Source organism: Miscanthus floridulus, chromosome 2, assembly GCF_019320115.1.
Source record: "Miscanthus floridulus cultivar M001 chromosome 2, ASM1932011v1, whole genome shotgun sequence".
Lineage (NCBI taxonomy): Eukaryota > Viridiplantae > Streptophyta > Magnoliopsida > Poales > Poaceae > Miscanthus > Miscanthus floridulus.
Genome location: NC_089581.1, coordinates 4,797,871 through 4,869,959, shown reverse-complemented (window position 1 = coordinate 4,869,959; position 72,089 = coordinate 4,797,871). Strand labels below are relative to the sequence as shown.

The following is a 72,089-nucleotide window of genomic DNA, read 5'->3' as shown; positions in this document are numbered from 1 at the left end:
CTGACTACTTCCACGAAGGGAGAACCGCTTCTTTCAATCTGTCCGCCAGGTCCCGCGCAACAGGTGTCACCACCTTCTCCATCTCGTCCAGCTCAGGATCTTCATAAACAGGCGCGAAGCCTTGACTCATCACCTTCAAATTGATCTCCCGATCATAATGAGAATGGGCGACATCAAAGGCTTAGGTGATCCCGGCACGAAAGGCATCTTCCTCAAGTTGGCCCACCCGCGCCGTGATACCTATGGCACGAGCCGTGAGCGGGCTGGTCTCCACCGGCTCCACCACCTTCAGGGCATCAAGGACCACCCCGACCGTAGCTTGTAGAAGATTGTGCTCGTCGCTCTCAGCCTGAAGGGTCCTTCGCACATGGGCAAGTTCCTTTTCAAGCTTGATAGAGACATTCTCGGCGCTCAACCTTTGGCTCACCGTGTCACCAAGATCTGCCCAGAGGGAGCGGACCACCTCGACATCCTCATCCACCTTCTGCTAAAGGGTCGTGGCCCTACTCTTGGCCTTTCGCCTGAGATCCTGCTCCGTCTCCAGCTCCTTTAGGACCTCGATAGCCCGCTTACTGGCCTGGGCATCCTTCTCAAGCAGCTCATCCCACTCCCCCAGAATCCTGGCGGCCTCTTCCTCTTCTAGCTTCACCCTCGCCGATAGGTCTGCAAACATCCCATGGATCTCCTCCACGTCCCGACGCGTCTAGGCCTCCTGCTCCTGGGCGGCAGCAAGCTGTGCGGCCATATCTGCTCGCAGCCAGGCCTCCTCGGAGAGGCAATCCCACTCCACCTTCTGCTCATGGAGGAATCAGGATTTATTCTGACTATGAGCAACAAGAATCTGAAGAAGAAGAAGAAGATCGGTATCAGAAATACGAAAACACAAAAACATGCGAAGAAAGAAGAAAACCAAGCGAATACCTGGGTAGTAGGGATAACGATCTCACACAGGGCTCCTCTAGCCTGGTCCAGGGCATCCAGCATGGTCGAGATCCCGACGTCAAGACCCTCCCGCTCCATGCTCTCGGCATGATCGTCGAGCGAGAAGAGAGCCGACGTCGGATCCTGGGCGGCCATCCACTGAAGCGGCGGCTCCCCCCGCATGGGGGAGCGGCTACCTCCCTTACCAAAGGGGCTAGGGGTGGCTCCCTCCTGATCCTATGCGGCACCACCGCCACAACGCCCGAGGGCCCTCCGACTGGATCCTCCTCCTGGGCTGCTTTGAGCGCCACAGGCAGATCCACCTGGGCCCCCGGTGGCGCGGATTGCACTACGCCCTCGAGCGCCACCACGATTGCGCCTGGTTGATCCTGGCTTGGTGCGGTCATGACCACCTCCACCGGCGATATGCGGCCCTCGGCCGGCTGTACCACGCCCGCCATGGAGGATGTCGCCTGCTCGGCAACCACTGAGGGCGCGGGCGCCACCACAGGCACCGTCGGATCGGCCAACACGGCTCCAACATCGGCACCACTCCTGCCCGAAATAGGGGCAACACTGGGCGGCGCCATCCATCCCACTTGAATGGTGAGGCTCTTCTTGGGTGCCAGCCCCAGGGAGTGACCCGTCCGCAACAACCTACACAAAGGTAAAAGCCATTAGATCAAAATAGAAAGGGAAAAAGGATGAATATAGGGGAACCAGCGGCTTACGCTGACGCCTTCGGCCAGCGAAAGTGTTTTGGGGATGGATCCCCAGATCCCTGCCTCGACTCGTCTGGGCGAGACCGTTTCGAGCCTGCCCCCTACTCTGTGGCAGGGGGACTCATCTCCCTTACCTCATGGGGCACGGCAGCAGAGCCACTCCCCTCCACCATCTCATGGGGCGTGGCACCAGAGCCACTCCCCTCCACCATCACCTCAGGGTCGGCGGTGGTAGGCCTGCTTCCCTCCATCCACCGATCCTCGGCCGGCACGCCATGCGAAGCGGCGGACTCTCCAGCCTCCACCGACCTCACCAACTCGCTTCCCTCCGCGTGGAATGGGAAGGGTCCCTACACGGACGGGTGGGCACTTGTCAGCGTGTCCTCGTCCTCTAGGACGCCCCAATCCACATTGACGGCTACCTCATCGTCATCATCATCATTGTCGTCGTCGTCATCACTGCTCACGTCCTCTCCCCGATCCCATGCTTCCTGCTTCAGTCATTTCTTCTTCTTCATCTGCTCCCTTGCATTCTTGTCCTGCTCGGCCGCGAGTCAATTCGCTGCTGCCACAGCCTTCTCCTTTGGCAGCGGAATCGGACTGTCTTTGAAGACTAGCCCCCTCGGTTGGTCCCAACGTCGCAAAAGCGAGTATCAAAAAAATGGAGATTCAGGAAAAAGAAAGAGCACGGGAGAAGAAGGCTTACGAATTCGAAGAACCTAGGTTCCGGCCGCATTGGGGGATGTCCGGGCACCGGATACACAATGTCGAGGACGCCGCCTGCGGAATCCTTTGTTGGCTCCGTTGCCTCCTTAATGCGTTGCGCCACTTTCGAGAAAGGGAGCGCCTCGTCAACAAGCACCGTCCCCTCGAACGACATCCCGGGCATCATCCGATGCAGGGGAAGCACGCGCGCCATTAGCGGCGCCACCCTCCTCGCATGATAGGCGCTGATAATCCCTGCCCCTTTACGCCCCGTTCCTTCAGGACTTGGAGGGCGGAAAGAAGGTTGGAAAGGTGTTTCTTGTCTTTGAACTGGACGCCCCAAGCCCATGACTCCGAAGCCTCTTCAATAAGGCGCCCGGTATACCTCGGCAGGGTGGCACTCACATCATCCCTGACATAAAACCACTGCGAGTGCCATCCCTTATTAGAGGTCGCCAGACGCATGAACGGGTAACCCCTTGATCGGGTATGGCGTAGATGAACGTTGGCACATCCCATCGGCACGCTCACATCCTTCCCCCCAATCTTCCTCTTCGACAAACTAACGGTAAAGAAATACTGCCACAGATCAAAATGGGGATCGATCCCCAGGAAACCCTTGCACAGGGCAACAAACGCCGTCATATGTTGAACCCCGTTAGGAGTTAGATGCTGCAGCTCCACCTCATAATAATCCAGCAGCCCCCGAAGGAATCTATGCGCGGGTACCGCAAATCCCCGCTCATGGAAGATGGCGAAAGACACGACATACCCTTCGGGCGGCGCTGGCTCACCCTCGTCACCAGGTAGCAGCCACTCCTAGACGGCGGACAGTGGATGGAGAAGGCCACGGCGGACGAGGCCCTCCAAACGCCGAGAGGTGATGCTAGATCTGCCCCACAACTCTATTAAAGCGATTGGGGAGAAAGGTGGGCGCGAGCTCGATGGTAGCTACAAGGCAGGCGCAAGCTTGACGGCGGCTGCAACACGGATGCAAGCCAGTCGACGGTGGTGGTGCAAGCACAGGAGGCTGGGGTGATTGGCGGTGGATGTTTTAGATGCAAAAGCAAGGGAGCAAAATACGAAACCCTGGGGGCGAACCCCGTGGTTTTATAGGGGCGACGGACACGAGAAGGGCAACCGTCCGCCTCGATCTCTAGGCCTGCCATGCGCACCGCCGTGTCACGTCACGGGACACGCGCCCGCAGTCCCTATCCTCTCCCACCAAAAATCACGATGGATGGTTTGCCTTCCCCAGGCGAATTCGGACTCTACCCACCTGGGAAACGCAGGTCACGAAGATTTTTTTCTCTTTGGCCCACCTAGGGCCCAGAAGCTCGGTGGCCGGCCCAACTAAGGACGGGTCCACGAATGATCTGAAATCAAGGGTGCAAGTATTACTGGGATCTCAGTCCACGGTCAAGCCCCAGTTAGGTCAGCCCTGAATGAGATCCCCACGAACGAGATACCACGGCCCCCTCAAAAAAAATATATATATCCAATTGACAAAAAACTAAGTCCTTCAGCCTTACCCGTGAAGGGTCCAATACAACCCCCCGAGCGACCCTACTCGAATCACCCAGGGGCTCGAGGGCTACACCCATCGGGTGCGCTCGTGCGCACCCTCTGGCAAAAGTAACTCCGATGAAATCAAAAACACCCTCCAGGCGGTTCTATCCAAATCACCTAGAGGCTCAGGGGCTACTATCGGGGACCTAATACTGGGGTACCCCAGGAGGTGGAATCAATAACCATCGAACATTAAAAACTTCTGGACAGACAAGGGCGCCGCTACGTTCCTTGCCCGAATGATGGAAGTTTGGTTCCGTCTTGCCCGACGCCTTTAGGCTAGCCCTGCCTCGCCCAAGGGCTAAGGGCTAGTCTCCGCCTCACTCGACGCCTTTGGGATAGCTCCGCCTCGCTCGAGGGCTAAGGGCTGGCCTCCGTTCTGCCCGACGTCTTTGGGACAACTCTGCCTCGCCTGAGGGCTGAAGGACAGTCTCCGCCTCACCCGACGCCTTCGGGACAGCTCCACCTCGCCCGAGGGTTGAGGGATAGACTCCGGCTCGCCCGACCCCCAAGGGGTGGGCTCGGTCACGCCCAAGGGATAAGGACTGGACTCTGTCTCGCTCGACGACCGAGGACGAACCTCGCCCTATTCGATGTCTAGAGACTGGTTTCATCTTACCTGATAACTTCTCCTTCGTTTCCTCATGATGATGGGTACAGAGCAAGACAAGATGTTCAGGTCAACCATGGCTTCAAGGACCATACCCTACGCCCCGGTAGGAAAGGTACTGCCAGGGAACGACTGGACAGGTGCTTTAGACCCTTCTGGGCGCCGTAGAGCCCAAAGGTATTGTAGGCGCGTGCTCCTCGCCCTGTAGAGTTGTAGGCGCCGCCTTCAGCTCTGGGACACGGAACCCGACGAAGATATACGACAACCACTACACTCTAGAAAAGGATTTGTGATCTCCACGAAGGACGGACATGCCGTCACCACATTATGGACCCAAGGGAGCGGCGCCCGCTTCCCGACCCCTCGGGTCCACCAAATCAAAGGACTTTGCCCACAGCGCTACTCCGGACCCTGACCCCGCGTCCCTCCGACAGAGACTCATAGGAGCCAGAAGGCGTGCGGAGCAAGGCTAGGAAAGATTCATAAGTCAAAACCATTGTACTGCAGCCCATACCCTACGTAGGGCAGTATTCTGCAAACATCCTAACATTCTACAGGGGCATCGACAGTATTGTAGGCGCTTATCATCCTTTCACACCCATCAGAATGGGTAACCGAGCTAGGTAGACGTGAGCCACAAGGCTAGGTGGAGTACGCATCCTAAGTCCTCACCCTTGTAAAGCCGTCCCCTTCATCTATAAAAGGGGATGCGCTTCCTCCAACAAAGGAAGACAGAACGACAGACACACACACACAGTTAAGCTACTACCAGGCTCTTGGCCTCCTTTCGACCCTTCTATCAGAGACTTGGGACATGTCCCTCTCGATCATTTGTATCCCCTACTATGAACCATTCACGGTGCTAATAACACGAGCAGCAACAAACTGGACTAGGGATATTCAGCCTGAACCAGTATAAATCTTGTGTCCTTTAGCGCACCATCCGAGCCTAACGCGCATTACTATAAATTTACTTGTCGGTGCTTGTACGAAACACCGACAAGACGGTCCTCAATCGACACATGTGGAACAAATACAATCTGATCCTCGCTCGAATGCCTAACCAAGTCCAGATCTAAAGTACCATTCCGCCTGGTATCCCATTATCATCCATATATATTCCATGTGATAGTAATATATTAACAACAATAATATCTTTCCTATCTCTTGCGAGTGACAGGTAATCACTTGACTTCTATCGAATCCTATAGCATAGCAATCTACACAATCCTGACATACTAGTAGGACTCATAGGATAAGGATATATATATGGAAGTGGGTTTTCATTCAACTCCTTAAAACTTAATGCACAAGCATAAAATAAAGTGTAGAATAATAGGGGTTATGCACCGGGGCTTGTCTGGGTAAGATATAACCAAATGTTAGCATTCCATCATGGTGACATGATCATCAAGGCACCAACTTTTCTGCTACTTTAGTCGACTGCATGATCCATCATTGTTCCTATTATGATATATGTGGATGCAACGCATAGATGTAAATAATCAACGACAACCAAAACTCTTAGAAATACGATTACGCCTCGCAAGCTAATGAGATAGCTCTAACATGCTAGGCTACGTATCCATGTTGTGGAATAAGGCGTTGTTTCCCAACAAATGTTTTAGTTCTACAATCTCAAGGTGTTTCGACATTTTATTGATTAAATATATATATTCGAACTAGGGCTCATTTAGCTTCCTTAGCAAACTAATTATTATGGAACTACAAAAATTATAGTGAGCACCTAATAAAGTTAGAAATTTACTGTGAAAGTTTTAGAGTCAACACTATCACCAATTTATCGCAAGAATTCCTACAAGTTTATATCTTATAATATTAAGCATCTTAAATTAATTAGATAACTCCTAGAAATATTATAAAACTATGTGAACAAAATATACTAACAGATAGATCATAATTTTAGGAACTTAACAAAATTAGTTTCATAATTTTTGGTTAACTACACAATTTTATATTGAATTTATAAATTTACCTTAGAAACTAAATTAGAAAATACATTAGAAAAAAGGAAAGGGCTGGCAGCAACTCCTTCTGGCCCGACAGCCCAGCGCTACGCGGCTGCACGCGCGTCGTGGTGGCCCAGTACGGCCAAGGGCCAGGGGCGCCCGCGCGCGTGGCTGTTTTGCAAAAAGGCCCCCCAGCTTTCAGAGATTAATACGACTACTATGCGCACTATTCCTACCGTTAGTAACTTTGCAACCAAACCCTTGGATATTTTTGCATTTACCATGGGGAGATCCCTAGAAACCCCACGCACGCTGCCTCGGTGACCGACGGCATAAGGTAGCTACGCTAGGCAACGTAGGCTCGCTTCGACGGGAGTAAGGAGCCAACCACCATCTACAGCTAAACACGCAAGGATGGGTGGCGGTTAGGAACTCAGAGGCGCACTGTCATGGGCTATAGCGGTGAGCGGCTATCTGTAGAGGCGGCGCGACTGTTTTAGCGGCCTAAGATTCTATCGGGGTGGTAGAGATAGCAAATAAGCACCAGTAGCTCACCGAGAATCGTGCTGCGGTGGTGGTTGAGGCGGTGGAGTGCCGAGGTGGCCTGGCCACGTGCGTGCAGTGATATCGGTGGTGCTCCAAGGTTGACACCGACACATTAGGTCCTCACTCGCATCGTTCCTAGTTAAATGAAGATGAGCAACAGCATGAGGGGACCAAGGTGAGCTCATAGGAATAACTAGTTGAACCCCTACCGAGGGGTAGGGCCTTACCCCTAAGTCATGCTCTGTTTCGGAGGCATGATGACCAACGGCCATAGAAACACCAATTTCATCCACGTCGAGGCACGACAAATCTTTGATAGGGGTCGCCTAGCTAGTGGACTCCCTAGGCCACTTGCTGGTGCAAGGAATTGAACTACGAAGCTCTGAGCTAAGCGAATCAAGAGGCAGAGCGCGTGGTGCACCCACTATGGTCATGTCATGGAGAAAAGCATGTGGATGAGCTCGAGCAGTAGGGCATGTTAAAGCGGGGCTCCGGTCGATGGTGGCAAAGCGAGCTCGTGCACACAGGTGATGAGACCAGGCGGCTTGGTGCGACGCGCTTGAATTGGAGCGGCCAGACCCAAGCAGGTCTCACCGGCATCGGCTAGCGGGGGCAAGTGAGGCAGGACGAGCAGAGAGGCATCGTCATCACCCTATGACTAGGGTCGGTTGACCTAGACGCAGCGAGCGACGACATGGGCTCGCGGTAGGTAGGACGCGAGGTAGGGCGACTACCACATCGACACGGCGATAATGGCCACGACCTTGGCTCGACCCCGCTCGTGGTTTAGCGGACACAGTGGCACAGCATGCTGCGACAGTGGGGGCACACAACAACCGTATTGCGATGATGCCTCGCCACGCAACCGCATAGCGGCTACATTGGCGTAGCGCTCGTGTGCACATGAGGCCAGGGCACAGCTCGGCCAGACCAACGCGCAACACGTGCGGCGACGAGACCGCCACGGCAAGGTCATGCATGGTGCACGCGTGCGATGGAGCGAGCACCCACGTGCGACGCCACACACCCAAACACGGTGACCGCGCACAGTCTGAACGGCTACCCAAGGTGACGTGCACACAATTTAAAGTGCATCTAAAAACTAACCTAACACAGTTGAAGCTAAACTACCTCGACCATGCTAACGATGGTACATTAGTCTACCATAAGGAGCAAAAACACAACATTGACCTTTAGCTAGATTTTTTAGAATTAATTCACCAATATGGCATTGTCACACTATTTTCATACTGTTTACACCAAAATTTGGTAAGCCTACTCTGAAAGGAAGAGATCGGCCGATGATGTAAAAAGAAATATTGTTTAATATATTTTGGGAAGCATGACGTCCAAGATCTCTTGACGTGAGGATAAGGGCAGCTGGGATTGTGACCTGGTTTACACGTGCATGAAGAAAATAAAGGAAGCCAGCTGGACTCCATATGTATCGTGTTGCTTGCCTTAGTTTGGATGGTGTACATACATGACTCTAGGCTGCCGACGTGGTGAAGATGCAAGCCAACAAAGATAAGCTCAACAAGAGGAAGTACATGCATACGTGTGCATTACTAGGACTTTGAATTGTTTGGTCGATGCATGACCAAATAAAATAAATTTGTACAAGAAAGGAAAGGAAATTTGGGATAAAATACAACGTCTAGGTGCACATCGACGATAAAGGAAACAAATACATGTATCATGTGTATTGTGTACGTGCATGTACATGGAACGAAAGAGGATACTTCGGCCAAGGAAGCTTTATCAGCGAGGATTCTGTATAAAGGGAAATTAGAGTCTATGTATCTTGATATTTCTTTTTGTTATCTAGTCGTGTTCGTTTAGGACTCTTATCAGCCCAGGGTATAAATATAAACCCTCGGCCATTGTATCAAAGACATCCAATCAATCAACACAAATTACTTTTTTTGGATCCGTGCCAACCCTTAGGAGTAGGAGTAATGTAGATCTCGATGAGTTCTTCAACAAGTAGGGCTGCATCGGTTCGGCCGACCTCTGGCTTGTCTGTAAGTACCGTCATGGCTTATACTTTGGTTTGTAAGGCTGCATCGGTTAAGTTCGACCTCCACTGCTCGAATTAGATCAAGGTCAAGTTATCGGCTCTACCTAAGGGTGGCGTCCTTCGGGTAGATTCATTAAGTTACCGATCTTACTGATGTTTTTAATGTCAATAGTTTTTCAGCAATGTCAACTTGCCCGATCAAGATCGAACTAGATTGGCATCATATCCTTTTAGTCATCGTTTGCTTTGTGACAATACGATATTTCTTACTTTGACCGAATGGTTACGTTTTATTGGCTGTTCTACCTCGATCTTGATCGTGCGTAGTATGTGGTTAAGGCATGTATGATCTTGAAAAGGTTTGCTGGCTAGTTAAATCTGGTCTATAGTTCGCTATTATGGCTGCAACGATCCGGTCAATCCCCACTGATGTCACTTTAGATTGGAGGATGCTAGTTGGTAGATTTGTTCCCGATTAGGCATGACCTTAGCTATTTGCTATGCCTGCTCGGCTAAATAGCCGATCGCCTGCACTTTAATGCTCACAGTATGTTTTCATGATCCTGTTAAATATGAATAGATCTGTTTTCTTTGAAGATTTAATCTGTTATCTTTATTATGGCTACCATCGATCCAATCGAACCCCACTGTTAAAGATGATAGGTTAGGTTAGAGGAGTTGATATGTCTGCTCATATTAAATAGTCGATTGTTCACATGTTGTGACCCTTTTTCTACTGGAATCGGCTCTTTTAGCTGATTCGCCTGCGCCTTCACAGATATAGCATGTCTTTCAAAAACCTATCAAGGTATGGATGGTTTTGTGAATTCTTTGGCTTTAGTTTGTTGTTATCATCGTAGCTGTATCGATCCGGTCGAACCTCACTGTTAATGATAGCGGATTAGATTTCGAGCGTTCGTAAAACTGTTCGTACTAGACAGTCAATTTGTTTGCATTTTATATCCTTTCTCATCAGACTCATCGGCTCAATGCTTCATACTGGTTATATTTTGTCTAGCTGATGATTTTACTTACATCTGTGTGCACCATATTTGTCATCATAAAAATAATCACAACATGTGAGTGTTATGGTCCTTAACAGCCGATTTTCTTCTCGTGTCGGCTATTCAATCGATTTTTCCTGTCTAGCTGTTGGCCCACTAGATCACCGGTGTTGCCGACTACTCACCAGCGTTGCCGACCACGACTAACGTTATCTGACCACACACTATGACTAGAGGGAGGACAACAATAGTTCGTGGTCGGCATCACTAGTGTGTGCTCGGCAACATTAGTGAGTGGTCCGACATCTCCGTGCTGAAGATCCAGTGGGCTAACACTGGCTGCTCCCAAAGCGACACACTTGGAACTATCTAGGCAAAACCGGATGTTTTACCTTAAATTACTGATAAACTTTCTCTCCTTGTCAATTGCAGGTCAAATTGACTGGCACGCCCTCAGGAGGAATTTATAGGGTCGACTGGTCCTGCGTTGAAGTCAAGCGGATCTCCAACCTTGCTCCATCAAGAAGATCCTTTTGGCTTGCTGTGTGCTTGGCGCATCAACACGTTTTTGCGCCAACACACGTTGTGGCACGCTCGGTGGGACCACAATCGTTTGATCGGAAGTCAAAGGCCGATGTTAGCATTTATTCGCCATCATCAAGACGCTACGAGTTAATTCATCATAGTAAAATAAACAAGGGATAGGCTAGATGAGTAACACATACCATGGATTATTTGACTGGCTTGATCATAGAGGTGCAACATTTAAGAAGGAGAAGCTGTCTAAAGGGAAGCATATACATGTCTATAGCTAATCGGCTAAATAAAGCCGATGATGGAGGGGCTGAGGCAAGTACGGATGAAAATTTGCATGACACTGACATGCATTTGGATGAAAAGCTGCTACACTAGATTATCGTCTTTGGCTTCCCAATTGATCAGCATGAGAGAATTCAATTCTTGTCACATACGTGTCAGCAAGTCCTGGTGATGCATCAGAAGTTGACACATTGCCAACACATGGTGGTTTATGTACTTCAGCTGCTGCCACAACGCCACCAAGGACATCAGCAGATCAAGTGATAGATGGACTTACTAAAGTATTAGGGATCCCCAATTGATCGGACTCATGAAAGAACTGTAGGCCATGCCACCGTTGGCACAGTGATGGAAACAAATGCAGGACACCATCGGCTAAGTTTGATGTATGCATCGAAGATACAAAGATACTCATTAGCTCAGAATGTGAAGATCAGGCTAATAGTCGATTGGGCATTTTATCAAGCAACATTGATTGGTGCAAGTTCTATAAGATAGCTTTAGAAAGATTCTTTAGTTCTTGGCCCTTGCCGAGAATCTCTTGATAGATAACAACTAGTTACTTTGACAAGTCGGCATCTTCTACCAAGACGATGATAGATCAATACCTGCTCAAGAGCCAATGCATTAAACCTTCATCGGCTCCTAGTATAAGAACCAGAAAGAAATGAGTCACCAACCAGGAAATTTGAATATATATATATACGGCATTGATGATCCGGTGATCAAAAAGAATATAAAATATAACATGAAAGTTGTTGGGACATCGGCCTATGAAACAACCAATACAGATAGCTATGCAGGAAGATACAAGGCAAGATCGGGATGAATGAGTCCCATAGAAGGCAAAAGCGGTCACCCCTAACGACTTCTTCTCCAGCTTCCTCGCCAAGCCTTATGTTACCAACAATACAATCAGCTCATCATAGGAGCCAATAAGATCCTAGAGATGAGCACGCCTGGTGTCTCGATCCCCCGCATTGACTATGCATCGGAGGGGGCTGTCAGGCCTGAACTCATGCACGTCGATTCTCCAAATATCTGAGTCATGGTGGATGAAGAGTGCGGGCAGCTCCAAGATCACGCCAGTAGTTCCTTAGGTTCTCCAGCAAAACTTCCTACGTAATCAGATTAGAACAGGAGCAGACTCTATTGACATGGTCATATACATCTAGAATCAGCTTCTAACAGAAGTAAATTCATTAGCTATGGATGCATCTAACTACAGGTGCTTCTGAAGGTTCATGTTACAAGGGTAAAACAACTGATGATTATATTCTAGAATAATGATATTGGCTTAGAAGATCATGGATAAATTCTATCGACTCATCAGCTCGCATGAAATCCTAAGTGGCCTCTAGGTTGCCTAACAGCTTGCATAAAATGAGTATAGCTCATCGGCTATAAAAACTAAATAGCCGATGGAGTATTAGTTGAATGGAGTTATTTTATTGAGAAGCTAATAGCCGATGAAGCATGGTCATGTAACGAAGTTTGAAAGGAGAATGATGTGAACCCCGAGCAGATCATTAGCCATGCCGGATGAACAAGAGTGCCGAGGAAAAGATTCATAGATACATTGGATGGGAAAAGGAAAGCGCTTACAAACCATGGCAGTTCATCAGCCTCCTGCCACTGTTTGATCCACTGCGACACAACATCACGGAGAACAAGGCCAGCGATGGATGGTCCAATCAACAAGGTAGATGGATCCGCCAGGATGTTCCTAAAGTGTAGGTACAAGATCATGAAGTGGCTAGACACATCTACGTTGTACTAGTGATGGCATGAACAACACGTTGGCGCTGAGGAAGATGGACATCAACATCGTTGAGACCGACACGATGGATATGGCTCTGAGTGCGTTGGACATCATACCGGCAAATTCGGGTTGAGCATGATCTTGAGTACCATGTTCGCAAGGATGAGCGAGAAGCGCTGGCGTGGTACAAAGGATGTTGCACGGCCTCAACCAGGCTACCGCTAATCCCGACTCCTTCAGCGACGACAACTAGGACCGCCACGAGCTGTCAGAGCACGACAAGTAGGTCACAAAGTACGCCGAGGTAGTTAGGTCTAGGGAGCTACACATGTTCAAGGTGCACGACAAATTCATCGACAACTTCAAAAACTTCAACTTATGACAACCGATGGCACGCATGTCAATAAAAGCTGATGAGGTCTTTTACTGCAAGCAGCCAAGAATCAAGAGTCTAGATGTATAGAGATCGGCTGGGGTAGTACTGGCTTAGTTTCCACTTCAGCTGATGCATCAGGTAATGAAGCCATTTGGCCTGACAGACACGACATGGCCGACTCAAGTAGAGCTACCGCCAGGAAAGGTACGTCAGTAGTGGACGACCGCGTGCGACGTGAAGAGCTTAGATACGCAGATGGTGTTCTGAACGCACAATCAGCTATGTAGAGCCGATGCAGCCACAATCGACTAAATTTGCTGCTGAAACAAAAAAGAAAAGGATCAGAGTGCAAACAGGAATCTACCGAGGACTATCACATATGCAAGTATTGATATGATGGCCAAGAATCAGGACTCCAAATATATTGTGATACGGGATGCATATATGAAGAAATAAATAAAAGGAAAATTTGCAGGTTTGCATGCTGTTATAAATCGCTGATAGGTTAAGAAAATATTTCTTCAAATTACCCCACCATCGGCTGAGTGATTTTGAGCAATAACCATCGACCGAAAGTAATTATCAACATACAGAAAATCAGCTCTGAGTATTGAAAGGTTCTCAGAGTTTGTTTAAATATTGTGGTAGTCAAGAACAAAGGTATCAAGTCAATAGCCGATAAGATGCTCGGAGTATATCATTGTTATGCCAACCGATGCAAGCAAGAGAAGATCAAATTAATAATGATTATTCTAATATATAGAGATCAGCTATTTTGACATTGGTTTACTATTCATGGATGCGTACATGACATGGATTAATTGATATAAGCTATTTTACATACGCATGGAGGCATTTTACTGTTAGTGGCCTTTATTGAAAAGCGGACCAAGAAGCAAGGAATTGTTGTTTCTTTAAGTTGCCATACGAGGAGGGTCTTGTTGATGACGCATTTACTCTCCAAGCTGACAAAGACCAATCACCTCTCTTAAGATAGAATCGGCTGTTGGTTCAAGACCTTACCCTTCAAACTGACGGAGTCTGCAGCCGATCGACAAGGATGTAAGACTAGTGAGATATCAGTTTCTGGTACAGCAGTGGAATTTCAAGAATAATCACATAGAGCCAATGAGGATCAACATAGCCGATGACCGTCGCTAGTTCGATTATCGAGGTCACATTGAGTTTTTCTCCATGGGTTATTATCATCGGCTATTCGACCAAGTATATTTTTCGATAAGAAGGAAAAGTCATCATGGGAGGTTGTATCAGAGATATAGAAAAGGTTGACAACCTGATAGCCGATAGGAGACCATCAGCTGAAAATTATTATCGACATGTGGAAGACGGTGGAGATTAGCTATCGATAAGGATATCAGGACAAGGGCATCTAGCTTGATTACTTTATCATCGTTGCCGAGGGCACCATTGTCATTCAGGAGGTCAGATCACCAGAGCGAGGACTAGTGATGGCTGCCGATGCCCTGTGTCATGGACGCCATCTTCCAATGAAGTAGAATCGGCTGCCCCCAAGCCTATGAACCATTTGTTCCCCAAGAGTGGATAAATAAGCACGAGGACCCGGTGTATCATGTCATGCTAGGTGCCAACAAGTTCTCACTAGAATTCTTGCTTGACACGCTCAACATCTCATCAGAGCATGACTTGCTAGCAATGGCCGATTGGGTAGAGACTGCTATGTACGCATGGCGACGCAAGGTTAGTGGCAGCAGCAACAAGTTTCTGTGGAACAAGATCGAGGAACTCGTGGCTGACGGTGATGACAAGGAAGTGAGGCTGGCAAACAAGGCTGTGGACCTCCTCCTCTACATCGACTATGTTCTCTTATGGAGGCATAACCGATGGATAGGCAAAGGACATGGAAGAGTCTGGGCCATAACACGACAAATGATGCTCATTGTTGTCCACATGGAGTCTCGTTGATATGGCGAGTGACCTCAGCTACGCCGTGTCCGACGCATCTGTGTCCTTCTCGGAGCAGTGCAGCAGCATCGACATCAGCAGACTATTTGAGTCGACCGCCACAATGGCCAAGCTCCTCGGCTGATCCTCGGCATTTATTGTCGTGCCCTTTAGACGGCTCAGCATGAAGCCCCGCGCCAACATGACCGACCGTCGCTCCATTAGCGACAAGATAGGAGCTAGCGAAAGATAGGGTCTCTAAGCTCGTGCTTGGTGGGGACATGTCTGACGACAACAAAGGCGTCTGCACTACCATGATGTACCTACAGCGCACTTAGCGGCTGACGTAGGAAGCCTCTTGGCCAGCCCTGACCTTTGTTGTAGTTTGTGGCTTCGGCAAGCAAATTTTTCATAGTGCTCTTTCTGTGTTCTCAACTTGATCTAATTGCAGGACTTCTAAAACTGACAATCACCTTATTGAAAAGTCAGAATCAGTAAATGAAAGATTGCTCGCAATCGGCTCAGAATTAAAAGATCAAGACATCAAGCCGATAGAGCCCTTTATGTAGTGCATGCAAGTCAGATTTCCATGCATATATATACACGATGTATGTGGGCACATAGAGGATGACTCAGATCTTGGAAGTACGTGCGGTCATGCCAAATCATATATTTGATTGAGAACACAGAGATCATAAGGATGATGAAGTCTAGCTGATATATACATACTAGGAGAAAGTTCGAGCAAAGGCATTCATCAGTTCAAAGCGGAGGTACGCATATTCTTTATTTCATGCTTTTCCTGTCACTTGTGAACAATCTATCATAGGAAAAACATGCTATCTAAGTAGTTGATGAATGGGATATGGTATGATAAAAAAAACCTTGCTTCTTTTTGCAAAGTACTTAGGAAATTTTCTTACGAAAAATCAAAATCAATAGTTTGTCTCCTCAATGGTGTTGAATTTCCTACCAGACCATTTATTAGTCTCATTAAAAACCTTCCACATAAGCTGCTTGCTCTGTGTTGAGTTTTATTAAGTCTTGTTGACCCTTGTTGAGAGATTTATCATATTTCCAAGATCAAGATCACGTACACGCCACATATATGTGTTGCTTCTATACTAGAAGTACACAAAAATATGTTTTTCATCCACCTCAAAATGTTCTGCTCCTACACTAGGAGAAGACAAAAATATGTTAGGTTTTATTAGAATAAATGCTTTAAGTTCTTAATAATATTTCTCTCAAAAATTTATTATAAAGAGAGACATGGGTTATGTGAAAATATATAAAAGATGGATACAAAAGAAGTCCAAAATAAATAAATAAGTAAAGGAAAAAGAAAAGATGAGAAAATATAGCCCATGTTCTCGCAAAAATATTTCATATGAGAGAAATATATTTCAGAGAGTATAGTAGAATTAGGTTAGCCACCAAATATTCCACGCACATGCACATCTTGATCTAAGAGTATGACATTTCTTTCCTTTAATCCAGGATTTGACCTTATAATATATGCAAGGTAAGTACGCTATATATTTTATCCTTACCTAAGACTCCACATAAGCTTTTTAGAAGTAGGATAAGAAGAGATAAAACAATGCTTTGATGAGGAACTATATACATTGAGTGATCTGAGAGAATTATTTGAGGAGCAAAGCTATGTTTTAATTTGAAAATCTTTCAAAAAATCTAAGTTTTCTAAGCAGGGGAAGCGAGGAAGACCGGATTCTAATCTGTTCCATTCCTCAACCACCCAAGATGGTATGGTAGACACTTCAAAGTTCACATGTGTAGGAGAGGTTTGGAATAAGGTAAGATCGCTGCAAGCAAATTCCTCGGCTCCTTGAAAGAAGACTATCGACTAGAATACCTGAACTTTTATGCGGCATATTTTCGTACTGCCGGTTAACTTGTATTGCTATGATCGAACTTGGGGACCAACTCTTAATCAGCTAAAGCAGATGAACAATCAACCTAAGTAAATCATCAAAGCTGTGAGGAGTTGATAGGTCTGCTCGTATTGAATAGTCGATTGTTCACATGTTGTGACCATTTTTCTACTGGAATCGGCTCTTTTAGCCGATTCGCCTGCGCCTTTACAGATATAGCATGTCTTTCAGAAACCTATCAAGGTATGGATGGTTTTATGAATTCTTTGGCTTTATTTTGTTGTTATCATCATAGGTGCATCGATCCCGTCGAACTCCACTGTTGATGATAGCGGATTAGATTCGGAGCGTTCGTAGAATTGTTTGTACTAAACAGTCGATTTCTTTGTATGTTATATCCTTTCTCATTAGACTCATCGGCTCAATGCTTTATACTGGTTATATTTTGTCTAGCTGATGATTTTACTTACATCTGTGTGCACCATATTCGTCATCATAAAAATAATCACAACATGCGTGTGTTATAGTCCTTAATAGCTGATTTTCTTCTCGTGTCGGCTATTTGATCAATTTTTCCCGTCTAGCTATTGGCCCACTGGATCATCGGTGTTGTCGACCACTCACTAGCGTTGCCGACCACGACTAACGTTGTTTGACCACACACTATGACTAGAGGGAGGACAACGATAGTTCATGGTCGGCATCACTAGTGCGTGCCCGGCAACATTAGTGAGTGGTTGGACATCTCCGTGCTGAAGATCCAGTGGGCTAACACTGGCTGCTTCTGAAGTGGCACACTTGGAACTGTCTGGGCAAGACCGGCATGTTCCACCTTAAATTACTCATAAACTTTCTCTCCTTGTCAATTGCAGGTCAAATTGACTGGCACGCCCTCGGAAGGAATTCGCAGGGTCGACTGGTCCTGCGTTGAAGCCAAGCGGATCTCCAGCCTTACTCCGTCAAGCAGATCCTTTCGGCTTGCTGTGTGCTCGGCGCATCGACACGTTTTTACGCTGACACATACTTAAAATTTCTTCCAAGCCTTTAGTTGAATTTGACGTCAAGTTCCATTTCCAAGCCATTAGAAATACTATCTGGCTATATTATTTTTCTACAGCAAGAGTTGCATTTCATCTACAAAGTTTGTACTTCAAACTTTATTTAAGTACCACACACATATTCTATAGTATTTTTGCATAATAAAAATTGATTTTTAACCCTACTTGATACACATGAGCTATTGAATCAACATTGATTTAACATTTTTATTGGTTATTTTAGGCTATAAGAAATTTATCGACACCTTCTATCACATTCATTATTACATAAACATGATGTTGTGGAAAAGGCTATTTGCTCTGGTCTAGTGTTTCCCTTAGGGAGGGGGGTTCTTCTCCCTCCTTTTTACTGTTCTTCTTTTTCTCTCTTAAAGAAATGATGCGCAATTCCCTTCCGTGTTTGAGGAAAAAAATGATTGTCTAACAAGAAAAAGAGAATGGAAACGTCAAGTTCCATTTCCAAGCCATTAGAAATACTATCTGGCCATATTATTTTTCTACAGCAAGAGTTGCATTTCATCTACAAAGTTTGTACTTCAAACTTTATTTAAGTACCACACACATGTTCTATAGTATTTTTGCATAATAAAAATTGATTTTTAACCCTACTTGATACACATGAGCTATTGAATCAACATTGATTTAACATTTTTATTGGTTATTTTAGGCTATAAGAAATTTATCGACACCTTCTATCACATTCATTATTACATAAACATGATGCTGTGGAAAAGGCTATTTGCTCTGGTCTAGTGTTTCCCTTAGGGAGGGGGGTTCTCCTCCCTCCTTTTTACTGTTCTTCTTTTTCTCTCTTAAAGAAATGATGCGCAATTCCCTTCCGTGTTTGAGGAAAAAAATGATTGTCTAACAAGAAAAAGAGAATGGAAAGAATATGAAAGAAAAAAAGGTAGTGATTCCTGGTTGAGCATAGCTTTGCTAAAGCGGTCAACTCATACTTCACTCAAAGTGGTTTTCACCACACATCCCACATCTCTATTCGATGTTTTACTTAGACTCTCAAACTTTCAACAATCCAATGGCTTCAATCAACCCAATATTCCGGAACAAGTTCTCATGCTAAAACGCAATATACAATCAAGGCGCAGCAATCAAATAGGTGACATGAAAAAAAGTCAACAAACCTGACTGCAAGTGAATAAACAATAGCCATCCATAGCCCATTGTAAACCTGTCACCTATGGTAATGTTAGACATTTTTCTTTTTTAATTTTTCTGAAGATAAAATATCCTCAACTAATGTGAAGCATTACCACTTGATCATGTGCATGCCATGCACTGGAAATCTCAATTTTGTTGCTAGATGCATTCCATATCCATATTTCTAGTGACCCGGATACTCTTCGAATTGCCAAACTAACCTCATGTTGAGACCGGGCAGGTATGGCTAATGAGATTGACGACACTGGAGCTGATAAATCAGTGGCGATCTGACCAAATAAACATTTGGAATGAAAATTTTAGTCAGAAGAACATCAGGGTTCAGAAGGACAAAACTTGAAGGGACAGAAGCATGCTACATTGATTTGATGTTGTGCAATCTAAAAAAACACATAAATTGTACATGTCAAGTGTGAACTCTACCAGGTATATATTACATACCTCAGCAACTAACACAAATGGCACTTCTTCTCCACTTGCACATTGATTTAACCCTTCAATATTCCCTAACCATATCTTAACACTGAAAAAACAAACCAAATCTTCAACATGAGATATGTAACGTTTACAGAAAACTAATAATAACTATCCAAAGGCAATAAATAACCATAGGAATAACCAAAGTTTGTAAATCATGAGGCAAAGATGAATGAATATCTTTAAGACATATGGGTAAAGTATTTTCACCACCGCCCAGATATCTCATCAGAGAATGAGTTGCATGATTGTTTAACATCAAGCACAGCAATTAGAAAAATACTGCCTGCATCACAATATAAGGTGTGGTTTAACTTGACACAGTCATCAAGATCGTACTTTGACAGCTAATTTCTCTCATAATATACCGTATGTGGCCACAAAAAATTGATCATTAGAAAGTATTTCTAAATACAAATCCAATGTAACCACCTTTGTTGTTGTGAGACCCCGCTAAAAAATGGGCCGGTCTGATGGGCTGGGCCAAATTGACACGTACTGCAGCTCTGGTTGCTGGTACTGTAGCTTCGAGGACACTGTAGCACCAGAACTTTAGTACATACTGATAGTTGAGGGGAAAACGAACCAACTTAAATAGCCAGGCCAAGGACGCGTAGTAATCTTTGGTTAACCGTTTTACGCGAAGCGAGGACGAAAGCGTAAGCAGGTTGCTACATAGGTGGGGCCCACCCCTCGGTAGAGTGGGCCTGCGTCTGCGCCGTGTGCCGGGCCTGGGACGTTACAAATGGTATCAGAGCCAACTCGCGGTTTTACGGACATATGGCTCGGGAGCTCGGACAGGTTGCGCATGGCTCTAAAAGAGCATGGAACTTGGGCCTGGGAGCTGGGAATATGGACGTGGCCAAGAGAGTCGATCCTGGATATTTGTCCCATATGGGTAAGCTGGTTCGAGAGCTCGACAAGGACGTCGAATCCTAAAGGGTGGGTGTATGTGAGACCCCGCTGATGGCCCGGGCCGAATCGTGAGTACTGTTGCGACAAGTGATGTGAGCACTGTAGCATCGCGGAACACTGTAGCTACCGGAAGTTTAGTACAGTATCGGTAGTTCAGAGTTCGTCGAACTAGCTTAAATAGCCAGGCCAAGGACGCGTAGTAACCTTCGGTTAACCGTTTACGCGAAGCGAGGACGAAAGCGTAAGCGGGTTGCTACGTAGGTGGGGCCCACCCCTCGGTAGAGTGGGCCTGCGCCGTGTGCCGGGCCTGGGGCGTTACAAATGGTACTTAGAGCCAACTCTCACGGTTTCACGGACATATGGCTCGGGAGCTCGAACAGGTCCTTTGAGAGCATGGCACTTGGGACGAGGAGCTGGGAATATGGACGTGGCCAAGAGAGTTGATCCTGGACATTTGTCCCGTTTGGGTAGGTTGGTTCGACCCTCGACGAGGACGTCGAGTCCTTAAGGGTGGGTGTATGTGAGACCCCGCTAAAAAAATGGGCCGATCTGATGGGCTGGGCCAAATTGACACGTACTGCAGCTCTGGTTGCTGGTTACTGTATCTTCGGGGACACTGTAGCACCGGAACTTTAGTACCAGATAGTTGAGGGGAAAACGAACCAACTTAAATAGCCAGGCCAAGGTCGCGTAGTAACCTTCGGTTAACCGTTTTACGCGAAGCGAGGACGAAAGCGTAAGCAGGTTGCTACGTAGGTGGGGCCCACCCCTCGATAGAGTAGGCCTACACCGTGTGCCAGGCCTGGGACGTTACAGTTGTTGGTCAAAGTTTGAATCTTAAAATGCATCTTGCCTTGTACTTTGGAACATATGGAAAAATGCCATGACATTTGTTCAGGAGGTTGAACATGCACTCGTCATAGTAGTTTGAATGAATTATAAGTATAATATGACTAGTAAAACCTAAGATTCCAAAGGGAGGTGTTTATGTTGCAGTAACCCACTAGCTGCATATAAGGAGATGTAACTCTGCTCTGGCTGTGTGAATGAACCCATGGTGAAATCAAGCAGAGGGTGGGTGCAATCAAGCAACAGGATGCCATGACGTAAGCACGGATGGAATCACACCACAACAATGACGTTTTCTTCAAACATTGCTAAAACTGAAAAGCCAAATAGCAAGACAGTTTATTCATTATAGTTCCCAAAGTTCCATGTTATTTTTTACAGCACCACACATTCACATTACAAAACTGATGTCAAGCCAACAAATTTCTGGATACAGTATATATGAATTAAGTCTTCATTCATTGTACAAAATAATTAACACAAATGTCCAAGTTAAACAAGTCCTCTGGGAGATGACTAATGCAAAGACCAGTTTTACCTTCTCTCTTAACCACTCCTATAGGAAAAGGGTCACTGCGACGAAGTCCAACCAATCCATGGGGTCCATCAAGCGCAGCTGGGTTCTTGAATATGAAAAAATGGGCATGGTTAGTGCAAGGTTAGGCTTATCCATATTCCATACATAAACTATCATGACCCTGAGAATATGACATATATGTGATCATCTTTGGATTGCACTTACCATAATAATTACAATGTGACCAGATGCGACAGCCACAAGATTGTCACTTGACCAAGCAATGGCGTTTGGGTAAGACGGAGAGGCAATCAAGGTCGCAGCTTGGTAATGAGGAGCCATGGCACTAACGCCCAAGCATATCTAGCAGTATAATTAATATAGAACTCTACAAAAGCAAGGGCAACAGTGGACTTGTTTGGTGCTTCAAATGTAAATAGGATCATAACCATGAAATGTTGAAGTTGCAATTATTAGTGTGGAGGAAGCATCAGGTTCGATCAGAACAACAACTTAGATCATTAAAAAAAAGGGCAGACCCAGTGCCGGAGGCTTCACATGAGTGGGGTCTAGGGAAGAGGAAAACCGAGGCAAGCCTTCCCCCCACAAAATCTGCAGAGAGGCTGCTTCGAACCCGCGACCTGGTAACTCAGTGAGACAGCTCTCACCACTGCACCAGGCCTGCCCTTCAACAACAGCTTAGATCATTGCTTAAAATTAATTGATACTAGAAAAATAATTGTTGTGATAAAACATCAAACAACAATAAGAGCCAGAACATGGCGTTGGAGACATCAAAGTATCAAACAATAAGTTGAGGTAAGAGTATAAAAACGACAATTTCATTCAAAATCACACCTTAACAGACATAGCAAGTACTATTCTTCAATTCCACCAATGGTCATGGCCTAGTAATTGTAGGTTGTAAAAACTGTGATATCAGATTACTCGTTTTGTTCTAGTGGCTATGTTATGCGATTGTCCTTGTTTTAGTGGCTTCAAGGTTTTGCGCCCCATGTTTAATGAAATTTCAGCTGTATCTGATGAGCTAAATATTCATCTCACCCTGATAAAAACTAACTGCACATTACACACGGTGAGGATATCGTGACTGAACTGACAACATAAACACTAGGGGCGGACCAAGCAAAGGATATCATGACTGAACTAGACAAAATAAACACCACGGGTGGACCCAGCAAAGAGACGTGCATGTGCACTTGAACAATGGAGGACCCAGACAGGGGTGGATCTAGTAAAGGGACATGGGAGAACAGCGTGTTTCTGTCTCCACAACTACGATAGCACTTTCATCACTCACAATTAGAGGATCTTCTACAACAGGAATAGACAACTCTTCATCAACAACTGGAATTGGTGGAGCACAAGTTGCAACTTTTTTTGCCTCATGCTTCTGAAAAAGAAATGCTATATTTGATTTCTTCATGCCTCAACTTCCTGAAAAATTACAACAATTTCCATTCAGTTCTAGGCTCACAGATGATAGATCTACAATCCCTAAGCCTTCTGAAAAATGACAAGAAATTTAATTCAATGAATTATATGCTCTGATTTCATTCACAAGAACAAATCCCTAACCAAATTTACATTACGGTGCTCACTGTCCAAACCCAAGGGTATGAGATTTGGGTGAGCTCAGAACTTCAAAAGCACACTCACCGTCCAAATTTCATTCAATTCTAGACTCATAGACAATAGATCCACAATTCCTAAGCCTTTCCAGTCCAATTTCCAATCTCCAATATCCAAGCCCAAGGCTTATAACTACATAAAAGAATGGGATTTGGCCATTTGGGAGAAAGCTGTGGAGAAACTCACCAGGTAGTGCGTTCAGGACAGACTGACTGACAGAGGCCACCAGGGTCCAGGCCTCTAGGGGACGGGCGGACGGCCACTGCGTCGGCCGGCGTAGCCAGCTGCCTGCTGTGCTGGCCGGCGTTGGCGCGCCACGGCCCACACGTCGGACTAGGATGTGGGATCTGGCGGAGGCGGAGAGGAGTGGCTGGCGCTGTCGCGCTGGACGCCTGGATGGCCGCTGGGCGCTGGTAGGGCGGGCCGGCGGGGTGGGGGCGGCGCCGCGGCGGCTCCGCGGCTGGCTCCTCGGTCACGCGCGCGGCGCGCCCGACTCGCGAGCATCGGGAGGGAAGGGAGCGGAGTCGTGGAGACGGCTTCGCTCGGCCGCTCGCGATCTTGACCGGGAGAAAGAGGAGCAATGGGCCAAATTTTCATGGGCTGCGCGAAGTACTAAAAAATTTTCCGACCAAATTTCAGGGTAGTCCTGGGCCTACCTAGACTACCCATTAGGCCCGCCACTAGAGAACACATGTACACCCAATAATTTTTGCAAAAAGTTAGAAGTTAGAAGGCATCAAATAGCCAAATAGCTTGAGGTTAGAGTTTGAGAACTCAATTTTTTTAAAAAAAAATGAGAACTCAATTTCACACAGCAGAGGGGCGCTCATTGCCGGCGAAGAGGTAGGCAAAGGCCTAACAGCCTGGGGGCAGCGACGGCGGTAGCCCACCCAGTCGTCGTAGACAGAGAGGGAGGGAAGGAGAGAGAGCGCGTCGGTGTCGGCGGCAAACGGGAGAAGGAAGTAGGAACGCGAGGGCGGTGTACTTGGGATCGAGATGTTTTTTTTATTAAATTTGCTAGTACAGCTTTTTTTTATATCTACAAGATTTTTCTAGTTTGCCAGCCACTTCATCCTGATGCCCCCACAAACCCATAACCGCGCCAAACAGAGATACTTGCGTTCGGGCCTCTTCCGTCACATATGCCTGCGGAAACGCCTTTCTTCTTAACCCCTTGTCTCTCCGCAAGTTCGAACGCCACGCCTCCTCCCCGTGCCCGACGCCACCCCCGCGCACTCCTTCCCGTTGAACCCCCCTCCTCTCTCCGCACGAACAGGACCCACGAGCCGAGATGAGAATGACGCACGCCCCCAAGTGCGTCGCGCACCTCGATCGCCGACCCCAGCTCGCTGCGCCCCATCCCCCGGCGTTCAAGCATTGCCCCATGACTCTCTACTTCTTAAATATGAAGCACTTGGATGCAACATATGTCTGAAATAGATAAAATATTTTGAACATACAATTGAAACATGTGTGTTAAACATTTGCAACATCTAAAAAAACGCTTGCAACTTACAACATGAAAACACTTATTGCAATATAAACGGCTGAAACATTTTGAACATACTCTTGCGACATATATATGTTTCACATATGCAAATCGAAACGCTTGCAACATACGTCTGAAACAGATAAAACATTTCAAACAAATGCTTGCAACATGCCTTTGAACCACTCGCAACGTGCCTTTGAAACACTTGCAACTTGTAGGAGAAAGGAGCGAGCGGCACAGGCTGGGCGCGCATGACAGTAGCACCAGCACCACGACCAGTAGAGGCGGGCACGCTGTAGAAGGCCGTGGCGGGGCGGAGGCGCAATGGAGAGTGACGAAGGCTGGCGGCCGCGCTCGAGCGCAGTGGAGAGGAAGGATGGCGGCCAGCGGGGTGCGGTGGAGAGAGCCGTGGTGGAGCATGCCGCGGCAGTGCGGGCGCGCCCGCGATGCAGCACGCCACAACGGTGCGGTCGTGGTGCGAGGAGTGCTGCGGAATTGGTGCGGACGCTGCGGGAAAGCATGAGGAAAGAGAAAGTTAGAGCGGAGTATTCTATATTTTGTTTAGTAACATAATTTGAGTCTGTTGGGTCGTTCGGCCGGAATCGCAGCCTAGTATCGATAAAAAAAATCATATGGGTTTATCTCTATCCTAAAATAGTTTGACGTTTGGATATTAGGATATAGGGGGTGAGATAAAGATAGGAAAATAAATGAATAACTATGATTAAATGAGATGTAAAGAACTGATGGCCAGATACAATATCTTTTTTTCTTATCTCAATCCCAATTCCCATCCCCACCCATCCAAACGTTTGAGAGTCCATCTATTTGCCTCTATGCGCATGCACTTTTCTGTTCCATCCCCTTCTTACGGTCGTTTGCTGCCTCGCAGTATCGAGGTTGATTTGACTTTTTACTAGCACGACTGGGCGCGCTGCCACCGCGCCCGCGATGAACAGCGGTCAAAATTCGGCTGTGTGCCGTACAGTGAACAAAAGCATTTAACATTCAGGTAAATAGTGCTGGCACAAGAATCGAAATATTTTAATTTAGGATGCACACTGTTTGCACATGCATGGAATATTTAAATTTTGGATGTACAGTGAATGCTACAGTAGTATATTTGAGTCAAAGAGCACATGATTTTCTCATCAGGCGTTACCGCATTAGTCTATGTAAAACACCTACAACATTGATTGGTTTGTTCCTTTATCTCCTCACGTCAGGCCATGACAAAATGGATAATATTGAGCAAAGTTTAGAATGTACGCCGCTATGGTGTTACGAGTCATGTCGGATAATTTATTCACTGAAAGAAGAAACCGCACTATCTTTGTGTTTATCTATCATCTCACGAGTGACAACAACATCACTTCTTTTGTTGCATTCTGTTCCATTCATTTTGTTTGGTGTTTCTTTTAGAGAATCATCATTTGTGTCCATCGAAAAAACTTACTACCTTAATTCCAAATTATAAGTCATTTTAACTTTTTTGGTACATCCGTTTTGCTATGCATCTAGATATAATAATATGTCTAGATACATGGTAAAATAGATAAATAAAAAAAATCGAAGTAACTTATAATTTGGAACGGATGGAGTATTAAACTTTGCTTTATGACAGTTTTATCTACATTCGGCCTGTTCGCTGGTTGATTTCTGAGCTGATAAGCACGGCCGGTGCTGTTTGTTGTGAGAGAAAAACACTGTTGGTTGGCTGATAAGCCCTGATTGAAACCAACAAGCGAACAGGCTGATTATTTCTCTAAAATATTCTCTCTGGCCATGACAAAGGTGACCGTGTCAAGATAGATTATCTTCAGTGCTAAGATAACTAAAAATACATTCATATGGATACATTTATAAAAAAACAGTTAAAGCCCACTAATAATATGGTTTATTAGCTCCCCTTTTTGCATTGTAAATTGGTAGGCACAATAAAAACAGTTAAAGCCCACTAATAATATTGATACATTTATAAAAAAAAAAGTACACAAATCCAAAAGCCGAAAACTATATGCTGACTTATTAACAGTTGACAACTAGAGATATGCATGTTTATGGCGCAGAAACAACCTAACCACTGCTATATGTCCATCAAATTAAGTGCAGTTACCTCAATCAGCTTGTTCGCTGGTTGGTTTCTGGGTTGATAAGCTCGGCTGGTGCTGGTTTGTTGTGAGAAAAAAATATATTATACCATGACTGCTGAAACCAACAAGCGAACAAGCTGAATCTATGTACTACCCTTTATCCATCTAATTCCATCCACATTCATGCATTGCTCAACAAGTTTGTTTGAATCTTATGAACATATCTATCTAATAACTACTCTACAAAGTAAATAACAGTTACATACAGCACAGCAGGCACCGCATCATTGCATTTATACACCCATCCGTTCCACTAATTGTCATCTACCTGCAGACAACTCTATCGCTTCCTGATTGTAGACGGAATCCTCTCCCCAGTCAAACCTCTGCTGCATCCGCTCATACTCCTGCCTCCTTGCCACCTCCACATGCTGCCACTCCTCCCACCTCTCCGCCAAACCCTCACCATCCAGCATCCTAACCACTTCAGACATTGATGGCCGGTCCTCAGGTGATGGCTGCGTGCAGAGCAGTGCTATCTGTATTATCATCTCAAGATCCTCGTTGTCATAATTCTGATTAAGGTTGTTGTCCACAATGGAGTCTAGCTCCCCTTCTCTCTGTAGCTTCTTTACCTGTATTTAGTTAGAGGTACATCGTAACATACATAGGAATCAGGTTGCATTAAGGATGGAGCCAGTTTAAAAAATCCCGTAACCGAAGAGGCAGAGAGCAAACCTATACAATATTTGGAAGTGAAAAAAAAAGACTTACATGATCAAGCAATAACACATCATCTTCATCTTCCTCTTCCAGCCGTGAGAAGTCAATAGCCCGCTGACCAGTCACAAGTTCAAGAAGCATGATCCCATAGCCAAAAACATCAGTCCTCTCGGACGACTTCCCTGTGGACAGGTACTCAGGTGCTATGTAACCCATGGTTCCACGGACTTGTGTTGTCACAGATGTCTTCTGCACATCTACGAGCTTTGCTAGGCCAAAATCACCAACAACAGGTTCGAAATCCTTGTCAAGCAATACATTTGCAGCTTTAACATCACGGTGTATGATCTTGGGGTTGCAGTGTTCATGCAAATACTCCAGTCCACGAGCTGTACCTATAGCCACCCGTCTCCTTGAAGGCCAGTCTAGGATGGGTTCTCCAGGCTTAAAATCTGGATAGCATTTAGAACACAGGACACATGATATGAGACCAGCATCAATTACGAGAAAAGAAAGACGCTAAATAAGTTAATAATTTTTTTGGCCAGTGGGAAAGCTTGTTGTATATAGATGCAACAAATCAAGCCTGTTAACAAAAGGTTGAGAAAATGTTATGTGGGAGGTCCAAGGTCTACCATATACAAATTAGCAAGGGTAAAGTTCTGTCTGTACATAAAAGGAAGGGAAATAATAGAGAAAATCCCTTTGTAGGTAGTAATAGTGGAACATCTTAGCAAAATACATTGAGGGGTGCATTTTTTCTCTCTCAAACACACAGGAGAGCTGTCTATCATTATATTCCTTATATTAAAGAAGAAAGGGTACATCCCTGGATACGCACTCACACACACTTAATTCTTTAGTAAGTATGCGCGCCTGCGACAAAGATTACAAATAACCACAATCCTGTACCTAGAGGGGTGCATGGACAAATTCAAAAAATGATACCTCTTAAGCGGTAGGCAACACTCAAATTCTGCATAAATGGATAGACCAGCAAGCGCTCTGTTTGTGTCGTGCAGAAGCCAATTAATCTTAAGAGATTGCGGTGAACTGCAACACTAATAAGCTCAACCTCGCGCAAGAAAGCAGCCTCTCCACCAGGACTCTCATAGTCAGTCAGCCGTTTTACAGCAATCTTAGTGGCATCTGGAAGAACTCCCTTGTACACTTTACCAAAACCTCCCTGTCCAAGAACATTTCTTTCATTGAAATTATCAGTCGCAATCTGCAGTTCTCGCGATGCAAATCTTTTGAGCTGGCCAAACGCAATTCGTCGCTCATCCTCACCTGCAGAACATAAATTGGTATATAGCTTAGGTGATTGCATAAACTATGCAAACTTGAAACTATTGTGGTTAACACAGTGCCTGATTGATGAAGGTGTAGGGTCATGTATTCTGATTAGGAAATTATCATTTTCAATGACTGAAACACGAGCCTGCTGTATATTAATAATCAAGTATCAATGTGCTTACTGTCTTGGTCTTTGGGAGCTCTAAAGTTTATGAAGTTTTTAAAGAGAGAACAGTTTTGCTAAGCCATTATTAAGACTATTACTTCACTACTGTGAAAGACTAAAGCAAGGCATCAACTACAAGGGCATGGAACCTGCTACATCCACAAAAACTTCCCGCAGGTGGCTTTTCCTCCTTGCATTACAGATTAGAAACAGAGCTCCCACAATAAGAAGCCCTAAAATTCCACCAACTGTTCCAAGTATTAAGCCAAATTTTGAGCTATGGGATCCACCTGTAAGATGATAATTATGGAATTAGCAATCTCATAAAATACAAGGAAACCATCTATACTACAAAACTACTATGCATTGGTAAAATAATAAATACAGTAGTCAGAATGCAACTTACTCTGATAGGACATGCTGGATGCACAAGAATGCGGGAAGTTGGGTCCACAGTTTAAGTGATTACCAGAAAAGCTGGTCATGGAAAAAGAGAATTTTACATTCACTCAGGATTAGGAAAAAATCATAGAATGAAAGAAAAAAATTAAGAGCAAGCTTCATATACTTGTAACGTGCTACTTGAAACAGCGAACCAGGTATCTGACCGGACAAATTATTATATGCCAGGCGGCTGTAATCAAAATGTTTTTTTGTCAACACAGCACGACAAGAACATTTAAATGAACTTGAGTTATAAGAAACTGAAAAGGGTATCATACTCCGTCTTACATGTCTGTCAAGCTTGAAATGTTCGCTATGCTACCAGGAATTGACCCATTGAAATTATTTTGACTCAGTATTCTGGTTATGAGAGAAAGGAAGATTACATGAAAAGGTCACATAAAACTCTATTTCTTTTCTCGAATACGTAGGACATATAACTCTATTTATAAGAAGGGAACTCTGATTTTAAAATACTTACAACAGCTGTAGCTTAGAAAGGTTGCCAAGAGAAGCTGGTACTTCTCCAACTAAAAGATTGTCCTCCAAATCTAAGCTTGTCAAGCTAGATAGATTACCAAACTCCTCTGGTATGGTACCGGTAATACTGTTACCAGCCAATGACCTGCAAAATCATATGCTATACAGTTTCATAGTAGTCCAAGTAGTATCAGGAAATTAAATTGCACCAAGCTTGAACAGTAGTTCATGTATGACACATATCTAACGGTAATAACCAGAACTAGTACCAATTTCTCTGGAATAGAATATGTTAGCATACGTGACACTGGTACAATCCATATCATCCTAGTTTACTTGCACAGATAGCTAGCCCACTATGATCTTGTTTCAGTAACATATCAGTTTGCCCCAAAACATGAAGACAAGCAGACATGTCTATCCACAGAAGCAACAGAGTCATAGAACAGTAAGATTCAATAGAGAAACTGATTCCTAATTTCTCAGACATGCCAAGGTGTCTGGACTGGATTCATTATAATTTTATTGCATGTACTCATTCTATAAATTTCTTACTTTGAATAGCACGATGTAATTCTCCGGAAAAATGAATTAACTATTGTTATAGTGTAATAAATGTACACCATTCCTTTTGATGTTTATAAAAGTGATTATGTCAAAAGTATATATAATCTACAGAATAATACATCATACTCACAGGACACTCAAATATTGGAGTTCTCCAATTCTTGGTGACAAAACGCCAGTGAATCCTCGTACAGCCAAAGTTCTACAAGAGAGAATAAAGATTAGTAAAAAAACACACAAGATCAGAATAGAGGGGAACATAAGCACTCCAACAACATCAGAATATAATGAAAGCAAACAAAGAAAGAAGGTACATGGGCTCCCACTTACACTTGAATAACATTGTTGCTATTGTCACAAATAACAGAATTCCATGTGCAAGGGTTAACTTGATTTTGGTTCCAATCTGAAAGCTGACCGCCAGTAACGTTCAGTTTTTGTTTCATATCATATAAAGCATCTCCTGCAAAACATAGTCAGTCATTCAGTATTGATAAGGTACTTGAGTTTTGTAAACAAGAGATCCAATTGGCCATTGAGGATTACATTTTCCTCTTTTCTTTAAATGCCTACATCATTATCCCTGAAGAATCTAAACTAACTTTGTTTCTCCATGTCAACCAAACCTTAAACATTGAGGGATACATACACACAGACAGAAAAAGAAGATGGCATTGGTAGTTTGGTGTATCAAGAGAGTCATGTCGACAGTTATACCTATCCTCAAGGTTTCTCCCAGATACAAGTCCATACACTAGTGTTTTAATGTGAACACTGCCATATATATAGACCACCACAGTTATATGACTTAGTTGGAAACTTTTCTCAGGTAACATTAATGATCATGCTGCTGTGCTTTTTATGAAATCATTGTACACCCATATTAAATGCTATGAATCTATGATGAGCTAATTGCAGTTGCAGAAACATGTTGGGTATCATTATTATCAAGTATCTAAATGGCGTACCCAGTGCAGAGAGCTCCCGCTCTGTGCGGGGTCTGGGAAAGGGTGTCAGTGGTAAGCCTTACCCTCGCCTGTGCAATGCGAGGAGACCGCGACTCGAACCCGGGACCTTCCGGTCACAGGCGGTAAGACTCTACCGCTTGCACCAGGCCCGCCCTTCATTATCAAGTATCTAAGTTTAAGCAAATCCATCTTTCCCGGGTACCACTAGCAATGTAAGTCACCAAAAAAAAAAGAAGAAGATACCACTAGCAATGTCAATACATAAATATTTCAACCGCCGTCTCGATAATCAGACAGCTGGCCTATCAAGGTGGCACCTTTGCGCTAGGCGACAATCTCTTACGAAGCACAAGCGCCAAATTGCCCGCCTAGCAGCAGCATTGCCTGCCCAACTGCTACCTAGGTGCTTTCTAAAACACTGATTAGAACACAGCAACAGTTTAACAATACAACTAAATTCCCATTTGTTCAGCTAAAAGGTACCCAAAACACACTCATGCGGACGCATGGAGGCAAGCAACGGCTGTGAGCGTCACCTTGCAGGAACGATAGGGCAGTGCGGTAGTACCTTGGCGATCGGATGCAGAGAAACACGGCAAGGATACCACCAGAACCAATACAACGAAGCGCAGCTCCCTCATCTTGTTTACATCACACTCCGGCCGGAACTCCATTCCACTCCACCCCAGCAGCCCAGCAGCAGTAGGTAAGGGCCCCGGTGGCCCGGTGGCAGCGCGTTCAGGAGAAGAGAGCGTCGAGTTGGGCAAGGCGGCGGAGGTCGGGATCGCGGAGGGGGCGGCCGCGGATTCGAGAGTTTCGGTGGGCGGATTGGGATGAGCAGGCAGAAAGAAAGTGTGAGAGCGGAGCAAGAACCTCGCACTTCTCCTTTCTTTTTGTTTTCTTTTTCCTTATTTTCTTTTCGAGATGGGGATTATTCGGATTCTTGGGCCGAACATGAACGGGAGAATGGCCGAATGGGCCGGTCTGCAGTGTGTGCCTCCATCCTAGCAGTCGCCGCCCGCCCAGTCCGAGCCCCATCCCATTCCTCACTCGCGCCGCAAGGCGCCGCCGGCGACGAGCCTCCGTGGAAGCCAGCGGCCCTACCGGCGAGGCAGCGAGTTCTTCTTCCTTCTCCACCGACGGGACAGCGTGTGGATCCGGTGACCTCTGGGCTCCGGCGAGGCGGCGATGGCGAGTGGACTGTGGTGATCGCTGATAGGTGAGTTTATTTGCCTTCTGCCTCAGCCCTTCCTTAGGGCGCGTTTAGATCAATATTTTTTTAGGTTTTTGTTACTGTAGCATTTTCGTTTGTGTTTGGTAATTAGTGCTTAATTATAGACTAGGTTCGAAAGTTTTGTCTCGCGATTTCTCACCTAACTGTGCAATTAGTTTTTTTTCATCTATATTTAGTACTCCATGCATATGCCGCAAGATTCAATGTGATGGGTACTACGTAAATTTTTTTGAAAACTAAACAGACCCTTAGTAGTTTATTCGACTTCAATTTTCTATCTATGAATTTTGAGTGCAGCCAGGGGTCCACGTCGACCCATGGGTCTTGGACCTGCCCTCCGACCCCAGGCCTCCCGCCTCCTTCGTCGGTAAGCTTCGATATCTCACGGGATTTTTAACTTTCTGCCATGCACGGGTGGCACTTCTTCGCCAACTTTGTGCTTGTTTTTGTATATTTATCATCGTAATTGATAACTCTCTTATGTTTTTATGTTTTTGTCATTTTTACGGAAGTGGTGTTCTAGACGAGCACATCAGCGTGGCAGGAAGCCTAGAAGCTCTAACTTGACACGTGAAATGACCATGTTGTCTTCGCCTCCTTCTGTCTCCAGCCGATCCAGCCTCGAGTCAAACCCATTCCACTCTCCATTCTTCCCCACTGGAACAGCCACATTCATTCTTCCCCTCTCATCCATTCTTTTCCCAGCGACGGCGACGATTGATTCTCGTCCCCCGTGCACCCATGGCTCGGAGGACGGAGCCCTCTTCGTCAAGGAGCATGGCATAACAGGTCCATACCGACATATGAGAGCCATATATAACAGGTCCATACTGGTAATGACATGCATACATAACTGGTCCATCACATACATAACATGTCCATATCAGCCATACATAATTGATCATAGGAGTTCCTGTCTCCAAAATACATACAAAAGAATATCCATTCAAACAGTGGTTATGCCTTATTTGCCAGCCTTTGTTGGTGTTGCCTTCTTCACCTTAGTAGCTAGTTGTTTCTTCCTTGGGGTTATTTTTTTTATTGGTTGCACTGCTGCAGCTTCATCTGCTAGTACTATCTCCAATAGTACTATCTCCAGGAGAAGGAGACTTGATGCCGCCGCCGCCGCGTCCGCCACAGTCGCCGTTGCCATCACCAGGAGTTGGGAAGAAGGAGGAGTGGACTGGGTTTGACTTGGGCTAAGCCGACTGGAGACCGAAGAAGAAGACGAGGACATCATGGTTATTTTGCGAGCTAAGTTAGGGCTCTCAGGGTCCCTGTCATGCTGGTGTGCTCATCTGACATACCACCTCAACAAAATAGAAAAACACAGAGATAAATATGCAGAAACACGTATAAAACCGGTAAACACGGGAATGTCATCGGTAACTATGGTAAAAAGTTAAAAAATCCCCTATCTCGCGGGCTGGCGGCCGCCGCGCCTCCCCTTCGAAACCCTCCGACGACCGGTTCCGCTCCGCTCAAATGGAGCCGCCGCCTATCCCTCATCCTCCACCGCCACCTCCTGCTCTCACGTCCGCCCTCGCCCACCTACGCTCCGTCCTCTCCGCCGCATCCTCTGCCCTCGCCGCTCTACCCTCCCCTCTCCAACCTCACCCAACCACCCCCATCGCCAGTATCCCCTCACCTCAGTCTACCACCACAAAACCTCCACTCCCGCCGCCGGTCACCGCTATCAACCTCCCGCTCCCGGCCGCCCCAGCTCCCTACTCCGATTGCCCCGCCGTCGTCCGTATGAGTCCCGTCCCAACCTCCACGGCCACCTCCCTTCCCGCCTTCCTCGCTGGCGTGTGCGCAGATTTCTCCTCTTCCACTACCGGCCGGAGCCCCTCCCATCCGCCCCGCATCCTGCCGTCGGAGCTCAGCCTCCTGCAACGGGAGTTGGACTCCTGGGTTGCGGGGGGCCACCACCTCCCGGGATCATACTCCTATGCTGTAACCCGGGTAGTGGCCACGTTCTGCTTGGGTGTAACGCCACGGTGGGAGGTCGAGCTGCGGCAGTGGGTGCTTGAGAGCTCACCGAGGTACGGGGTCAAGGTCAACGTCACGGATGCGGACCATATCTTGGTGCTACTGTGGCTCTTGCTGAAGGCGATGGCAGTGGAGGCCAGGTACTTGCTTGTGGGGATGCAGAATGGCGATAACGAGGGGCTAGGCTTTGATCCCAGGGCCATGAGGTTTGAGTGCCCGAGGCTGGTCGAGGGCCTCTCATGGTTAGGCGCACAGCTTGGGGTTCTGTATGGAGAAAGCAATGGGAAACTATTTGCGCTTGTATCTGTGAAGGAGGCAGTGCTACAGATGGCGTATGGCTTGGCTGTTTGTGTAGGAGATGGTGCTGCAGGTGTAGGAGAGGACAAGGTTGGAGCTGGTGAGAAAGGAAGTGATGCTGGAGATGTCGTGGCACGCCCTGTTTTTCTTTCCCAGGTTGCTGCTTCCATTGTGGCATTGTATGAGAGGTTCTACTTGGAGGAGAAGACCAAGGCGCTGCAAGCTCAACGCTTGTCAAAATATCAGCTGTATGCTTTGTTAAAATTTTATGATGTACTTATTTCTGCATGGCATATTATCATCGTAATTTCTTAATGCTAATAATTATACAAGAAAGGTTGACAGAGCATACATAGTTCCTAATGCTGAGAGAGGAATTTGTTTACGAAAGGAGGGAGTTATCATTAAACGTCAACTTCGACACCAAAGCAATTCTTGGAGCAGAGATGCAATATCACTAGTTCTGCTTGTATTTGCATACCCTCCTGTAGTTGACCGATGTTTTATTCAATTTGTGTGGCCTACACAGTTGAGATATATAATATCTTATTGTGTAATGATGCAAAGCAGTCCATGTAGAGGACATAAAACTACCACCATCTTATTGTGTAGTGATGGCAAGCAGTCCATAATAGAGGACATATATATTTAGTTTCCTGTGTTCTGCACTGATATATTTTGTTGCTTCAATTTGAGTAGATACATGTATAAATACAATGCAAAAAAAGAAAACATATACATACAATTCACACTTTATAACTACACTTCATATGCTGTATCCATAGCACAATGTTAATATCTTATTCTTCTCCATGGAGGAAGGGAATGCACTACATTTCATTTTTTAGCATAACTGCATATTCACATTCACATAAAACGTAGTATCATAGTCAGCAAGTGATGCTTAAAAAACCTTGATATACATGCTTACCAAATGGCCAGATACTATGCAGCTTCTATGTACAAGTCTCTAAGCCGCAGTAAATGGATCCCCTTGCCATGGTGGAAGGAGCATGGATGCCTGCAAGCTAAATCGGCACTGGACCTGGCGTCCAAAGCTTTGATCGAATGTCTCATGTGAATTGTAGAGTTAGGTACTTGTAGTAGGCAAGTAAAATATAGCTAGAGTATGCTGTGCAGGTATTGGATGGATGAGTGCCTAAACAATCTCCTAGATTTATCAAAATGTTCCCATTGTAGACTGGGATTCTTGATAGATTGGTGATGTAGCAGTTTCTCTCTTTCTTTAAGCATCTCTACAAGCACTTTTTGTATTGTACATGCCCTAAGGATATCAGATTGTTGATCATGTATAAGCAGCATGTTGCACACCATTTCATATGCAAATAAAGCTTAATCTCTGTTGATGATAACAATTCGTGGATGTTTTGTTTTCTGTTCAAGTTGTGGTTAGTTTTTCTTTGTTTGGTAAAACTCTTGCCTTGATAAATGCATGTAATTCTCTTATAGATTACTTGGGTATTCACAAGCACTGGAACGAGGGATTTTGGAGCGATCAAACAGACCAAACTACAGGGCTGTTCTGGAGTATGATGGGGTTCTGTCACGGCGAGTTTCGAACAAGGTATGGACATGCAACCAATCTTTTGAAAAGAGCTGTCCGAATCTAGATACTGCACAGATGTCTCTACATTTAGCCTATTATGGATACTATTACTCCCTTTGTTCAAAATATGCATCTAAGCTGCATAATTAGGGTCCATAATATATGAATTGTATCAAATTTGCACATGTGAGAAAGGTCTGTCATCAGTAGCATATCTAGTCTATCTAGCTAATAAAAGCAAGAATGTTGTGCTTCTTAGGTATTTGTGCAGGACACACACACACATACATACGTACATATATATGTTTGGGTGTGGGTAGTAGTATTAAGGATAGTACTTATCGTAAATTCTGTTTGAGTCATGACAGTTCATTTGCAAAAGGGAGATGCTTCATGGAGCAGTGGAACTGCAGTTTCTGTGAATCTTAATTGTTCTGTAGCCATTATTTTTATTTGGCATACCTATTCTCTTTGCTTTTACTGTTTAATTAATAGAGAAGCACTTTCTCATACACATAAAATATAATAGATTGTCTCAAAGTTGACTGCCAAAATGTATACACTTACTCAGTGGAGATATATTTGCAAATAAAATAAGACTTGAATTTCATATGTTGTTACTACCTGATCCCCATACAATATGCTATTCATTTTTAATATATGGTGCATTTTTTTTTCTTTCTTTTGAAAAAGGAATCTGCTAGAGCCAAGACAAGGGAGGAGCTTTTAGCTGAAGAACGAGATTATAAACGAAGAAGAACATCTTACCGTGGCAAGAAAGTGAATCGAAACCCTACAGAGGTGCATGTCAAAGTTCTAGATAATTTCAGCTGTTCTGATTATTGTACACATTTCAAACAATTACTATTTTGGATTTTTTTGCCTAGTTTTAGCTTCTTGCTTGATATTAGATCTAACATTGGAAATAGTCAAATAGGACAACCTTTCACGTCATGTCAGGAGGCTAGAGTAATTTCTTATCAGTATCTGATCTGTAACTAATTATCCAGTTTAAAGTTGTTTCACTAAATTTCCTATATTGTTCATTTTGATATCATTTTTACTGCTGATGGAACAAGTAAAAAGCTTCTGTGTATTGTACTGCCTCTTCTTTTGATTTTTGGAAGTTACTTGCCTTGATCAAGATATGAATCTGATGTCTTCCTTTCTCTATGAAGATACTAAGAGACATAATTGATGAGCATATGGATGAAATCAAACAGGCAGGAGGTATTGGTTATGTTGTGGAAGCTCCTGCTGATATTGCTTGGAATGTGTTTAAGAGCAACTCTCACAGCGGTGCATATCATGGAAGTTATGATTTTGCAAGCAGCTCCTCTCATGATGAGGAAGCTTTGGCTTCTCGGTCATCGCTGTGACAACCCACATCGTGCTGATTCTTTGGTAAGATTTTCATCAAGGAGCAGTGGCACAAGAGATTCATACAATAACTCAAGGTGTTAAACTCATGGAAACTGTTACCAGTAATATATCTGAGAAGGAAATGGGTGGAATATAGGATCAGAAAGTGAAATATATCAAATTTATCCTTACCAGCAAGAGAACCATAGACACTCCAATGATAATAGGAATTCTGGCTATAAGCTTAAGAAGGATGTCTCAAACCACCATCATGAATCAAATGGTTGTACAACATGGCCAATACAGTCACAAAGATCACCTGTGACAGAATATTCTCACTTGCCAGGAGAAGGGTTCAGTGATAGAAGTAGAGCTAGTCAGAAGCGACATAAATCATTATCTATAACTCAAGACTAATTCAGTGATATAGATATGATCCACAAAGCGCAGATTTTGCTTGAGATCATTCGACAACCATGCTTGGTGATGCTACTAAAGGAAAGCATGAGATATACCATGATGAAGTACATCGTCATGGAAATTATGAAAGGAAGTGTGATCACAATCACTGAAGGGTAATACAGATTATTTTTGCTTTATGTGCCAGGCATGCTTGTTAAATTATGTTGGGTTTTCTAAGTTTTTAGCAATTGTTTTTACTCTACTATTTGATATGACCTTGCAGTAGCTAAATAATACATGGCTCTGTGGTATTAACCTTCAGCCGTATCCTTTTACGTATCCTTGTGCAGCTTTATAATGCCCCTTGCATTCCGAGTTAATATATGTTACAGTTATCTTCCTCAGGATCTGTTAGCTGTTAAAATTTTCTCTTGCTTTACAAATTCATTTACACTGATCCAGGTTCTTGCTGTGCTGATGTTTTAATCATTTCACTGCTAATGTTTTGGAAACACTTTCAGCTAGTATTCAAGTTTTTTTTTTAAATAATTTATTCTGGATTTTTACCCATTATGAGCTGAAAAAGAAATTTCAGCTGTCTGTTTGTTTTGATAGAGCACAGAGAGTTCTATTTTCGGCAGCTCTATTTCTTTTTTATTTGTTCAAGTTTACCCTCACATGTGTTGGCCTGCTTTGTCACTCAAGGACGTATCACCACACCCCTCTCTCTCTCACACACACACACTCTAGAGGTTGAAGCATAAATATTAGGACTGGACCGGACTGGCAGTTGGACCAGTGAAAGACCGAATTAAGGCTGTACCTGCTTGGTTCAGGCTGTGTTTAGTTCCTAAAAAGTTTTCCAAAAAGTGTTACAGTAGCCATCACATCAAATCTTGCGATACGTGTATGGAGCATTAAATGTAGACGAAAAAAAACTAATTGCATAGTTTGGTTGGAAATCGCAAGACGAACGTTTTGAGCCTAATTAGTCTATGATTGAACATTAATTGCTAAATAAAAACGAAAGTGCTACGGTAGCTAAATTTTTAAATTTCGTGAACTAAACATAGCCTCACTTAAAAAGACTGTTCATGCAATTGAACCCCAAAAAACCTGTCACGTGCCTAGGGAAGTGACCTGATCCGATAGGAGTGGGAGGTCTACGGCCGCTGGGCTGCCGGTTTTCTACCTTTGGTTGAAGCGATGTGAGAAGTGGAGGAGGTGAACCCCTTTGGTTGGGCTTCTCAACCTGCTGTGGCTTCCAAAAAAGCCGAAAGCCAATAAAGGGGTGCAAACTATTGAATCCTTGCCTGCCTTATTCCTGAACTGACTGAGGTATAAATATCCTGATTACATCAGCTAACGACTCACGTAGTCTTAAGCAACCTCCTAAAAAACTGAAACCAATCTAATGGATAAAAAACCAACAGTCCATGCACATGCACGCCGACTCCTGTGTTGGCCTTAGCCACGGGCCTATTTAGGCAGTTTAGGCATAAGAATTAAGAAACTCTGTAAGAGAGATAAGTGGACCATGTATTGATAGATAAGTGAATCATATATTAACAGTGAAGAGTTTACTATGGTAGGTTGAGAGAAGGCCGCTGAGAGAAGGCGGTAAGATATTGTACCAATGCGCTCTAGTACCTTGTAAGACTCATAAAAACGTGGTGCCCCATCAAATCAGTTTCCAGACACCAAATACACGCCACTCACTCTTCCAGACAGCAATGCAGTGCCATTCTTATATTAATTACAGGCTTACAGCACAGAGGAAAAAAGCAGTGTCACCCATTCATAACAGAAACAGACGGAAGCACTCAAGCACCAAGCAAGATCGCATTCACCTCGCATGGCGCCAACCACAGCAAACAAGGAGAGGGGAGGGTCACAAGCCGACCACATGAAAAAACCAAAGCCGCATTCAAGTGCCAGGACACGGACACACAGTGGACGCATGCTGGTCGAGGAGACACACCAGCGCAGGCTCACAGTCTCGCGCTGGCCCAGCGTGCTCTGGCCGGCCGTGGCCGCCAGTGCCCGGACGGTGCCCCCACACGCGTCACGGGTGCCGTGGTGCGTACGTGCACCTCTCCAGCTGCGCACTCCCTACCAGCCCCAGCCACGGCCAACCGGAACGGATCCTAGGCGCAAAGAAGCTTTGGTTTCCGGGCCACCTTTCCTTGTCGTCCTCCCTTCAGGCGGCTATCGCCGGCGGCGCCGCCCAGAGCTGGGCGTTCTTCACCTTGGACACGCTGTTGACCACGCCCAGCGGCGTCACGTCGCCGACCACCGTCACCTTCTTCGCCGCGAAGTCGATGTTGAACGACGTCACGCCTGTTTGCATTCACAGGCGCGCCCCATTTGTATTGGTTATCATCAGAACCAGAAAAGGGTTAGCTGTGATCTTGTTGTCTTTTAACTCTGAACAAAAGTTTCAGATCCTGAAGAAATACAGTAGCAGTCAGTCTCACCTTCCATCTTGGAGAGGTGCTTCTTCACTTTCCCGGCGCATGCTTTGCAGTGCAGGGATACCTTGAGCACAACCACCTGATAAGATGCCAATGCTGGAGCTCAGTTCATAGAAACGCATGTTTTCTTAAGCGAATCTAGCAAGGAACATATGTTGGCTTCGCGGATTTTGAACTAAACGAGACAAATGCGCAAGCTTGAAACCTAAGAGATGCCTTTGCTTATAATGGTAAAAAATAAATAGATAGAGGTGCCATGATGTGAGACTCTGAAGTTCTGATACTAATCCAGTGGGCCACAAAGCTGCAGCCATTCCGCAATTTTATATGCATATCTCTTTGCAATACAAAATCTTTAACCAACTTTTCACAAAAAGCCTATCTGCCTGTAATCATGGTATTTGGATAACTTCACCTGGACGTTCCAGATATCAAATGAGAAAACATTGTATATAACCCTCAAAGCCCCCACACTGAAATGATTGTTGCTACTGATCACATAATCTCACTTCTGATTTTTCTATCATTTTCTAATCAAGAATAGTAGGGACAAATGTTAAAAATAATAATACACAAGTTCTGCATGCTAGTCATAGTCAGTGTTCACTGTTCAGTAATGACCCACAAGACCACATGTAAGTGGAGGATTGATTCCTCACCTGCTCTTGCGCCTGCGTGCTCTTCACATCAGCAGCTTCACTTGCTTCCTCCCGCTTGGCATCGACGGCCGGGGCCGGGGCAGACTCCACCACCTCCTGGATCTCCTCGGTGACGGTGGCGGCGAAGCGGCCGCTGCTCAGCAAGTACCTGGACGAGCCGGCCGGGACTGACGAGGCCACCGGTGTTGTTCGGGACGACCACAGCCTTGTGCTGCTGCTGCCCTTTCTTGCTGTCGTGCCGGTGTGTCCTGGGCTCGGCAGGAACGTGAGCCAGGGGGCTGGGACTGGGACTAGCAATGGCCTTGTGTGACCGGGCCATCGGCTGCCGCTCCAGGCTCGGGCATATCGCCGTGGACGCCGGAGACGAGCACGAGAGCCCCTTCATGTCCCTGAACAGCAGAGGAGCCATGGCGCAGCAGCCGACTAGCTAGTGAGCCCTGGAAACAAAGCTGAGCTGTTGCTGCTTTGGCTGTGTTTGCTGAAATGGTGGTGGAATGGACTACGAGGGTAAGGAAATACACCTTATATATAAGAGAGCACCACTTTGCTTTACATGGCAGTAAAGAGTGAACTCTTCTCAAATCCATCCAAAAAAGTGATGGGTGAAAAAAGCCCTTCTCAAAAGTTCTGCTGGTGTTTTTCTCCCTGAAGAAATTCAGGGATGACATTATAGTATCGAACAAAATAGTTCAGGGATGGTCTGCAACAAACTGATAGTTTTTGGGCAAAACTACATGTTTCTTTTGGTCTTTTGTGCACAGGAAAGGCAGAGTTAGGCACACACCCTGTTCGCTGATGCTGAATTTTGGCTTATGCTGACATTTATGCTGAAATGTTGTGAGAGGAAAAACGCTGTTTCATGACTAAAAATTAGTTCTAAATAAGCTCAAACGAACAGGGCGAATATAATAGCAGGGATCTCCAATATCTTTTCACCCGGAAGCAGTAGACGTGTCACGATGACAAATTAGCTTGGAGGAAACGACACGATTTTTTAACTGCACCATTTGCTGCCAGTGCCAGGCCACCGTGAAAGTCGTGACGTGTTTCAGATTTTCCGCCCACGTTGCTGTATGGTTCAGACGTCTGTATTTGCACCACAGAAAGGCCTTTCAGGAAATTAATATTGTAGTTAACGTTGATGTAACACGCAGTACTGAATTATTGATGCGATAGTCGGAGTAATAGAATTTCTGCGATTTGATTGAGTAATTCCCACCAAATTTGAATGCTGGATTGGCAGCACGGCTATGATTAACTCTTTGCATCGAGCATCAATTCATTGATCTTCTTAGCTCTTTTAGGAGGAACAGTACGTGAAAGTAAGAAACTATTCCTTCTCTTCTTCGTAGGGAAATAAAGAGATCAACCTGCGAACGCAATATACATAAATAATGTCCCGAATAATCCAGGGAATCTTCAAAAACGAATAGGGATGGTTCAGATAACGTTCACGTTTCAGGACACCTCCATGCGAGACGGACAGCAAGAAAAGAACCCCAGCGTCCTGATCGGCGGAAGAACGTAGGCCCACCATTTCCTATCTCTGGCCATGTTCGGCTGCGTTCCAGTGGCGAAGACTGAAAAGTCCACAGCCGCCACTTTTCCAGAGGTTTTACTGACACTGACACACAAATGCAAGAGCTGGGATTGCAGCGTTCGAGCTCTTTCCGGTGCCCGCGTAGCGTGTCCAGCCAAGCAGTAGAAACGACGCCGGAGAGAGACCGCAGCCGACCCGGCGGGAAAACAGCAGGTTTGTTTTCCCCTGCGTCGTCACGTACGTTGCGAAGTTGCAATCCACGCATCCACCGGCTTCTCCTCCTCCTTTTTTCGATCACACCCATGCAAAAACAGTTGGCGAGTCGTCGTCGCGGACTCCGCGGCGAGCCAGGCCCGGCCCAGGCGGGCGCCGGCCGCCGGGAACGGATCAGGATCGCTGTATCCAGCTTCTTTCAGCTGCCATGATCGTGTTGTTCCGATCCAAAGCACGTAATCTCACGCGGTCCATGCGGGCAATAAGCGGCACCGGCACGGGTATGCGGTTGGTTTTGGATGGCCGCCGCCGCGGGCCAGGCCGCCTGGACCGCCCCGACCGTGCCGCCGGGGCGAGGCGAATTCCGAGCAAATCAGCGCGGCCGCACGGGGCAACGGGCTAGTCACCGGTCCCCTGCAGCTGCAGACGCATATGGCAAGGTGCCTGTTGCGTGTGTCAGCGTGCAGCAGCGGCCTCGGTGGCCGGTGGGCAAGTTGCAATGCCAGGGATGGGCGAGCGGCGCGTGCACGTGACGAGGGTCTGAGTCTGACAGCCTGTTTGGCAGGCTGGGCCGCCCATGCGGGCCGCGCCGGTCGCCGGCACTGGTTGGTGACCCACTCTGCTGCACACTGTGCCTGGTTTTGGCCGCTGGTTCGTACTATAGAACTTGAGATCGTCGTACACGCTGCGCCAACGGACGCTTCTTGTGGGCTCGGCTCCTGGAGGTCCCAGGTCCCAACGGCAGCCTGCCAAGAAATGACTGTGTAGACCAGGCCAGGCGAAGCTAGACGTTACTCACGTACGAGTAGAAGCGATCTGTGATCTGGACCGACCGATCGAATCCGTTCTGTTGCTCGTGAGTTCGTCGGGCGTTACAGGTAGACTATACAGGTAGCTCGTGAGGTCCTCCGTTCTGTTGCTGAGCTCCAGCACGTAGTTTGTCGTCCAGGCACCAAACAGTGCATGCATGCGTTTACATGGTTAGTGTTTACCATCGAGCCTCCCAAGAGGCTCTCTAAGTGAAATTTAAGGCCCCAAAAGATTTGCACTTCTTCTATATTTCAGATGCTTAATTTCTTTGTTGTTATTCAGCTAATATGTAATTTTGTCATTATCTGATTATAGAAAAATTATAAATTATCTATTATAAATTATTTTTTAATTGTACTAGTCGATTATCTAAAACTGTTAGATATATATGAAAGTTCAGGCGCCTAGTCCAGAAGATTTTGAGACATGCAAATGCAATAGCTACCGCCTATGTACAGGCTTGGGAGTTGGGACGCGCCCTGCACAAAGTGCTGAATTTTATGCACGCCGTTCGGACGAGCGTGTGGTAACAAGCGGAGTAATCTTTCATGATTTGTTTCTTTTTTGCATAAATAATTGCACGAATAAAAAGACTAGAAAAAATATACTCCTCCTACCAACAAGAACTTTAACAGAGTGTATTTCTGCAAAAAAAAAATGTTCAGACCAACAATTTTCGACAAACTACGAGAACGGGAAATACAAAGCCCAGGCCCATGTCTGTTAGTGTCAATGTCAACTTGTGGCAGAGTTTAAGCCAGCTCAATCGGTGTGGCCCAATTTTCAACAGCCCGATTCGGCCAGCCCACAAGGCCTAAAGCCTGCAGGCACAAGGTAATGTTCTTTTTTTTTTTTTTGCCCTAATAATATTTACTTTAGCTCATATCCATTGTTTCAATTGTCTTTTATTGTACTGTATGCATTAAGCATTTTAAAAATGGCCTGGCTCGAGTTTTACAAAGACTACTTCAGCATTTTAAAAAAGTGTGGCTCTACAATCTTGTAGACAATATTGTAACATTTTTAATATAAATGAAATGATGAAGAAAAATGTTGACCTAAGAACATCTTCAAGAGCCTTTCGAAATCTCACTCTCTAAATCATCATTTAAAGAGTCATTTGCATAAAAACCGTTTTCTTTATCTTTTCACTCTCCAATAGTTTTTCTATATCGTGCGAACTCTAAAGAGCCATTCTTGTCTTCTATTTTTGGCTAGCAAAAAATCCAGAATAGAAAATGACTATATGGATAACCATTTAGAGAAACTGTTGGAGGATTATTTTCACCAAAATCTTTATTCCTATCATTTAGGAAAGATTTAGAGAATCTTTTAGAGTTGCTCTAAGACATATATGTTGACCTAAGACAAAATTAATATTCGCAGCAAACATCCTAAACTCTTATAAAGCCAAACCTCACTAGCTTATTTCTGTAGCATCTCCTTAAGAGCAAGGCTAATAATACAGCCGGCTTGCTGGCTGTAAGGTTCTTTGTAGCCTTCTCTCAGCCCACTCATATAGTAGTTAGCTCTTTACAGTTAATACATGGCCCACTTGTCTCTCTCACAGACTTTCTTGGTTCTTGTGCCCAAGCCGGCTGTAAGCTTACAGCCTGCTTCTCCTGTCTCTCCTCCCCTCTCTCCTCTACATCAGCATTTAGTCGGCTTACAGCCTGCTATTATACTTGCTCTAAGCCACGTCGTCCACTTCCTTCGAGCCACGCATGTCCTCCTGCGCTACTTAATTTTACTGCAAGTGGCAACTCATTCAAGAGCGTTTATTGCCTCTGTGTATCATAATTCATACCCTTGCATGCGGCCTTCCTCAACCACGCATGTCATGAATAACCAAACGGCAGAAAACTAGGAGTCTCCCTTACGTACCTAGCGCGTGTTTAGTTGCTAGGTCAAATTCTAAAAAAGTGCTACAGTATCTATCACATCGAATCTTGTGATACGTGCATGAAGCATTAAATGTAGACGAAAAAAAACTAATTGCACAGTTTGGTTGGAAATCGCGAGACGAACGTTTTGAGCCTAATTATACCATGATTGAACACTAATTACCAAATAAAAACGAAAGTGCTACAGTAGCCCAAAATCCAAAAGTCACCCAACTAAACACCCTCCTACTCTGTTCATTAGTCCACAGTCCACAAATGATAAGTGTGCAAAGAAGTTTATCTTCCAATTTTTAATATAATCATGTATTGCTCTTCCATAACTACATCTGGACCCTTCACCTGCATTTGCCGTTTCACCATTCTAATGAATGAGGACGCCTCTCTCTCTCTCTCTCTCTCTCTCTCTCTCTCTCTCTCTCTATATATATATATATATATATATATATATATATATATATATATATATATATATATATATATATATATACACACACACACGGTAAGACTATTCTGCAGCTGGCCACAGAATAACTTATTCTATAGCCACTTTGATTTACGATAATGTTTGTACCAATTTATGATAATGACAATACACATTTACGACACATGAGTTACTATAATTCAAGATGATACTTACCATAATACTATAGTAAATCACTTATGAGGAAGTTACCATAATATCGTAAATTAGTATAGTAATTATCGTAACTCAAAGTGACCACAGAGTAACTTATTCTGCGGCCAGCTATATAGACACACACACACAATGTTCTCTCTCACCATGGAGGAGGACTCTTCTAATCTCCTCACAAAACACACGGACCATTACCAAAGCAACAGATTCTTCTTTGGTGCAAAAATACAAGGTACTACTTTATTTTCTAAGCATGTACTGTTATCTTATCTATTATCTATGATTTTGTTTTCTTATACATCTCTATATTCTCAGCTACAAATGGTAACTCCTGGATGCTTTGGTTTCCTCAAAAAAAAACTCCTGGATGCTTACGGGAACCATAACATCCTTTGCATCTCCTCAGTTCTCCCAAGGAGATATATATGATCATCAAATTGTCACGGTTCACTACATCAAAAATTGATATCAAAATCTCCAAGACATTTCATCGAAGAGGGATCTTCTATTTTAAAGATTTCTCTTCCGTTGACACTAAATTCCTTCCAACAAATACAACATTTGTATGTACTATACATCTTAATTTTTCCCTTCCTCTCAACCTACATGTAATTTGCACTGCTAACATAATATTGGGTAATACTTTAAAGTTCATTTCATTCATCCTAAAGTTTTCTAAAAATGAGTTTCCTCGAATTCCTGCGGCAACGTGCGGGGTATTCATCTAGTTCCTAAGAATTCCATGCACACCCCATTTTCACTGCATTTGGAATTCAGAATCATAAAGTTTCATGTTTCTATTGTTGACAACAAACTACCTCTACCTCATAGGCACAACTAGTGGCAGAACCAGGGGGGCTAGCATGAGCCAATCCCCCACCCCACCCCACCCCACCCCACCACCACACAGTGTGAAATTTTATAATACCACAATATTTTTTTTATCATAATATTGTGATTTTTTATCATAATGTTGTGATTTTTCTTTACGAATACTAACTACATATAAAAATTTTAAAAAGTTATTGAGTCATACACCTATGTATATATTTATCACACTTAGAGGTGTCATCATGTTTGCCTGGACCTTCTTAATCAAAATTGTTAGTTCCGCCACTGAAACTAAGGACAAAGATAAAAGCTATATCGAGAGTCCACTCCATTAACGTTTGGCTATGACACATATTTGGGTCTCCTGGCGATGGTAGGGGCAGACCGAAGTGATTGCTTCCAACATCTAATTGATTGTGTACGTGCCAAGAAAGACGAAGGGTTGGAAGGAGAAATTGATAAGTAGGGGGGAAAGGAAATTCTTATAAAGGCTATCGCTCAAGACGTACCAGTCTATGTGATGATGGTTTTCAAAATTCCAAAAAACATTTGTAAAGGGATATCAGACACTATCTTACAATTCTGGTGGGGCAATGAAGATGACCATAAAAGGATACATTGGAAGGCATGGTAGAAGCTCTGCATCCCAAAGATAAGTGGTGGGATGGGGTTCAGAGATTTGGAAAGTTTGAACCTTGCTTTGCTTGCTAAGCAAGTATGGAGATTGTTATTTGAGCCGGACTCTCTTTGGGCTAGAGTACTTAGAGCTAAATACTACCTTGATGGAAAGTTATTAAATGCCAAACCGAAGAGTGGCAGCTCTTTTACTTGGCAAAGCATTCTCTCGGGGTTGGATTGTTTTAAACAAGGTTATATCTGACGTGTCGGCGATGGCTCTCAAATTAACATATGGGATGACTGTTGGATTCCAGCAAGTCACAATAGGAAAGTCATGACACCAAGAGGTCATAATCTAGTTACTACTGTGGATGAGTTGATTAACCTGGTGATAGGAATCTGGGATGTTGAGCTGATCAGAGACTTGTTCTGGTATGTGGATGTGCATCGAATTTCACAGATACCACTGGTTGCCGGTAGAGAAGATTTTGTTGCATGGCATTTCAATAGGAATGTTTTCTTTTCTGTCAGATCAGCTTATCACCTGCAATGGTCTCACAAATTCAGAGGTAACTTGGTGCAGGAGCAAGCAAGCAGTGTGGGAGACGTGGAAGTTTGGAGAAATTTGTGGAATCTGCAGGTTCCAAGCAAAATCAAAATATTTGGTTGGAGAGCGCTGCATGGGGCTATTCCATGTAAAGGGATCCTAGCAAATCGACATATTGAAAACTCAAGTAGTTGCCCAGCATGTCATGATGGTTGTGAGGATATCAAACACCTGCTGTTCACTTGTACTCGTGCAAATGAAATTTGGCAACATTTGGGCATTTGGAACAAGATAGAGAGGGTTCTGAATATTGATAACTCGGGCTCAGTTCTGTTGGCCGACATGATCAACATATCAAGACCAGTGGAGAATCTGAACAGAGTTGGTCTAGCGGAGCTGATACTGACGGGAGGCTGGTTCAACTGGTCGGAATGCAGGAAGTTTACCCATGGTGAACCCATTTAGCAGACATCGCAATCTGCTTTATCAATAACCAGCCTAACGACAAATTATAAGAATGCAGCGCGGGAGAGTGTCAGACAAAGAGAAAAATGGAAGAAACCGCCAAAAGGGAAGCTTCTGATGAATATTGATGGCAGCTTCAGAGATGTCCAAGGTATTGGTGGAACCGGAGTTATCATGAGAGACTCAAGCGGTTCATTTATAGCGGGATCATGCTCTTACTTGGAACATGTTATGGATGCTGCCACATTAGAGATTATGGCGCTCAGGGAGGGGCTACGCTAGCTCAGCACATTGGATGCTCTAGTCTCATCATTCAATCAGATAGTTTGGAGGTTGTGGAGACCATGAGGCTGGGGATTTCGTCGTTAGTAGGTGGTCCTATCTATGATGAATGTTTTTCACTGTGGCAAGAGTTCGATGCTATATCCATTGAGCACTGTGATAGTGAAGCAAATTGTGTGGCACACGAAATAGCTAAGGTAGTTTTATCCTTAAAAGAGAATTGTATTTGGGTCAATGAACCCCCTACCTCTATTTTTGATTGAAACGTTGGTGAACGATGTAATTTTGCTTGATAACCAATAAAGTGCGCTTCATGGCTTCCTAAAAAATGTTTGGCTATGAAAAACATACATGTTGGAAACAACAGTTACTGAAATGGAAACCAAGAAAAAGAGAGGATAGAGCGGAGCTAGACCAAATTGAATGAGGTACACTTGCTTCATGGATGTATAGCGTATACCATAGAGGTACATATATGGCAAAAAAACATAATACTTTTTTGTGTTTTGGCATGGTGTTGATAGCTAAATTTGGAGAAAAGGAGTTGATCCAAGAATTTCCAGCATAAATCAGGGTACCGGCTAAGCCGGTTTTGGTACTTTGTCAAAATGCATAATGGTACCGTCTAAGAAATCTTCTAAAAGGAAAAATATGTTCTTAGAAGATTATTCATGTGTTCTTTGTAGTGCTAATATTGAGGAGAGCAGCTTTCATCTTTTCTTCCAGTGCCCCTTCAGTATATCCTGCTGGAATCTTCTTGCCATCTCCTGGAACCATAATTTAGATCCTTTGGATATGATGTTACAAGCTAGAGCTGATTTTGGAAGCAGCATTTTCATAGAACTGGTCATCACAGCCTGCTGGATAATCTAGAAATGTGGTAATGGTATCATCTTTGACATAAAAAGCTACAATATTATGAGTTGGAAAGCTGCTTTTAAAGAAGAACTTGGATTGGTTTGTATCAAATCCAAGTAGAGGATTAGGTATGCCCTTACTAGTTGGTGTGAGAATTTCCCTTAATGTACTTTTTTTTGCCTTTTGGCTCTGAGAGCCTTGTAAAGTGTATATATTGTATTATTTTACAAATTTAATGGAAAATACAAAAAATAGGTAGGGAGCTTCCCTGCCGATCCCTTCAAAAAAAGTAGCATTCTTCAAGTTGAGGCGATTGAAAAGACAATTTGGAGTTTAGATAAAGAAGACTTCGGGTCTAGCAGAAACCAGCTTAAACGGTTTCCTACACTGGCTAACTGGTTTTTAAACTTCTCCAAATTTAAGAATGGGCGTTACCATTGCAATCCTATTATCGAGACGGTCGAAAAACATATATAGAGTGCTCAATTTGGAGACCTGACGATGAAATTACTGCTATCGGAAAGTTTTTACCTAGCAATCAGAGCAGACTGGATTGTATTTTAGTGCATTATGTAAGGGATCTCGACCTCTCACATGATAAGACCACTACTTATAAATATACAGGAATCACGACCGATTGAGGTATCCAACAACACAGTCGATCAAAAATCAGTCTATTACCTTCTTCAACATCAAGCTCTTCCAAGTTTCAACATCTTTGCTATTCTATACATCTCTCTACGGGATTTTCGGACTTCCTTGGTGGCCTTGTCGGCCCTAGGGCACTATCGACATGCGTCTTTCCGATGAATCTTCCTAGAAGACGTTCAAGGGTTTATCAGGCGAAAAAGAGTTGGTCCCGCTATTTGGATCTTCCTTCGCTGCGTGTATCAGCGGTGTGCGGTCTAGGAAGTCTCGTTCTTATTAGTGTGTAACCTAAATTCGTGTCAATACATGGATGTTCGCACCTTCTAGACTTTACATAGATCCACCCCTAAGAAATGCAATGTTAAGAATGTGATAAAAAAGATGTTATGGACTGCAATGGAGATTGAAACAAATAGAACCTCCAGATCCATGAATAGTGCTTTTACCATGACTGATACTCCAATTAAGGTAAGGATTAGAGCATCTTCAATAGTATTTTTTAACACACTCCCTAAATTATTACTTATTTGAATAAAAATTGTTTTCTATTCTTTCAATCCTCCAATAGTTTCTTTATATCTTGAGCATACTCTAAAGAGCTAATCCTGTTATCTATTTTTAGCTAGGTTAAAATCTAAAATAGAGGAGGACAATATTTAGAGATCTAATTAAAGAAGATGTTACGAGAAAACTTTTACCAAAGTTTCTATTTCTATATCAGTAAAAAAGATGTAAAATATTAAAACTTATATTTTTATTAATAAAGAAGGATAAAAAATATTGGAGACAATCTTCGGCTAGCCAGAGCCCCCACAATGAAGGAAAAGGAGGCCGGCTGGGGTAAGATCAGGGACCATGGCAACACCAGAGCCGGAAGAGAAACGACAGGGGAGTTCACTCCATCCAAGGGTTAGACTTTAGAGGAGGGCAATTTTTCTCGTTCTCGTCGCCGTCAGAGGCAAGAAGAGAAGATCATCCCTAGCATTATATTATACTAGTCCATCACGCACGCCCTCACAGCGCACCGGCAAATCACCTGGTTAAGGCCACAAATTTATCTATGCATATACGATAAACAACAATAATAAGGAAAAGCAAACAGTGCCAAAAGCGAAAGAATGGCTGCACAAATTAGAGTGGAAAGCAGGCAGACTGCTAGAAAAAAAGCAGAGCAAGGACTGAACCAAGAACTGCAACAGTGTTCATAACATTGACTGAACAGCTTAATCCTATATCACACTATTGCACATAGTAGAGCAATGGAGTCAAGTTGGAAGATGGTTGTACCTAGGCAGAATTGGGCTCTTGGCACATGTCCTGGCCTCTACAATTGACTAGATGACTATACCAAAGGCTGTGAGGGGGAAAACAATTATTCAATGACAACCAGCATGAACCAAAAGTATCAAAGCAGCGAGACGCGGAAACTTACCATTGCAATAGCAACGCAGTTTCTGCTGACACTGCTCTATTCAGATCAGGCAAGAAGCTCCAATACTGGACAGGTAATGAACTTTTTATCCTCGCTTTAACCAGAAAACCTTGTATTCACAACATTAAATTAGTAGATGCAGATGAACTGATTTCCCATTTGTCAGAAAGATGAAGCAACGAATTTCAAACTTTGAGTGACCCAAATAGGACAGAGGATGACAATGTGCGCGTAGACAGTACATATCTAAGTTTAGGGCTAAATTGTGCATTAACTGTAGAAAATTTAATAGGAACTACTGAAATGGCAAGAGCTGACCATGGATACTTAGAATAAGTTAGCAGAGCACATTTACATTGCCCATCAACAAAATTCTGAAAAATTACTCATCAGTTGGACACCTAGTTGGTCTTGAGAAGCACCTTAATTTGTAAATGTATAATTTCAATACAAATCTGCACTGCCCATGGCTTCAAGATATAACAACCAGAAAATATCACAAACACTCAATCATCAGTGAATGGCCAGCAGAACTTGCAAAGTGAAAAACAACAGGGCATGCAATTAATCTCTGAGCTAGAATGAAATGAAATATATGAGAAAAAGGGATAGGGTATGCAATAGCTGGTAATGAGACAATTGGGTAAAACTAAATCACCTTAATACAATCTATTAATTCAACATATAACAACCTGGACAAGAACCCAAGATCTAATTATCAAGAGCCTATGAACCTGAAAATTCGAAACAAATCAATCAGTTAGCGTACAAGCATGACCTAGATGAAACAATTATAAGAAATTGAGAGTATTTACTTGTAGAGGAGGCCATGGGGAACCTACTTCAGCCATCTTGATAGAACACTGGTACTAATGAATCTGGAATTCAGCTTTGGAATGAATGGTACAACGGAACCTCTACAGAACAACAAGCAATCATCACTATATAAATATATAACTACAGTAAAAGGAGAACTACATAGATAAGTAGGACCATAATCAATGAACAGTCACCTAAGACGGATGCTCTGTGTGACGACGAGCGGCCACGAAGCCATGCTTCTAGCCTGTGCGGCGGCCACGACACGGCTTGGTACCCACCCACACTGAGCCACATCAGGAGAGGGGGAGAGAGGCGCGCGCGGCGCGTGGGGAAGCGGAGGGGATAGTGGCCGTCTGCCCGCGGCCGCAGCCACCTGGTGCACCGCTGCATCAGGAGAGGAGAGAGAGAGAAGCGCAGGGGGAGGGGATAACCACCGTCGTGGCTGCGGCCATGGCCGGAACCCGGTCGCGCCAGGTGCGCCTGCCAGCGTCGGAGGGTGGCCAACGCAGGGGCCCAGCCGTTTCGCCGCCGCACGGGGAGAGAGGGAGAGAGACGGCGGCAGCTGGCACGGGCGGCGCCGGGAGGGCCGGCTGAGCGGAGAGGGAGCGCACGGGATCGAGAGGCCCGATCTGGATCTGAATATGGAAGCGAGGAGAAGTCGGTGGAGCAGGATTTTTTTTTGCTGCTTGTTGAGCTGAAGGAGGGCGACATGTGGAGCAACAGTAAACAACCGGAAGAGTAAATCTGAATGGTAAAACTGAGATCAAACGGTGCAAAATTTTTCTGCTAACGTGAACGGTCCGAACGGCGACCGAAGCAAACTGGCTTAATATATTAGAATTAGAATACTAGTACTATATAAGAGAAAAAAACGCAGGAATCCAAGATGTCTCACTCCTCTAGTGAGATCAGGAACCGTGACTAGTCTCGCCGTCCTACGGCTTGTTCGGGAGGCCGTAAACGATCGTGGATTATTTACTGCTGGCTGGTTTGGTGTGAGAGAAAAACACTGTTTCCGGCTAGAAATTTACGATCATTTACGAGCAATAAGCGATCTCTAAAGTCTCTGCTTGAGTCAATTGATCCACGCATGCTGGGGAATTAGGGGTGCAACATATCTGCGTTTTTTTATTCAAATGTCACCCAGACGACCAACATCGAACGGCGTACATGCGACCAGAAAGGCAGAAACACGACGCCACAGCCCAAACAGACTGAAACACAACCACGTTTCGTGTTCTTGGAACGTCTAAACGTTCCTGATTCGGAAAATTTATGTTCTCATTTTACAAAATAACACTCGCAGGTTCATGTTTCCGTTCCCTTTTGGCAAAATGGCTGCTAAGAATTACTCTCTCCAGTCATAAAAGAATGTAATTCTCGCTTTCCCGATGAGTCAATCAGTTTGAACTTTGACTAAAATTATAAAAAAAATACAAACATTCATAATGCAAAATTAGTATCATTAGATTAGTCAGAGAAAATATTTTTATAATAAATTTATTTGAAGATATAAATATTAATACTATTTACTATAAACTTTGGTTAAACTTAGCTAAGTTGATCGGCACGGATCCTATAATTGTATTTTTTTCTAGAGGGAAGTGAGTAGACTTTAGCCTGAGAGCAGTTTTCTTTTCTCGTTCTCTGTCGCCGTCAAGAGAGGTGACTATTCCTAGCATTATGGTCCCGTTCGCTTCGCTGAAAAAACAAGTTTAATTACTGTTCCGGCTAATTTGTTGTGAGAGAAAACACTATTCTGACTGAAAAGACAAAAAAAAATACGGATTACAAGATAAGCAAACACGCATGAATCCTGGATGTCTCACTCCAGTGACTAGTGAGAGCAGGAACCGTGACTAGTCTCACTAAGCAATCTCTAAAGTCTCTTTTTGCCGTCATAGTACTAAGCAGTCTGTAAAGTCTCTGTTTTTTTATGAAAAAAACTAAAGTCTCTGGTTGAGTGGAATTAGGGGGTGTAACATGTCCGCGTTTTTTTATTCAAGTGTTACCCAGACGAGAAACAGCGAACCGCAGTACATGCGACCAGGAAGGTAGAAACACGACGCACAGCACGGACAGACAAGACGCGACGCGACAGATGCGCATGCACCGGCGCGGCATCTCTTCGGAGGCACGCGAGGCCGGCAGCAGATGCGAGATGCCATGCCGCCCAACGATGTGATTGCTTGATTGGTTCTCTTTCTCCTCGCGGCTCCGCTCGACCGCTCGCTCAGGCGGTGAGGAGCTCCGACACCCTCGCCGCGAGGCTCAGCTTCGCGGCCGGCGAGACGCCGTGCTCCCCGATGATGGACTCCAGCACGGCCTCGCACAGAGGCTTGTTCTCTATCGCCACGCCGCCGGCCGCCGGCACCGACGAGTCCTTGGAGAAGGCGACCTGGATGGAACGGAACGGATCGGGTCAGAACAGCAGCGCTGGTACGTGTCACCATCCCATTTATTTCGCACGGAAATGACAGAAAGCAAACAACAACAGCAGACAGCTACTCACGGTGAGGACTCCGGCCGGCGAGTGCGTGAAGAGGATGGAGGCGCCCGGCGGGAACGTCTCGGGCTTGAACACCTCCTTGAACTTCTCCACGGCGACGCCCTCGGCGTCTGTGTACAGGCCGACGGCCTTCCAGTACGCCACGCAGTTCTCCGTCACTTTCTCCGCGTACTGCTCGCCCGTGAGCGGAAGGATCATGGTCACCCGCGTGAACTTCTCGAAGTCGCCTGAGACAAACACATACCAGAAAGCGGCAAGACGTGCCATCAATCACTCACATCGGTCGGTCTGTCGGTCCGGTCGGTCGCGTGCGGCGGCGCCGGCGCACGAGCGCAAAAAAAAATAAAAATAAGAACAAGGCACCTTTTTCACTTTTAGACTTTAGCTTAAAACGGGTAGCGAGAGATCTAAAACCAGCCTCTAAGAGACTACTTATACGGAAGACCTATTTTGGGTTGCCTCAACCCAAATATGAGTATCCTCTCTTCTAGAAACCTATTTACAGAAAGGATTCTCTTTTGGATCTCGTCGTTGGAGGAGATATCAAATAGGTATTCAACTTTTTACCTGTAGCGCTACCCAAAGAACGAATAGATCTTGTATTTTAGGTGTTGTTGTTGGAGATAGCCTTGCTACCCACTCACCCTTGACGACGTCGCGGAAGAAGGCGGCGTCGGACGCGAGCTCGTCGGCTGTCTTGCCGGCCCACTTCTTCGCCAGCGCGGACACGGCCGCGTCCTCCAGGTACACGCCGATGGCCGTGAACTTGATGAAGTTGCCTCCGATCTCGAGGCCTCGCACGCCTGCACGCGCGCGCGACAAGCCAAGAAGGGTCAACCGGAAGCTGCCATGCCATACTCCCCACCACCAACTAGAGACAGACTGGCACGGAAATGGAAAGGAACCTCAACGCAACGCAACGCACCTGCGCCGCCGAGGAAGTGCGAGCCGGCGGAGCCCGGCGGGCGGGCCACCGGCGGGAAGACGACGCCTTCGACCACAACCTCCGGCACGGCCATTTTCGCACGGCGCGAGGGAACCGGACGCAACGTAACAGACGAACGAAGCTGGCTATGGTTTTGTGTATGGAGCAGGGCGGGGTTGTTGCGATAAGTAGGGGTTAGCTGGGAAGCGACACCTCAACAGTCGTCATAAATAATAAAGACATCTAGGGTGCCACCAGTTCCGGCTAAAATTTGCACGCATGCCACCGTGATCTACACGAAAGTCAAAGTCAATAGCAGCCTTGATAGTTGGATACCTTGAGCAGTTGAGCTTATTATGGACCACGAATACCAGTATGCATTTCTAGAAAAGAAAAACAAGACATAAGGTTAAAAGGTAACCTTAAAATATATTGAGGTTATATGATTATATTAAATTCGAAAAGCTTACAAGTAAACCATAGTTTAAACTTAAATTATCTTTATTTACTATCGAAACATCATATTTCACCGATTTACTTTCAAGCATAGACATATTACAAACTATAACAGAATGAAGAAGACCAAAAAATAAATAAAATTGTTATGTGATGATTGAATGAATTCACTCTACTTATTGACCGGTTTTATCAAACTAATTTATAATTTGACATTAATCCTGTGATTCATTAACTTTACCGTTATTATAGCTTTACTCAAGTTGCCCAAGCCCAATGGATCGACCCGGCCATTCTCGTCCCTACAAGAGGATCATCCGACTTCCGACCAATGTGATGGTGGCTTGACCTACAGGCCGATTTTTTTTATTTTTTAACTATTTTTTGAAAAAAAATTATAAATATGCCCCTGAATATATGATTTCAAAATCTGGGCCTTTAGCTCGGCGCCATCGTTGCTGGCACCGAGGTCTTGGGCTCGACGCAGACGTGACGGTGATTTGGCAGGCAGCTCGACGCCATAGATCCTGCCGCCGAGCTTGGCGCCGTAGATCCTGGCGTCGAGATGGCGTTTTAACCCCGGCCCCAACCTTTCTGCTCGAGCCTTCTTCCACTTCTTTCTTCTCCCTCTCGGGTTTTTTTCTCTCCCCACTTTGCCCTGCCTCATGAATCGGCATATTGGACCTTGGAACTTTGATTTGATCCGTAGATCATCGAGAGCAAGGTATCATCGTTCCCCTCCTAGTTTTTTCGCATCGATTCGATATATATTAGTCGGATTTTTCAACCTAAGAATCGCCATGACTTAGGGTTTCATGCAATTTTTAATATTTGTATTATACAACCGTAGGATGATGCCAAGACGTGGAAAAGCTAGCAAACCTAGTGTCGGTGCAGAAAGTAACCAACACATAAATATTTATAGTTTTGCCGTACGTTGTGATCGGATATGGCCTAGCACTCAATGACACAGGGTTTATACTGGTTCAGGCAACATGCCCTACGACCAGTTTGAGTCGGTCGGTGACTTTATTTTCTAAACCCAGGTGCTCGAAGTTTGCAGTCGGCCAGGCGCTGCGGGAGACCATGAGCCGGCCGAAGGGACGGCGGTGCAGCGTGACCGCGGGAGCACGTATGCGCACGCGAATGGCAAAGGGGACTCGCGCGCGCTCGAGGCGAGACAGAGCGGCACGACAACGCGGCTCGAGAGGGGCAGCGCCATGGAGCCATGGGTGCAGGGAGAAGCGAGGCGAGGCAGAGCCACGCGCGAACAGTGGAGGGGCGCTACGGCTCGGGCGCGCTAAGGAGACGCAGGTCCAGCGCGGCCGAGGAACTCGGACGCGGCGACTGCGGCCTCCAGATGCGGAAGCAAGCAGAGAAAGAGGAGCGGCCGGAGGCAAAGAAAAAGCAGAGCGAGAGCATCAACTCGCCGTCCTCAAGAAGCAAGGTAGGGGCAGTAGCAGCGGCACGGAGTGGCCCAGTCCGCTCGGTATGGTCACGTCGGCGTAGTGACACCAGCTGAGGCAGGCAAGGACACGTAAAGCATAGACAGACAAGACCGAGGTAGCAGAAATAGAAAAGAACGGAAGAAAACAACGGGAGTGATCGGCCAACTTCATTAACGTCGGGACAGCGTGGCGTGTTACGGCAGTGCTGCAGAGCGACAGGATGATGCGAACAACAGGACGACCATCTTTCTTACAGGCAAAAGACAGCGGCCACGTAGCAGCAGCAAGGACGCTCGCACAAGACGTCGATCGCAGGACAACAGTGGCATAGACGAGATGGTGCATAGTTTCAATGCCAGACGAGTACGCTGCATGCCAGGAAAAATAAACGAAGCTGTTGCGCTCTCTCTCTCTCGTTAGTTCGTGCTTTTAAAATAGACACACGAGCATTATATATATATAAAAGTTACTTTTCCTGCTTAATCTAATAGTTACTTTTCCTGCTTAATCTAATAGAAGAACCCGTTCGCTATCCCTTGGCTAGAATTATTGTCAGGCATTCCTAAATATCTTTACATACTAAGTAATTCGACTGGGCTATTGATTCGAGTCCACAAAATTAAGTCACACATGATTCACTTATCGCTTCTCGTATGCTTTAAATAAAAAAAATCTGAGAAAATCATTAAAAAAATTCTTAAGCCTAAATCGCGGTGCTAAATGAGCTCGTAACACCAGGGATGTTATAGTTAATTGCTTTCGGTTCTTAGAACAAAATTGGTTGTATTATAGTTATGGTTCTCATTGACATTAATTAGTGATGTCTTGATTTTTGTTTGTTAAATTACTACCATTTTGTTAAATGCAAGAAATGTATCGGGAGGAGTTTTGGCGAAAACGAGGTCATCCTCGAGAATTATACCCCGATGCGTCTTGCAAAGATGCTTTCGTTCCTCTTGACCTCTCTGTCCCTAACTGTGACTGTGGTTTCTCGGCTGACGTGTTTCAATCGAGACATCTAGACACAGTGGCACGTTGCTTCTACACATGCAGTCGTTTTAATGTAAGTAATTATTTTCACTATCTTTTTTTCTTCATTTGTGTAAGTGGGCTACTAAAATTTTATTGGAGTCTTGTTGTGTAGGACCATGAGAGGTGTTTTTTTAGTGGATCGACGGTGCAGAGAAGTTTGACCCTAGATACCTCCTTTTCGACGATTGGTGTAGAGGGAGACATCCACGTGAGCACTTCCAGCGTTGGGCAATGTTTTCCTAAACGGTAAACGGTTTTTACACGGCCGCCCTTCGTTTAGCATTTAGGCTATTTACATGATGTTTAAATGAAGTCTAAACGGTTTTGTACTTTAAAAAAATACATATAATTATATATGTGCATGTCAAAAATCAAGTATTCTAGCATTTATACATATTTATCCGAGTAAAAAATCAATTATTTTGGTATGTATATATATTTATGCATGTGAAAAAACCAAATATAAATATTTATGCATATAACATATCTAGTGTACATATTTATAAATATAATAAACTTAAGTATACAAATTTATCCATACAAAACTGAATTAGATTTACCTTGTGTTCGCCTAAACAGCAGTTTTAACAGTTGTTTAGCCCGTTTAATATTGTTTATCTATGTTCCATTTAGGCCGTTTAGACCGTTTTCCCATTTTTTACCGTTTAAACGGTCAACCGTTTAATTTCCGCTTACCCCCTAAACAAAATAGTTTACCACCGTTTATCGTTTAGTGGCCGTTTAATCGGCCGTTTAGGCGAACACTGGTGTTGGGTTCCACCCCCCCTAACCCCCCGCCAATAACGGCTAAGGAGAAGCACCTAGCCATAGTTAGACGACTTGAGGAACCTCCTCTATACGAATGTAGAGATCGAGCTGTGATAAACCCTGAGAATACGTTGGAGTTTGTGTGTCTGAACAAACACGAAGTAAGTGGAAAGTGTATCTATTTAAATATTTATCTCTATATGTGTGTACTAATGTATTCTCTTATAGTGTTATGGATTTGCGAAGTGTCATTTCAATGAGCGGCTCTACCGTCCTAAGAATCAATGGCTAGAGCCACCAAAGGCAAAGGAAAAGAAGAAAGAAAAGTTAATTTACAAAGCACCTCTAGTCAAGTGCGAATGTGGTGTTAAATCCAACTACGGTCTAGTTCCTTTGGAGCTTGGAATATGCCATTATTGCGGCCATATGCTTGACTATGATGAGGTTGATTATTTTTGTGGCAAACATGAAATCGTATTTTATTTCTTTTGCAAAGACATATATGATATAATTTTTTGTTTGAACAGAGCACTAGAAAATAAATGTGGGAATGTTATGATGGTCAAGCTTAGTTCTTGGATGAACTGAAGAGGAGGCAAGTAATTGCATAGAAGAGGAGATATGGACCTAACTACGTCAACCTATTCGTTAAACATCACAAAAACAAGATGCATGAGTTTGCTAGACATCGCAGTATTCATAACCCGATCGATGTTGGGCTTGACTCTTGGACCTCGACTCTCGGACCACATGCATCCTCAACTCTCGAAACTCGTTGTCAAACATTGTACCACCCTTATGCTCGACCTGATAAGTCCCTGTGGCGTGGTCAAAGCATGTAACCTTATGTGTGCCAGCCCTTTCATTTGCCTTCTCTAGGTACGCCTTTGGTTTCAGAGCCCATATCTTTCCATCACTCCGCAACTTCAATGTGTAACACCCCTGGTGTTAGGCTTGCCTAATTACACTTACATTCCATGAACATGAGCATCATTCATCCATTCATGAGCATATATCACGTGAAACATGTGAAACATGACTATGAAACAAAAGTATCATTTCAATTGTTTTTCATTGTTTCAGTACATTCAGTGCTTGATTCTTGTATGACAAATGTGTGGTATGACTAAATATATTGTTAAACAACTTAGCTATACTTAGAAGGTCATTAGGAACAATGTTCATGTTGATCATTTTACCTAATTAAGTTTCCAAGTCATGGTTTGACTTGTTTTGACCGTAGGACTTTTTGGTTTGACTGTTCAAAAAGTACCACTTAGAATGTTTGCATGTCTGAGCAACCTAAAACAAAGTTGTAGCAAATTATATAAGGAACAAAAGTTATTTTGTGACCAAGTCATGAAAATGTGCACAACATGCTCTAAATGGTCCCACAAGTAAGAAATTGGGTTGGGTTCAACACTTAGAAATTTTCTAAGTACAAACTCCACTTTTCAGTTTCTTGAACACGACTTTGGCATGATTTTACTCTTTGCCCTTTGCGAATTAGACATTGATCTCTAAATGAGTTTTGTAGCTGGCATGTAGGTGTACAACTTTTGTTTTGATTTCTTTCGCTAACGATCAACGGATTAGGAGATAGAGCATCACCATTTGGCGCTGTCAGTCAGCTCTTTGTTCTCTGAATCGCGCTACAGTGTTTTGGGTTCAGGCCGTTGTGGCCGACCACCGTCGGGCCGAGCGCGCCAAGTGGAAGCCGTACGTCGGCACTGTCCCCACCAGTCAGGCCATCACCGCCACGAAGACGCCACGCGCCCATCAGCTTGCTTATTTGTTTTGCCCGCGTCCCCTTGCCTCGTCGGTCCACTCAGAGCCGAGCGCGCGCCTTCGCCATCGCCACCGAGCAAGCCACCGTCGCCCAGCTCGCTCGCCGCCGCGAAATCGCCACCTCCAGTTAGCGCGCGGCTCCGCCGTGTCCTCCTCTACCTCCTCCACCCCTTGGCTGCACCGTTTGAGCTTTGGTAAGGGCGCATTGATCATTCCCGCCACCGCCGCCATGCGCGTGTCCTCACCGGAGTTGAGGCCGCCGTGGTCGGGGTAGCTAGGAACTCTTCCGTCCTCTTCTAGTTGCTTGGGTAGCTCCGTAGTAGTCTCGTGAAGCTTGTACCAAGCTTGTTTGGGGCAATGGGGGTTCGCCGTCGCCGGAGTGCCGCAGCTACCTCGCTGTCGCCCGCCGTTGCTGACGCCGTCGTTGCTAGGGTACGGTAGAGGTTGAAGTGAAGGTATGGATGGGTGCGCATCGTTGTGGGGAGCACGCCGGTGCCGTCGGGTTCGCCGGAGGAGCCGCCGTCGGCGAATTTCGCAGTTGCCGCGCCGTCGTCTTCCTCCGTCCCCTGTTTTCTCTTGCTGACGCGCGGGTCCCATTTGTCAGTCGCCGCTGCTGAGAGGGAGCCGGAACTAGGCTGCGCCGTTCTGGGCTGTGTGCGCGTGCAGTCGTGGGCCGCCTAATCCGTTCGGGATGGCCCAGTAGCTGATTAGGTTTTCCTTTTTGTTTTGTTTATTTTGTTTTTCACAGATTTGTGTGCACGATTCAAAAATGTGTAAATCAAGTTTGGTAGATCCAAATGTTATGGTTCCAATTTTGTTGAGTTCCTGGTAATGTCTAGTATTTAATAAAAATATTATATGAGCACATGTTTTAGAAATTTTGGATGAATTAAATAGGACTTTGAAATGTGTTTTTAGATGCATGCAAACTTGTTGAAATTTTATCTTGAGTTTCTGTGATCCAAAAATTATGAAATTTTGTGGGTAATCTATTGTTGCTTAGTAGAAGCTCTGGTTAAAATTTTAGAGCTAGTGCATATGTGGTTTTTGAGTTATAGATTTTCCTTTTATCATTGATTAATACTTGTATGAATTTTCATAATTTTTCTATAGATCCAGTAAAGGTAAAATTTGGTGAGTGTTATTCTTATGCTAGAGTGATACTAGGAAAAATGAGAAATCTGTTGCTTGACACTTTTAATTAAGGTTTCCTATTTATGCCTTTTTAAGCATTTATGCCTTGTCATTTTTGTGTAGACTATTTTACTTATCCAAATGCCATGAAAATTTTATGGTAGTCTACTTAGAGTAGTGCTATGCTACTGTAATTTTCTTAGATTTTTATAAGCACCAGAAATATAGGTTGCTGTTGTAGCCCTAGTTTAAAATGAAATAAAATAATCCTCTTTAATGCAAGTTAGTTAATAATGTTCGCTTTGGTGTATCTTTGAAGCATCTTGATTTGCTGTGGTGATTTGGCATGTTAGTACAGTGGTTGTCGTAGTAGATAATAGTACATGTTCTTGGATGATGTTGACTACCTTGTAGAAGAGCTTTGCTACGACCTATACATGCTCCTCTACATTTCATGCATCATAATCATTACATGTCATCTCTCTGATGCACCTCTGCATTAGCACTTATGCATCTGCATCATACAGGATCGCAGGAGGAGTTGCCAGTAGCAGTTTAGGAAGAGCAGACCAGGACCGATCCACAAGAAGTCCAGGCACCGGAGGTGCCAGAGGAAGAGGAGCAAGGAGAGGACTTGCCGGAGTGCGTGGATCACCAACCTAGTTCGTTCGAACGAGGCAAGCCCCAGAGCATTCTAAGTCTCCTACTTTACGAAAGCAATTCTTTCTATATATATATGAGTTTATATATTGTTGCATTAAGTTGTAGGAGTTGATTGAAACCGTTGATGCATTCCTTACTATCCTTGCCCACCTTATTACCCTTTCCCTGTTAGGTCAGGATCGAATAACTGCTTAGCCTTGCTTAGATCGGTAGCGATCGGTGATACCCGATCACCTACATTATAGGTGGTTACTGGAGGAAATTGGCTATGGAAAGAATGATATCCTGGAATTAACCATATGTGATGGAAAACTGGAGACTAGACGGAAAAGTTGGAGGCAACCAGACAGGGTTCTGGGGTGCTATTAGTTTCCGTCTGTATCGATTAAGGACCGATCGTTGCTCGTCCCTCTTGTCATGTTGAACGCATGCCTCACATTTAGCTGGCCGAATAAAGTACCTTTCGACCGCGAAGCTAGTGGCACATTTCGGGCCGAGATCTACACGAGTGCGCGTATTGGTGCTGATGGGGGTATGATAGGGGCACGAAGAGTGAGCCCAAGGGCAGGTGCGACCTGATTCCTAGCAGTCGGGCGGTCCCTGGGTACTGCGGCTCTAGATTGTCCCGTGGCTACCTGGAAAGTGTCATTGGTGATCTGTAGCTCACTTGATCGGTGAGTGTGGTTTGTGTGAGGAATAAATCACCAGCTGGTTAGGAATCGATTCGAATTGCCATCGCTCCTGGATAGTGAGCACTTGACTCAAGCTACGGCATCGTAGTAATTATTCTGGAACAATGATGGTTATCTGGATGGCATAGACATGCTAAAGCTAAATTGGTACTGGATGTTAATGGTTAATCATGTGGGTGCTATAGTACAGGTGCTTACCTTGAAGAATAGGTTATAATAAAAGAGGATGCAAAGTATTTAAAATGATGTTTTAGGATAGATTATGCTTTTCGCAAACAAGTCAGCTAGTCCACTAAAGAAAGCCTTGCATAATCCTTGGTGTCGCTTTATTTTGGTTTAAGGCGGGTAAGTCTAGCTGAGTACCTTCTCGTACTCAGGGCGTTGTTCCCATTGTTGTTGCAGATGGTCAAATGTACTACGGCTATTGCATTAACTGCATGTACCCAGCGATGGGTGACAACTAGGACCAAGGGCAAATGGTCACTCTGTATCTCTCATCTGATGCTTTTGTTGGAGATGACTACCTACTGGCACTGTATCTGAACTAAAAGTATGTGTGTGGCTTTAAAACTATTTACTTCCGCTAATTCAGTTGAACTTGGTTTGTAATAACTTTATGTTCTAAACTCTGATGTATCCACTGTCGTTGTGAACTTTATGTAACGTGTGACGGTATTTGCTAAACTTATACGATCTTGGTTTGTATGTCGATTGGTTTGAAATCCTTCGTGGTTTCACGGACTACCGGGTTATACGGGCTTAAGTTTGTTAAATTATCTGCTTCAGCGGAAGATTTTCTTACTTAATCTCGTATAATTGGTTGGTTCTGTTACAGCTGGTATCAGAGCAAGGTTTAGCAGGTTACTGTTCATGCGTGTATTTAAAACAAAAGGGTTTTGTGTTACAAAACTAATTACGAACTTATAATATATAGGTGTTTCAACCTTTAATTTAAAACTTAAGAGTGTGCCAGTGGTCATATCCTTTATGCCCAGTTAAGGACTCTAGGTGGCTTATTTAAGTACTAACTTGGGGGTCTTTGCATCATATTTCTATTTCGTCGCTCATACGGCGTGCTATTGTATGAGTGCCATTCACTTGAATGGTAATGAATGGATCCATTGCCTCTACACCTCGGTAAGTGAGAGTTGTGAGAGCATGGTCGGACACACTGCCGATCTAGGGAAGTGCTTATATGATGCCAGATTATTTACATGCCATACGCATGTTTGTATGAAGGTATCCAATGTGTGGGAATTCCATCCTATGGTGACGATGTCGTCGATAGGACGATGTTTCGGGTAGTTGCTACCGTTGTACGCGTATCTGGGAATACGTGTAAAACGAGTAGATTACTTTATTGCTTCCATGCATAAATTTCATAATGTCGGGGTTTGGGCTGAAGTGGATCTTTTGCAGGTACATAACAGCGCTATCGTGTAGTACGTATTAGCTACGTTATGAGAGATCGTTGTATGCCACCGTCTATGCCGCTAGCCATTTTTATTTTTCTAAGTTTGTGAGAACGTACGAAACGTGCATGCAACATGTTGTTACATACCATTCATGGCATTGTTCCTCCCCTTATAAGTTGATTATCTCATTTTTTATAAAAATTACAACTTAACCTTGTTCTCACATGGGTAATAAAACAACAATTTGCTACAGATGGCCCGCACGAAGCAGACTGCCCGTAAGTCCACCGGAGGAAGAGCACCTCGACATCAGTTGGCCCTAAGGGAGCACCGCACCACAGACACCTTCTTGAGCGAGTTTGGCATGCCAACCTTGCTTTGGAGAGTGCTCCATGATGTGGGGTACCCAGAGGGTCAAGAGCCGGTGTACTCTTGGAATGAGAGCCAGTTAGCAGAGGATGGACTCGCAGTGGTAGAGATCATCGTTCCTGCTCTTGGTGATGCTCCAGAGTGGGATGGTTGGCACTTGGAGTTTGAGGGTCGCACTCCTGTTGAGGGTGCAGAGGGAGCAGCTTTCCGTGTCATCAGGGACATCATGAGCAGATTTCCCAGAGAGCTGGCAGCAGCTCTAGCTGGCACTTTTCCTAGGGATGATCCTCGTGATGCTATTTGGGTTCAGCCTCATGGAAGTGCTTTGGCCAGAGGTCCGGCTGAGGGATAGGCTAGCGACAACCATGCTATGAGTGCGATGTTTGCCGCTATCAGAGCATACCAGGGTCTTGAGTGTACCTACTAGACTTTGACTGGTTTGCATGGTGATGATAAGCTCAAGGCAAGAAAGCAAAAGAAGCAGCAAGCACGTGCTATAGATAGTTTTGCAAGAGCAGTTGGCTGATATGAGCTTACAACGGGACTAGGCAGCAGAGAGAGGTGATAGAGCTATGCAGCGGGTGCATACGTTGAAGGGTCGAGATGGCGACTAGAGGGGGGGTGAATAGTCCTTTTTAAAACTTAATCATGTTGGCTAACCGAAACAAGTGCGGAATTAAAACTATCGGTCTAGCCAAGACTATACCCCACTATATATGTTCACTAGCACCTTGCAAAGATAACAATTATGCAACAAAGGTGCCGGGCTAGCTAGAGCTCTCCTAAACAATTCTAGGAGCAAGGTTACACAAACCTATGCCACTAGTACTTTAAGCGACAAGGGAGCTCCTACACATGCTAGTAAGCAAAAGCACAAAGCTAACTAAGCTCACTAGCAATGCTCAATAACAAGGCAACCAATGCCTAATTAGAGAGCGTAAATACTTAGTTACACAAACTAAGCAATGTGACTAACAAGGTTACTAAAACCAAATTAGCCACGCAAGGGAGCTACTTCTATGCTACACAAGCAAGAAGGTAATTAGCAAGCTACACAAGCTATCTAATTACTAGAGCAACTACACAAGCTTAATATGTATAAAAGTAGCTTTCGGGAAAATGGAATGTCTATTTTCTATTGCGCCGGATGCAAATTCTTGTGGTTAGCACACTTGAGCAAGGGTGAAGAGAATGGAGAAGATGCTGGCGTCGGTCAACTGACCGGACGCTGGATCTAAATGCACCGGACGCTAGCAGGCTGCGTCCGGTCGCGCTGACGTGGAGTGTAGCAGTAGCTGGAGAGTGACCGGACGCTGGCTGCGTCCGATCGCGTTCGACCGGGACGCGTCCGGTCATGCTCGGGAGCTTACTGGAAACGACCGGACGCTGGGGGTTCAGCGTCCGGTCAGTTTGAAGCAGGAGCGTCCAGTCAGGTCAAGTGACCGTTGGAACTGGGACACGTGGTCGTCTGCGAGCGACCGGACGCTGAGGTCCAGCGTCCGGTCAACTCGACCGGAGCGTCCGGTCGGCCCGACCGTTGCCCAGTGAAGGGGTAACGGCTAGTTTAGCCCTTGGGGCTATAAATAGAAGTGGCCCTCGGCCATGGCTGGTGCTGAGCACCTAGGGGACTTTGTGTCCATGCTTGAGAGTGCTTATGAGCCCTCCATCTCACACATACTTGATAGTGATCATCCGATTGTGTGAGTGAGCGATTCTAGTGCGATTGCATCGTGATGTTGCATCGAGTGGCACTAGGTGATCGAGTTGCAAGCCGGTGGTGCTTGTTACTCTTGGAGGTTGCCACCTCCTAGACGGCTTGGTGGTGGTCTCTGTCGAAGCCCGCAAGAAGTTTGTGCGGTGCTCCGGAGAAGAGCTTTGTGAGGGGCATTGTGCTCGCCCTGCGGGAGCCGCGAAGAGCAACTCTAGTAAAGCGAGACGCTAAGGGCGACAAGGTGGTCCGGCCGGGCCAAGTGCTAGAGCTTGTGGTAAGCACTCCATGTGGGAGAGTGTGACTTGCGAGTCACCACTAGCAATAGGACCGGCGGCAACCTTGAAGCTTGTCTCAACGGGGACTAGCGTGTTGGCAAACACGTGAACCTCAGGAGAAAAATCATCGTGTCAACCTTATTCTTCCCTTTGGTTTGCATCCCCATTACACAAGCTTGCAATTACTTTCCAGCTACTGCTACACTCCACGTCAGCGTGACCGGACGCAGCCTGCCAGCGTCCGGTGCATTCAGATCCAGCGTCTGGTCAGTTGACCGATGCCAGCATCTTCTCCATTCTCTTCACCCTTGCTCAAGTGTGCTAACCACAAGAATTGCATCCGGCGCAATAGAAAATAGACATTCCATTTGCATCCGGTGCTAATCACAAGCTCGGTGGGAGGGAGAGAGGGACCCAAACCCATCTCACCCCTGCAAACACCACCTCCTTTGTAAATGTGCCAACACCACCAAGTGTACACCATCATGTGTATGTGTGTTAGCATTTTCACAATCATTTCCCAAAGGATGTTAGCCACTCAACTTGCCACGCCACTCGATCCTAGCGACAATGCAAAGTTAGATCACTCAAGTGGCACTAGATGACCGATATGCAAACAAGTTTGCCCCTCTTGATAGTACGGCCATCTATCCTAAACCCGGTCATAAACTCTCTACACACCTATGACCGGTGAAATGAAATGCCCTAGGTTATACCTTTGCCTTGCGCATTCCATTCCATCTCCTTCAATGTCGATGCAACACATGCACCAACACGATCAACAATGATATGATCCACTTCATATCATCACATGATCATATTGGTTCATCGATCTTGACTCTACTTGCTCTTCACCGTTGCCATCGTCCATCGGCACCAAGTCTTGCTCAAGCTTCACCGCCACGCGGTCCATCACTCCAAAGCCTTTGACTTGCCCTTCACGCTTGCAACCGGTCCATCAAGCCAAGTCTTGTCTTGATCTTCTCCACCTTGATCACATGACTCAATGTCATGTCTCATGTGCATTTAAGCTCCTTCATCATCACATGTGTGAGCTTTGCAACATCTCTAAGCCATTTTCACCTCCATGGCATATGTTGCTCACACACATGTACCTGTGGACTAATCACCTGTGTATCTCACATAAACACAATTAGTCCACCTAAGTTGTCACTCAATTACCAAAACCAAACAAGGACCTTTCATACGTTGACTCAGGCCAACAACAATGCAGACCGCATGATTGGACAGCTGGTTCAGGAAAGGAATGAAGCCTGGAACGCTAGGAACCTTCTACGACAGAGGGTCGATGAGCTAGAGGAGTACAACGTCAACCTACACGAGGAGTTTCACGCGCTCTACAATGGGGTTGGCCCATATGCTCCTCCAGACACCGCTGGTATGGACATCGATGAGAACGAGCCGGTAGTTTCACCTAGGGACGATGGTGACGTCTCCGACCCCGACGACGGCCCCAAGGAATAGTCTAGTGGCCTTGCGCTAGTGTGTAGGTCCTGTCGCGGTGACTTTTCTTTTGTCGCTTGTAACCTGATGTATCTTGTTTCGAACTTATGAGACTTGGCATGTGATTGGAACTTGGCTAGTAATGCGATATCTAAACGCACAAAAGTCCAGTGTATGTATGCTGGCAACCCGGTTGTAATGGATGCAATGTGTGTGCTTAAGTAATCTAGTTAGTGATGTTGTGTTAATTGGAATGAATTATTGTGCCCCTGTTTTATTGTATGAATTTATTCTCTCCAGTGAATTCAGTACGGCATAATTTCTTTCCATTCACCTGCAATTTCTACAACATCGCCTAATGATTATTGTTGCTGAAATATGCAGATGCCGAACACTCGCCGCACCATGTATGACGCTACTGAGGCAAGTGGTAGTGCTGCTGGAAATGAGAACCGTGAACCGCCGCCACCCTCCTCCTCCACCATACACTGTGGAACAGTTCTTCGCATAGTTCCTTAGAAGTCAACGCAACATGGAGGGCATGCAGCAGAACATGGAAGCTGCATTGCGCCATATTGCTGACAACACCTGCTGTGGGTTAAACCCAGATGGACATGAAGCGAATCAGCATAGCAGTTTCAAGGACTTTATGGACACCAGACCACCAATTTTCAAGGAAGCCGCAGAGTCATTGGATGCAGAAGAGTGGATAAACACCATGGAAGATAAGTTTCATGTTCTTAGAATGACCGAGGTATTGAAAACTGAATATGCAGCTCATCAGCTGCAAGGCCCTGCGGGAATGTGGTGGAAGCACCACCGCACCACTTTTCCCCCAAATGCCCACATTACTTGGAGGGAATTCACTGAAGCTTTTCGTGGAACATACATTTCCCTGGTTGACAGAAATGAAGTTTGGAGAGTTTCTTGCCCTAACCCAAGGTACCAAGACTGTGACCCAGTACCTACATGCATTCAACAATCTGAGTCGCTATGCCTCTGACATGGTGAATACCGATGCCAAAAAGATTGCTAGTTTAAGAGAGGTCTGAATCCCAAGATGATGAAGCACGTGGGTACGAACACAAGGACGGGTTTCAATGACTTTGTCAGTGACTGCTTAAAGCAAGAGAAGAACAACAATGTGTATGCTACTTCCAAGACTCGCAAGAGAGCTTTTGAGTCGGGTCCGTCCCAGCCAAGGGCCCCGATGGCAAACCGTTCTGCATATCGTTCGCCTGCCCCTGGTGTGAGGTTCAGGCCACCCCAATGTAGGAATCAGAATGCCCAGCAACCTCAGAGGAATCAGAAGCCATTCAAGATGGTGGTGCCACAAGCCAAGACCGGACATGGCAGTTCATCTGGAGCTGCTACTCAAGTAAGAGGACCATGTTTCAACTGCAATCAATCTAGGCACTTTGCAAAGTTTTGCCCATATCCCAAGAAGCAGCAGAATCAGTACCAAGCTCGTGTGCACCACACCACCATTGATGACATCCCGGAAGGAGAACCCGTGACAGCCGGTATGTTTTCTATCAACAATCATCCTATAGTCGTTTTGTTTGATTCTGGATCATCTCATTCATTCATAAGTCAAGCATTTGCAAGAAGTATGAGCAAAAGATAGTTGAATTGGAATGTGCTTATCGGATCAGTTCAGCTGGGGCTGATCTGTTAACTAATCAGGTAATCCAGGGAGTAACCCTGTGCATAGCAAATAGGCAGTATAAGCTTAACTTGATAGTTATGCCAGGGCTAGTTCTGGATGTGATTATAGGAATGAACTGGATGAATAAGATGGGAGTAGTAATTGATGTTGGAGGAAGGAACATTTCTCTCAAGGAACCTGTTGGAGAAGGTACATTTCAAGTAACTTTACCTCAGAGAATAGAGCTGGCCAGTACACTTGTGCAGTCCAAACTACACTTATAGCTAAGATTCCAGTAGTGTGCGAGTTTCCAGACGTGTTTCCAGATGAGTTACCTGGTCTTCCACCGGACCGAGATGTTGAGTTCGCCATTGAGTTAATCCCTAGAACACCACCAATCTCAAGAAGGCCGTATCGGATGCCTCCAAATGAATTAGCCGAGTTGAAGAAGCAACTCAATGATCTGTTGGCTAAGGGTTTGA

The 72,089-nt window shown here is 45.0% G+C and overlaps 3 protein-coding genes and 1 pseudogene across 4 annotated transcripts; 1 reads left to right on the top strand and 3 right to left on the bottom strand.

Annotated features, from left to right (window-relative positions):
- Positions 1-26,995: 26,995 nt before the first annotated feature.
- Positions 26,996-32,932, bottom strand: LOC136515526 (LRR receptor kinase SERK2-like). 2 transcript variants are annotated; one of them, XM_066509092.1, is made up of 11 exons: positions 32,288-32,932; positions 31,082-31,214; positions 30,882-30,953; positions 30,186-30,329; positions 29,993-30,064; positions 29,829-29,894; positions 29,667-29,737; positions 29,410-29,550; positions 28,747-29,088; positions 27,850-28,250; positions 26,996-27,710 (listed from the first exon to the last, which is right to left on the bottom strand). In XM_066509092.1, exons 1-11 carry the CDS (start codon positions 32,391-32,393, stop codon positions 27,396-27,398), a joined length of 1,863 nt encoding a protein of 620 aa, XP_066365189.1. In that variant the 5' UTR covers positions 32,394-32,932; the 3' UTR covers positions 26,996-27,395. The 2 variants fall into 2 exon arrangements, with proteins under 2 accessions (XP_066365189.1, XP_066365192.1); XM_066509095.1 differs by lacking the exons at positions 29,829-29,894; positions 29,993-30,064.
- A 129-nt stretch (positions 32,933-33,061) lies between these two features.
- LOC136515539 (U11/U12 small nuclear ribonucleoprotein 48 kDa protein-like) lies at positions 33,062-39,099 on the top strand. Its single transcript, XM_066509101.1, has 4 exons — positions 33,062-35,490; positions 36,713-36,827; positions 37,503-37,610; positions 37,988-39,099. The coding sequence occupies exons 1-4, from the start codon at positions 34,439-34,441 to the stop codon at positions 38,186-38,188; spliced, it is 1,476 nt and encodes a 491-aa protein (XP_066365198.1). The 5' UTR covers positions 33,062-34,438; the 3' UTR covers positions 38,189-39,099.
- A 1,195-nt stretch (positions 39,100-40,294) lies between these two features.
- Positions 40,295-42,220, bottom strand: LOC136537719 (protein SODIUM POTASSIUM ROOT DEFECTIVE 2-like; annotated as a pseudogene).
- A 13,064-nt stretch (positions 42,221-55,284) lies between these two features.
- Positions 55,285-56,921, bottom strand: LOC136537718 (chalcone--flavanone isomerase-like). Its single transcript, XM_066529678.1, has 4 exons — positions 56,745-56,921; positions 56,464-56,622; positions 55,823-56,046; positions 55,285-55,708 (listed from the first exon to the last, which is right to left on the bottom strand). The coding sequence occupies exons 1-4, from the start codon at positions 56,836-56,838 to the stop codon at positions 55,544-55,546; spliced, it is 642 nt and encodes a 213-aa protein (XP_066385775.1). The 5' UTR covers positions 56,839-56,921; the 3' UTR covers positions 55,285-55,543.
- Between the last annotated feature and the right edge of the window lie 15,168 nt (positions 56,922-72,089).

Coding starts and splice junctions, on each gene's coding strand:
- LOC136515526 (XM_066509092.1), bottom strand. CDS start 32,393: ATGGAGTTCCGGCCGGAGTGTGATGTAAACAAGATGAGGGAGCTGCGC. Junction 31,215..32,287: donor CTCTGCATCCGATCGCCAAG/GTACTACCGCAC, acceptor TATGTTTTGCAG/GAGATGCTTTATATGATATG. Junction 30,330..30,881: donor CTCCAATATTTGAGTGTCCT/GTGAGTATGATG, acceptor ATGATTTTGCAG/GTCATTGGCTGGTAACAGTA.
- LOC136515539 (XM_066509101.1), top strand. CDS start 34,439: ATGGAGCCGCCGCCTATCCCTCATCCTCCACCGCCACCTCCTGCTCTC. Junction 36,828..37,502: donor CACGGCGAGTTTCGAACAAG/GTATGGACATGC, acceptor CTTTTGAAAAAG/GAATCTGCTAGAGCCAAGAC. Junction 37,611..37,987: donor TGAATCGAAACCCTACAGAG/GTGCATGTCAAA, acceptor TTCTCTATGAAG/ATACTAAGAGACATAATTGA.
- LOC136537718 (XM_066529678.1), bottom strand. CDS start 56,838: ATGGCCGTGCCGGAGGTTGTGGTCGAAGGCGTCGTCTTCCCGCCGGTG. Junction 56,623..56,744: donor GCACTTCCTCGGCGGCGCAG/GTGCGTTGCGTT, acceptor GCGCGCGTGCAG/GCGTGCGAGGCCTCGAGATC. Junction 55,709..55,822: donor CGCCGGCCGGAGTCCTCACC/GTGAGTAGCTGT, acceptor CGTTCCATCCAG/GTCGCCTTCTCCAAGGACTC.